The 53,313-nt window shown below is 41.8% G+C and overlaps 1 protein-coding gene across 3 annotated transcripts; it reads left to right on the top strand.

Moving 5' to 3' along the window:
* The first annotated feature begins 9,606 nt into the window (after positions 1-9,606).
* Positions 9,607-50,182, top strand: SLC37A1 (solute carrier family 37 member 1). Of its 3 annotated transcripts, none has more exons than XM_062000762.1 (21): positions 9,607-9,743; positions 13,690-13,967; positions 15,535-15,616; positions 16,409-16,535; positions 18,374-18,452; positions 19,270-19,405; positions 21,388-21,464; positions 22,705-22,871; positions 23,578-23,615; positions 26,649-26,687; positions 28,702-28,785; positions 32,969-33,100; positions 34,160-34,250; positions 37,219-37,281; positions 39,845-39,930; positions 40,571-40,619; positions 41,435-41,508; positions 42,999-43,077; positions 43,811-43,908; positions 46,751-46,803; positions 47,513-50,182. In XM_062000762.1, the coding sequence occupies exons 2-21, from the start codon at positions 13,912-13,914 to the stop codon at positions 47,526-47,528; spliced, it is 1,626 nt and encodes a 541-aa protein (XP_061856746.1). In that variant the 5' UTR covers positions 9,607-9,743; positions 13,690-13,911; the 3' UTR covers positions 47,529-50,182. The 3 variants fall into 3 exon arrangements, with proteins under 3 accessions (XP_061856746.1, XP_061856737.1, XP_061856756.1); XM_062000753.1 differs by having other exon boundaries at positions 13,685-13,967; XM_062000772.1 differs by lacking the exon at positions 26,649-26,687 and having other exon boundaries at positions 13,685-13,967.
* The last annotated feature ends 3,131 nt before the right edge of the window (positions 50,183-53,313 follow it).

Raw genomic sequence — 53,313 nt, 5'->3', positions numbered from 1 at the left:
AAGCTGCCTTAGGCCAGGGCACAGCCGTGATGCAGACAGGAAGTGGTGACAAGCCTTTGGAAACACTCACCCTAATGATCACTAACTGCTCTTTCTCTAAGTATTGCTTCAGAGTCCTGAAGGACAAAAGGATCTGAAGGAGAAACAATTCACTTTTCTCGGGAAACAGACAAAAACTATTTCTTTATACAATTTGCGCTGCTCTCAACCTAAAATTGGCAGATAGCACAATTGCCTGTAATTTGGAATGCCATAGTTTGACCTAAAAGAGGGAGTTTCTATACCTAGAAACTGTCTCGTGAGGACAACTACAGCTTATATGGATGTATACTATTAATGACAAGGAGGGTATATTTTGTAGTTTCTGGTCTTCCAGTTGCATCTGGATGTGTTTCAATGTGAGATTACACAAGTTACTATTATGTCATGGTTTGAGCCCAGCCAGCAACTAAGCATCATAGAGCCACTTGCTCACCTCCTCCCCTCCCTGTAGGATGGGCAGGAGAATCAGAAAAAAAACGTAAAAAATGTTGAGATAAGAACAGTTAATTAACTACAATGATTAAAAATGTAATTAAAACATAATAATATATATGATGCTCCATGGTATGGGATACTTTGTCTGATTCAGATCAGCTGTTCTGACCATACTCCCTCTTACCTTCCTGTGTCCCCCACCTCCCCCCAGCCCACTTGCTGGGGTGGCAGGGTGAGAGTCAGAAAAGGCCTTGACGCTGTGCAAGCATTGCCCAGCTATAACCGAAACACCCCTGAGTTATCAACACTGTTTTCACCACAAATACAAAACACAGCCCTCAGATACTGGGAAGAAAAGTAACTCTATCCCAGCTGAAACCAGGGCATATTGAAAGAAGAGCAGCTGTCATCCTTATTTTCCTGCTCTTTTTTCCTCTTCTGTTGAAGAACCAACACCACAAATATTCTTAGGGCTATGCCAATCTTGTGTATAAATTTCATTTGGCCAAAGGCCCAAGAAGGTTAATGTATGTGCTGATTGTCTTTTTTGCTCTTACTGCTGGCTCAGCTAGCAGCTGCCAGCAATGACTGCCAGTCACCCTGGCAGGAGACAGCAGCAGCTGCCATAGCTATGAGCTGTCCTGGAGAAGATTCTGATTTGCAGTTTGAGCAGAAGCTTCATAGGAAGGGAGCGCTCCAGAGAAACCTGAAAGCTGTTGCTGCCAGAGGTGCTTACAAACAGGGAAAGACTGACACAGCAAAGCAAAAGGTTGATCAGCACAGGACCCATAAAGTGCTTCCTGCATGAGAAAACAGACTTGGATGTCCTTTTATCCTGCTTTGCACATCCTCACTTTAAATTTAGCCAGAGAGCTCCCCAGGAGGGAGCAATGGCCAAACTACACTTTTAAAGCCTTTTACACTCCTGGCTGTCTTTGGACTTTACCCTGTGTTAGGAGCAGGGAGACTTTTAGCAGCACAGATGTTTTTCAGGGAGAATACTGCTGTGCCAAGCCTGGCTTCAGGGGCTCCTTCCAGCACTGCCTGAGCTTTGAAACACAGGTTGCACAATGAATATCAGAAAAGACAGACCTGTTTGTTTATCTCTACGTTGCAATCAGTGCCTTGCTTCAAAGGGATGATAAAAATATAGCAGGGTGCAGACATTTCCTCTGATGTGGTAAAGGTGGTGTGCTGCTTAATTCACACAAGGTGCACTTCAGCATTCCTGCCCTCTGGGAGCTCTCTGCTCTATGCCCCTGTTCTACCATTCATCCTTCTTCCAGGGGCAATGCCTCTGAGAATGAGTTTCTCTCTACCTGGCCAGCAATGCGGCTCTGAGGAGCTGCCTTTTCAAATTTGCCATCAAAATGAATAGGAAGAGCTGAGATCTTCTGTCTGATACACAGGTTGGTTTCCTTACTTCACATATTGTTCAATCATTACTGACAGAGATTATTATTTTGTGAGGGCCAGTCTTTGGGCACTCAAGTCACTAAGTTTGGGTCTGGGCTAAAATAGGGATGCAAATGACCATTTATTACTTTTGGTAGGGCAGACCAGGGCAAGACAGTCTTTTGACAGTGTTTCAAAGAACATAAATCTGTAGGGAAATATTTTGTTATCTCTTAGATGATAGTGATTTACATCTTTCTCCTTACAAAACCTAAAATCAGAGTCCAGTGTACTGCATGGTCTGTATTGGATACTAGCAGGAAAAACTTAATGAAATCAGCTGTCTTTCTCCTGAAACTTAAATATAGACCAGGTTGATTTCATCAGCCTTTTGGAGGAAAGGCCTTTTGGTGTTTTTATTATTCTTCAATATATACTACCAGAGATGCTTAAAGAATTCAAAATATTATGGGAGCAAACAGTGGACAATATGGAATTTACTGTTACTAAATCTCATATAGTGTGTTTTGGTGGTTTTTTTCTTCAGCTCAGAATGAAGCCAGATTCTGAAATGTTAAAACCCTTTGCAAAGTGGGAACCTCTCTCTGCACAGCTCTTTTCAAGCCCTTTGAAGGCAAAATGAAAGCTGCTTAGTATGTTTGTATGCCAGTAAAGACAGCCTCCTTTTGTTCTCATAACCAGAAAAACAAGTATATAATCTTTCTAGCCACTCCATTTCAGCTGTCTGCTGCAGGTACAATTAACATTGGGATATCCTGAAGGTGGGATGATTAGAAAAGTTTGTATGAAAGCTATTCTTGAAATATTGGTAATACTTTTTCACATCTTGGCTAAATATAACTTTTCTATTTCCTTCTGCAAAATATCCAAGGGAAAATGTTCTGCTGTGTTTATACACTGTCTCTCATTCCTCTGACCTAACTGCTCATCTTGAAGCAGAGTGCATTCCATTCCTCAGACATACAGGAAATTGGCAAGTTTTTCTTTTACCTAAGGTCTACCCCTTTCCACTAAAGTACATTAGGGACACATACAGGTGTGTCCCATTCTATTCCATTTAGGAAACTGTTGCTCATGTCTTTTCTCAAAACTTTACAACAGTCATCAGTATTACTGTTGCTATCAAGAAAGCAGCTGGCAGTCATGAAATTAAAAAAACTCATCGCCAGTAAAAGCATAAAGCAGTGTTAATATTACATTTTTCTCTACTTTTCTCTGGAAGTGGGTTGGTTTTTTTATCTAATGAAAGAAAAAAATTACCTTCTTTATTTAGGCATAGCTTATAATGATATAAAGCTAAAGCAACCCAATCCTTTTGTCCATGCCACCTGAAGTCCTAGCCTGGTAACTCAGACTGAATTCAACAGAGAAGAATGAAACAATCAAGGTAGATGGGACTAATTTGCTACCTCCTTATTCCTGTCATCTTGAATACCTTCATAATTCATCTTCTTACATATGACTTGCAAGGTAATTGCTTTAGTGGAAGCTCTCTGATCTCTTCTGCTGTTTGTTTTACCATAGTATTTGTAACTATTCTGATATTTGATTTCTATCAAAATAGGCTGCAGTCCTCCCTTGTCATCTACCTTCCAAAGAGGTAGACTAGAGGAGAGAAGACTGAAGGAGGATCTTATCAATGTTTATAAATACCTCAAGGGCCAGCATCAGGAGGATGGGGTGAGTTTTTTCTGTAGTGCCCAGTGACAGGACAACGGGTAATGGGCACAAGTTGTAACACAGGAAAGTTCCACTTGAACACGAGGAAAACCCTCTTTCCTATAAAGGTGAGGGATCACTGGCACAGGCTGCCCAGGGAGGGTGTGGAGTCTCCTTCTCTGGAGGTTTTCAGAACCTGCCTGGACGTGTTCCTGTGTGACCTGATGGAGGTGAACCTGCTTTAGCAGGGGGCTGGACTAAACGATCTCTAGAGGTCTCTTCCAACCCCTACCATTCTGTGATTCTGTTATTCTGTGATCAAGTCTGCAAGCACAGAGAAATGAAATCTATTTATTTCAATCTGTTTGTTCCTCATCAATTGTTTCCATAGCCTTTTCTTGCACTTCCACTCAGCTCTCCAGGAAATGTACAAAGAGTAGAAATAAGGGCAAAGTAACAAGAGAAACTCCATTTTCCTGCTGGGAACAGATTTAAATTCTTGAAGATAAGTTCCTCAAAATATATGTTCTTCTTTTGTAATGAAAAATTATCTATGTATTGTTTTACAGTTTCCATTTATAATAATACAGCTTGGTTGTGTGGTGGTTTGTTTTTTGGTTTTTTTAATTCTGCATTCTCAGTACACTCTTGTTCAATTTTCTGTGAGCAGGTGGCTGAAGGTATGAGAGCTGATTTGGGTCTCTAATCAGGGAACTTCCATCCTAGCTAAAGAGGCCACTGATCCCTGTAGCGACAGGTCACATACAGCAGCTCTGCCCAGGACTCCCTCTAGTAGATCCTACCCCAATAGACACCCCTGTTGCTATAACTGGTTTTAAACAGATGTTTTCTTTGACAGCACAAAGCGATTTAACAGTCCCACTCCCCACCCTTCTGGAAAGCCTTGGGGAGGGCCAGTGGGGCATATTGTCAGCAGCAGTTATCTCATTTTTCAGAACACAACCAGAGACAAGTAGGTAACTCCTAGGGTTCAAATAAACGCCATTATTTCTAAATGCTCTCCAGCAGTCATAACAATATTTGTATGTAGAAGGCCTGGAGGTAGTTTTACTGCCCCTCCCTATCCATGTTCCATGTGTGTCATGGTTTAATCTCAGCCAGCAATGAAGCCCCTCACAGCTACCTGTTCACTTCCCCCTGATGAGATGGAAGAGGAAATCAAAAGGGTAAAAGTGAGAAAGCTCATAGATTGAGAGAAAGACATTCTAATAGGTGAAGAAAAAGCCACACACCAGCAAAGCAAAACAAGGAATTTGTTCACTACCCCCCATCAGCAGGCAGGCATTCAGCTATCTTTAGTAAAGCAGAACTCCATCACATGTAGCAGTGCATTAGGGAGACAAACACCCCACCCTTCCTTCTTCTTCCCCCAGCTTTATATGCTGAGCATGACATCATATGGTGTGGAATATCCCTTTGGCCAGTCCGAGTCAGCTGTCCCAGCTGTATCCCCTCCTGAATTCTGGTACACTCCCAGCCTCCTCCCTGGCAGGACAGCATGAGAAGCTGAAGTTTTTGACTTGGTGCAAGTATTGCTGAGAAACAACTAAAACATTAGTGTGCTATCAACATTATTCTCATCCCAAATCTAAACTACAGTACTATACCAGCCACAAAGTTAACTCTACCCCAGCCAAAACCAGAAGAACATGCTACAGGTTTTGGGGTTTTTTTAATCACAAGTAGCTTTTAGAACTCTGATACCATCCTCCTCTGGCTGGCACAGTGGTCTAATCTTGTGGTCTTTTTTCCTAAAGCTACTGACTGGTCATCCTCACTAGCTTTCTGACAAAACAGATTTGATGAAACTACCAATCTGGAAACTATGTGGCTGTATCAGTATGGCACTCCAGCACTAGAATTTCTTATCAACAGTAGGACGTTCTGTGCTAACTCCACTAAATAGCTTGCAGAACACAGCTGGTTTACCTCCAGCCTTTCTGAATGTAGCTGCAGCAGGACTACACCTGTCTACTCCCAGGTATACAGGCATAGCCTTAGTAGACTCTTTTTGGCTCTTTTGGATTAATTTTTGGCCCTTTTGGATTAATTTTTGGCCACTAAGGCTGAATGGCAAGTTACATTTCTATTGCACACAGTATGTTGATGTGAATGGCTCATACAATATCGCAGCTGCTCAGTCGGGACAAGACAGGGTGGTCAGCCAGAGAGGTTTGGCCAGGGTGGCCGAGCAACAGCCCCAGGGATGCTCTCCATGTGTGGCTTGGTCCTAGTGGCCAAACTAATGTCCTAGGGTGATCAGAAGACCAAGTTTAACCTCACCAGCCAACCCACCCCACAGTGTTCAGCTGGGTATGTTAATCCCAGTCTTCTGACCACCCTGGAATGTTTTTTTGGCTACAGGACCAAGCCACACAGGGAGACCACTCCATGGTGGTCACTCAGCACCCCAGCTGAGACTCACTGGCTGGCCACCCTATCCTGGTTAGCCTGCAAGGTTAAGCAAGGTCTACTGAGTGATGTTGTGGTCTTCTGAACCTGTTCCAAGACTCAACGGATGAACACTCCACAAAGAACCACTCCAGAGTGGTCATCTGGTAAGGTTAATCCTGATCTTCTTACCACCCTGGGAAGTTCATTTGTTCACTAGGACCAAGGCACACATGGAGAGTATCTTGTGGTAGTCGATTGGCACTCCAGCCAAGTGGTGCCAACCAACCACCCCATATTGTTTGGCCTGCAAGGTTAAGCAGGGTTTCTGAGTGACACAGTGGTCTTCTTACCCTGTTCCAGGGTGGTGACAGCTATCTTGACCAACTCCTGCCAGATGACCACTCCAGGGTGGTTGCTCAGAACCCCAGTCAAGGCTCACCAGCTGACCACTTGATGTTTGTTGGCCTAGAAGGTTTATCAGGGTCTTCTGACCAACGTGATGGCCTTCTGACAGCTTTCTGAGCCTCGCTGGTGGAGCCACCCAGGAGTGTTGTTCTGAACACTCCAGAGGGGTCAGGTGGTGAGGCCAAGTCATGATGCCAAGCAACCAGCCCAGGGTGTTTGATTGGTGAGGTTCAGCTGGGGTGGCCAAGCAATCATCCCAGGTGATCTCCCTGCTAGCCTTGGCCTCAGTGGTTGAACAAATGTCTTGGGGTGGTCAGAAGACCAGGATTACCCTCACCAGCCTACCATCCCAGGGTGGCCGCTCAGCCACCCTGGAGTGGTCAGCCAGCAAGGCTCTGAAGGGGTGGTCTCCCTGTGAGGCTTGGCCTGACTAACCAAACCAACATCCCAGGGTAGTCAGAACCAGATTAACTTTGCTGGCTGACTACTCAGGCGTGGTCTTCTGAACACTCAAGGCAGGTGGTTTGGTGAGGCTTGGCCTGGGGTCAGAAGACCACCACATGGATCAGAAGACGCGATTTTAAGTCGGGGCTAACCACTCTGGGGACGTCAGCCAGCAAGACTTGGTCAAGGAGACCAAGCAAACATCATGGGGTGGTCAGAGGACCCACATTAACCTCACTGGCCGACCACCCTGAGCTACTGCCACACTTGCCACCCAATAGAACTGTTTCCTGGACCGTATCCTTTCTATTTTCTTCTAGACAGGCACTTGCAAAAAGTCCTTTCAATTTTTTTCTGTGAGGCTCTAGATTACACGTGTTATTTTTAAAAATGGTGGGGTTTGTGTGCTGTTTTTTAATCACTGACTCCTTTCAGTAGATCTCCTTTATCTCTAAGGGACCCCTGGCCCGCCTTTGATACTGTGCACCAGCAGACTGTTGAGCTACCAGCAGCACAGGCTCATGCTACTCCTTCTCTCTGCAATCTCACTAATATAATAGCTTCTGGCAACTGTAGCTGCTGGTGAACAGTTCTGGCATAGCAGATACAGCAGCTGTGCAAAGTGTGGCAGGCAGCAGGTTTCAGATATATTACAGGACTGGATTATGACAGACCTTTATTTTAATGGGAGATACAGCTTCTGCTTTAAGTAGGAAAAATATCATAGGATTTTGTGGCTGTTTGGCTCATGCTTTTTGCAAGTTGCTTGTAACTGAAGATACAAAGATACTCAAGCAAGGTTAAATCCTTTTGGGAACTTAAATAGCACCAAGCCAACATCCATTTAAAAAATATGAGGATCCCGCATTATGATGATAGCTGTTGTGATAATTTGGGAAGGCTAATCATTTATACAACTAAATTTGTTTTAATGGGCCTGACCTTTTCTGCTGTAAAGAGACAAGACTTCATTTTAGTGTGCATTATTTGCCAGTCAGAATAGATACTGCCTGAGTGCACAAAAGTGCAGCCATGTGATTCATGCAAATCATTGTTCCTGGAGGAGCATTCCTTGACTAGTTTTGTCTCTGCTAAATGTTTGTTGCAGCAGAAATGATAAACAACATATGTAGATGCTCTTCTCTGTCTGTAACCACCTCATCTATATCTGATGTTAGTGTGTGCTTTTCCACCCCAGAGAACAAACGCCCTCTCCCCATTTCTATGATAGTTCTCATCAGAAGAATGAAAAAGCTTGATGTATTTCCTTCTCCAGTTCAGGCCCTGTCATACAGGGGATAGTAAACGTGGAGAGCTAAAGCAGTTATAGGACATGCCTGTTTATGCTCCACCTCCAGTTGCTAAGAGCTTGCTAAACTTAGTCCTACTTCCCAGGTCATGAGACATGTCAGCTGAGCTGGTGAGGGTTTGAGACAGATGGTTTTTCTTTCAGATTCACAAGGGCCGTGAGACTGCATTGTCAAAAAGTAAATACACACTGTCCTCTCCCCGAGACACCTGGTTATATTGTGGTTTCTTTTGCACTGTGGAATGGTTCTGTAAAAGCTGTGCTAATTTGAGACTTTTTGCTGCTGAGTAGTGGCTTGTGCTTTTGTCTGTGAATGGAAATATTCTCCCAAGATTGATGATAATCAAAAGCAAAGCATTAGCTTTCCAGGTAGGAACTCTGTAGCATTTGGGGTGATGATGTGAAGACCTTTTTTTCTAACCTGTGATTCACTACTTACAAATCTAGAAGGATGTGAGACTGAGCAGGAATCAACATCTGTCACTGAGAAGCCTAAGAGCAACAGTTTGTGCAAAACTCACACGCATTTGCACTGGTCCAGGTGCAGCTCTGTGACTTGGGTTCTGCAAATGTTATTTAAGGGAGAAAGGCTTGCCTATTGACTGGGAGAAAGTTAAGGGAAGACACCACTGGGATCGTAGAACAGAGCTGAGCACGTGCCTAAGTGTTTGAAATGTGGGACCTAAGCAATCCCACACTTGGGAGTTTCTTTCATTTGTATGACCAGCACAGGCAGTGTAAGATGAGAGGGAAAAGACAAAACCAGAACATTTTAGCAAGCGCCTTAAGCAGGGTGATACTCTACACGGGACAAATGGTTTTACAGATAAATTAAAAACTGCACAAGGTAGCTGTTAGCAGTTATTTGGATATACTTGGATGAAGTACACTGAATAGGGTTATCTACACTAGTTTTTTTCTTGATGTTCACAGTTTGTCACCAGAAATATCTTCGCGTATTTCAGGTACGCAACCGAGAGTGATGCTGTCAGGCACTTATGTACACCCACCCGGGCCGGGGCCGGCAGCCTGCCCGGGCATGGCATCAGCGGTGCCGGGCGACGCAGAGGGCGTCGGGCCGCCTCCGGGCCACCACTTTGGCGCGCCTGGAGTGGGAGAAGCCGCGGGGGTGACAGGTGTGTCGGCCGGGACGACTGGCAGCACCAGCTCACGGAGCGAGCTGGGGCTAGGGCCCCGCCGAGGTGCGAGAGGCCAGAGGGGAGCAGAGGTTCACCTCGCTGACTCCGCCGACCGTGACAGAGACAGCCCAGAGCCTCCGCGGAGCGCGCTGCCGGCAGGGGCCATCCCACGGCGCGACTCCTATCAGCCGTCGCGGCTCCGTGCAGCCCAGCCCAGCCCAGCGGTGATGCCCAGCCGCCCGCCGAGCCGCACGGAGCCGCGCGGAGTCCAGCCGTGGCGCGGCCCGCCCCGCCACCGCGAGGCGCCCTTCGCCTCCACGGCGCGGCGGGGAGGGGCTCAGGCAGAGCGGTCCCGCCGCGCAGCTCCCGCGGCCGGGTGCCGATCCGCAGCCGCGCCCGGCCGCTCGGCTCGGCGCGGAGCAGGCCAGGCAGGAAGAAGGAAGCTACCGGCGGCGGGAGGACATGAGGAACAGCAGCGGGTAGGCTTCGCGGGTGGGGGGAAGCTGTGCACCTGCTGTGCCCGCGGTGGGGGCGGAGCGGGGGCGTCGCCGCCGCTTTCTACTTGTGCGGTGGCGGCCCCTTGCCCTGCAGGGTTGCTTGGAAGCGGTAGCTGTGGCCGGGCGGGAGGAGTGCCCCGGGTGTAGCGGCGCCGGCTCTCGTTGGGGAAGCTTCTGGGGCTCAGGCGTTCACCTTCCTGGCTACTACGGTCCCCGATTCTCTGTGGGGTTTTTTTTTTTTTTTTTGCTTTACCTTTTGTCTTGCTTTCCCCCTTTTATTTCCTCATAGACTTGGGTCGCTCAGACTCCCTTCCTCCGCCTCAGCCGGCGGGGCCAGGCCCCAAAGCCGGAGAGGATTTGTTTGGGGAGCCCCTAGTCTCCGTTGGTAGCGGCAGGAGTAGCCGCAGGCTTGTGCCCCTCAGGGTGCGCGGCTGTAGGCGGGAGCCTGCTGAGTAGTTGTAAGCCAGAGGCAAGAGCCCAGCCCAGGGCTGGCATTGAACCTGTCTGAAATCTCCCCGCGGGGAGTGAGCGGGGACTGCTGGAGGCCACAGCACCTCCTACCGCCGGGGAAGGGCCGCCGAGGGAGAGGCGTGTATGAGCCACCTTCTTCCCCCTCGGTCGGCTCGCGGCCTGGCCCCGGAGGTGAGGCTGTGCTGTCCTTAGCCGCGGCTCGGCATTGAGGGAAACTGGGTGGCTGCCACGGGGTCACTCCATTTGGCAGTAGTGCTCGGGGCGGTTGGCAGCTGAGGAGTCCCGAGATGCAGGCGTGGGTTCACTGGTTATTCACAAGGTCTTTACAGTGCTGTTGTTAATCTAAATGGGAAGAATATGGTCATTTATGGTCAGTTTATGGCTCAGGTGCAGAGCTGCTGGGTATTAAGCACAACATGCATGTTTCTGGAGGCCTTTTGAATCCTTAAGGACACCCATGACAAGGACTTGCATTAGCCACTGTCTCTGCATACACAGATTTAATGTCTGCCTTCCCTGAATTAATGTCTGCCCTCCGTGTTGTGCATAATGGGGCAAGGGCCAGACAGGAGCTTCACTCTGTCTCTCCAGCTCGCAACACAGCTGAGCCAAGGTTTGCAGTGGTAAAGGCCAGTCACAAAGGACTGTATTTTCCTGAAACAGGGAGGGAGCTGTATTTCAGCCAGTGCTGCAGGAAGCTTGAAGAAGTAATGCAAAGTTTGGAAGGAAAATATGGATTCAAAGTAAATATGAGACTGTTTCTTTATATGTTGCAGTATATCAGTTAGAAAGTGGAAGTCTTTGGTTTTGTTGTCAGATAAAATAGGTGCTAGAAATGAAAGAACATAAAAGTAGTTTGAATGAATTGGAGTTTTGTCTTTGGGCTTCATCAGTAAAACAAGTATAAAGGATGTATTGGTAAACTGGGAGTTAGGTGTTGTAGCGTGTTACATAGTTAATGTCATTTCTGAAGAGCAGCTTAGTTTTAAAATCTGGCTTAATCTACAGCAAAGTACATGAATATCAGAGGAACTTACAGATATAGGGAGAAAGAAATATTTTGTTGAGTAAATAAGAGCTCAGGTCTCTGCCTGCAGTAAAGAAATTGAAATCAGCCCCTGGTTGCAGTTCTCTAAACACTGCTGGTGGTCCACTTGTCTTTGCTAGGGCCTTATGGCTGGCAAGGATACACTGTTTGGTGTATCCTCTGTGCAGCAGGTGCACAGGTCGCCAGTCTTGTGTGACCACTTTGCATAGAAATGTTTTGTAAGATGTGTCAAGTATTTTTTTTTGTGTTTACACTAAAGCTGTTAAATATTAATCTTTGAAGTATTTTTCTGTGATAATTGTCTTATCCCATTATATTTTAAGGGAACTGTTTAAAGATGTTTATGAACTCAGATTTTTGTTCTTTGCTGGACTCTTACTTTTTTTCTCAGTAGGAATTTCTGTCACTTAGTGTGATATGTTAAATAATAGTTTTGGTGTTTGGGATAACTGTGAGAGAGGGGAAATAGGTTTTGGGATCACCCTGAAATAGTTACTGCAGGAGGAAAAATTCATTCTGACTCTGGAGTGCTTGTGCCTACCTCTTCTTACCTTTCATCTCCCGCTGCAGCTATTGACAGCTCATTTCAACCAAACATAAAATTACCAACACGCAGTTGTTGTTTTGAAATTAAGAGTTCAACTGACCTAACTAGCTAGCTGTGTCTGTAAGGGACAGTCCCACCTTTAGTCTCTACCGGATCAGCCGTTTTTTTAAGGTGGAGGTTTTCTAATGGATCAGCTACCTGAACCATCCCTGCATGACTACAGTTTGACAGAGAGAGGCAGGGACCTGCAGCTGAGGGTGGGAGAGGGGAGGAGGGTGTAGGGTTGCACTTTCCCTAACCCCTTGCAGCCTCAGAGGGAAGATAGGAAACTCTTGTTGCCTGGGAAAGATTATGGGGTTTGCTGATAAATTGCACAACAAGTTGCCTGATTGGGGTGGGGGAGAAGGTGGAACGTGCTGAACAAGATTAGCAAGTCAATTCACTTTTAGGAGAGGGAGGTGTCAAGCTGAACCTGGTTCAGGACACTGCGGGGAAGGAGGGGGGAGGGGCAGGGGGAAAGAAGAGTATGACAAAAATGTATTAGCATAAGGGAGGATGCCCTTCATCTTTTCGTGTGGTACTCTGTTGTGTGAAGAGATGGTAGTTTTCCTCCATTCTTGTGGAAAAAGCCTATAGGGATAGTTAAGCTTTCAAGTTGCCAGCTTTGACACAACAGGTACTGCTTGGTGAAGTCATTCAGCTGCCTGAGGAGGAGAAGTTGTGATTTTTTTTTTTTTTTTTTTTAGTAAGCACAACATGCCCAGGTTCAGACAAACCCTTGGTCTTGGCAGGTGTGTATTCTTAAAAGGATGTTTTGCATTAGCTCATTTCCCATTGTTTACCAGGAGAGCTAGTCCTCTATGCTACTAGCTTCTCATCGGGAGCATGGCACTGGCTGGTGTTAAGTACTATAGACCCTGGTGTGTTATTTGACATCCTGCTGGGGTGACTCTACTGTTAGCACACAGAGAGGAACAAGTTGCAGTCACACCTTTTACCTACAATACCTTTTGTCCTCTTACTCAACAGCTGGCTCAGACTTGCTGTGAAATAACAGTGCAGCTAGTTCCTGTCGCATTACCTGTAATAAAGGGTACTGTGCAGCTTTTTCTGTTGAGGGGCTTTTGCCCGAATTTGAATAAACAGGAGGAACTCTACAAGATTTTAATTAAAACAAACGGGATTGATGCTGTCACAGTCTTGCTCTTCTATGCGTGTCACGTTCACAGGTGAGCCTGCCTTCTCCCTTGTGCTGGATGAGCTGGTGAAAAAACTGCATTCGAAGTGTGGGTTGTTTGTTTTGGATTTTTTTTTTCCCAAGTTCCCTGATGATGTAGTGCTTTGTGCAGTACTGATATTGAGAGAGGGAGAGAGGGAGTGCTGGTCAAGTCTTCCTGGCAGCATTGTTGAGGAGCACCCACTCAAACTGGAGGAGTCTTTATTCAGAGCTGAAAACAGTACAGTTGTTTCAGACAAATTTCAACTTCATGACTGGTTGTGATGTGTTAAAATAGATCTTTATAAGGTGAGGAGTTGGCCGTTTGTAGTCTTCTGGGACAAAAGCAGAGCATTTTAATGTTAGCTTGCTTTTGATGATGTTCTAAGTGCATCTTTCCCTTTTGTCCCTGTTGCTTTATACTATGCTGACTTCCCAAAATAGATTATATGTGATAAAGCTCAGAAAAGGCTGTAATTTATATTGGCTTAAAATTCCCTGTTACATTTTTGACATCTAGAGGGTTAGTTACGGTAATTACTTGTCTCTGGAATAGATAATTGCTTATTCAAATGTCACAATTAGAAAGTACTACAATACCTCGATAAGAATATTTACTAAGCCACTTCTCTTATTTGAAGATCAGCAATTAACAAAGGCAGAGTGAAGAATTTAGCCACGCCGTGACTAAAGGTATAAGAAGAAACCTTCCAGGGATATCAACTCAGCAGCCTATCTTCCACGTTTGCTAGCAGCTTTGCCATCCCAGGGCTTCGGGAGGAGCTTTGTTGCGTGTTTTGAGGAACAGAGAACGTTTTTGCAAGGACGTAACCGTGTTGCCTAAAATTCGGTACGAGCTGGAGAGTAGATGGCTCAGCTTCCTCCTGGGATTCGCTTCATCACCTCATTTTCAAGAGATCAGTGGTAAGTCTTGAAGTACATTGGTGATCTTTATTTTGGACAATGCGAGTTTGTGTCTGGGGAAGATGATCCCTTTCCCTTGCTCTGGTTTTGTTTTCTCATCGTTTAATATAGACAACATGAAAACCTAGTCAATTGGTTAATAAATAAATATTGCTGACATTTAGAAAGTGAAGTAAATTGTTGGGGGAACCCAGACAGACCCTTCCTACTAGTCAAGTGTGCTAGAAAATAAAACCTTTTGTCCTTTTCTCTGCAAGGTATGTATTTGAAGGGATAAATTTAAGATATTAATTTTCAGAGTCTTAGGTGGAAGAGGTGCTCGAGGTCAGGTTTCATTCCTTAATCAGAAGTGTATTTTCTCCTCAATAATTTGTAGTGTAATATAGACTTGTAGAATTACAGTTGTAGTTCTTGCTACTGTAATATTAAAAAAAAAATAAAAGGAAGGAAAAACCAAAGCAAAACAAAAGCCAAAACATTCTGCTGTAGCAAAACTAATCCTGGAAGTTGGATGGCATCTTCTTGTGCTCTTGGAGGTAGAATAATGAGTCAATTATGTGTGAATAACAGAAAAACAATCAATGAAAGACCAAACATATCTCATTTGAGCAATTTTGTCACATGCTTTCTCTAGAAGCGAGGACAAAGTCATTTCAGTTTATCACCTGTGAGGATATTTTCAGTTGTGTGGGTGAATTACTCAACTTGCTGGATAACTCTTTGTTTTTAATGTCTCTGTGAATATGCCAGAACTATAAAACAAGGCTCTTGTAACATAAAAGTTTATAAGGCAGAAAACGATTGGAACAGGTTAATTAAAAATTAGGGACTGTAGTAGGCTGTGTGATACACATATATATGTAGTTCTGTTGGTGTTAATTTTAAGACAAAGGCTAGAAGAAGCCAGTAGATACAATCTGTGTATTGTTAAAAGCACACCTTCACAGAATGCTCTTAAACAATTGAAATGTGCTACTGGGAGAGAATAGAATAGATTAGATTGTTGTTGTTGTTGCTTAATGCTTGCAGTGACAGGGAGTTTGTGATGTCCTTTTAATTAAGAAGAACTGCAGAGAAAGACTGAAGGATGCCAGTGAGGTATGAGAGGCAATTCCCTCCCAATCCCAAAGCTGGTTAATTATGCCCGTGTGCTCCAGCTGACAGTACACAGAGGCAATGTCAGTCCCTCATCCTTCTCTAGAAATGGCTGATTTCTGTTGTTACAGAGGAAGGTAAAAGCAAAATCCTAAAAGCAATAAGGAAAGAAAGAATTAGTAAACCACAGTAGCCAAACTGACAATTCACAGAGCCATCAGTTATATTTTCATCATACCAGAGAACTGGATGAGGCAGTGAAATGGGAAAATCTGATTATCAGTATGTTAGCAGATGATATATAAGCAACTTAAACTGCTAGGGTGGTTCTTTCGGCTGTTGGAGAACACGAAAAAAAGTTCTCTTTCTCTGTTCCAAGATTACCAATGACTTGTGCTACGTTGTTATGTAATTTGGTGCTAAAAGTAAGTCTGAATAGAATAGTTTTAAGTGCTTTCTCTTTATGTTTTAGGTATAGAGCCTTCATTTTCTCTCTCACTTTCTTGTTGTATGCCAGCTTCCACTTATCAAGGAAACCTATCAGTATAGTTAAGGTAAGCAAGGCTGTATCCTTGTTTAAACATCCTTCTACTTCTGTCAAACACAGAAGTAGTTGTCTCTTTCAATATCTACTTTTGTGAAAGGCAATGTTTAACTTGGGATGGTTTAAAACTTGGAGCACCAATAGAGCTGTGTGCAGTGACATTTATTTGATAAACTTTAGTGAGACCACACCTAGAATATTGGGTATGTGTCTAATCTTTGGGCTTCAAACTTGAAACGGCTTTGCTTACACTTAATTCATGTGAATTCATCTAATTATAGGTATTTAAGAGTTTACAGATTTATATTAACATGTCTGGGAAAAGTTGTTTATAACTGAGGAGTCAAACATGATCAAATTCTATTGACATTCACAAGACTGTTCCAAAGACTGTTGAGCATCATTAGTCATAGTTGTCTATACACTTGGGACTGTCCCCAGTGAAGCTGGTGGCAATGTATTCTCTAATTCTATGTTTATTAGTTTATTCGGCCTGTATAACTTGCCCCCTGAGCTGTATTATATGTAACTGATGAGTAACAATGGGCAAGTAGCTTGGTATTAGTGAAGAATTTTTAAATTCTGCAGTATCAGATCACTGTAGCATGTTGTTTCTAACCCCATCATTATTTGTGTTATGGTGGCTCCACCCAGAAAAATACCAAGCCATTTGTAATGGCTACAATTTTACTGATTTCAGTGGGTTTGTCACAAGTTCATATAGAGCTGGAACTGTGAAATTTGTTGCTTTGTGGGGATTAACAGTCACAAGGGAATTTTCACATTTCCTTTCCTGAATCAGGGAGAGCTGCACAAGCAGTGCTCCGCTTCACGTGAAGTTGAATTTAACTCCTACAAAGTATATGCTGCCCAGATTCAACCTGTCAAAAAGCCGTCTAATGTATCTCAGTGTGGCTGGGAGCCATTTGGTAAGGCTTGGTTTTTTGTTTTTGTTTCTTTTCATTCCTAATAAACATCTGATATTTATAGATAGATTCTTGCCTCTCGCTGTTTCTTTTTCACCTGTGGAGGGATTCAGGAGATGTGTATGGGAGGGGTGTTTTTATTTTCTGTGTTTTCCCTGTTTTTTTTCCAAAGAAAGTTAAGTTGTGACTTGTGATGTCTTTCCTACTTAAAGTCACTTAAACAACTGATGTTAATTTATCTGTTATAGCTACAAGGTGGTTTCATTAGATCAGTTTTCAGTCAGAAAATGAGATTTGACTTTAGAATGCCTATTAAAGGAAAAAAGTGAAGAATAAAATAAATCATGATAGCTTTCTGTTGCTTTAATTCAAGGTCCAGCAATCATTTAAATGAAATTGCTTGGTATTTATCTAAACAGGAACTTTTCAGAGTCCTTATCTGCCAAGAAATAAGATTTTTCTCCTCCTTTTAATAGAGAAAAACATGGAGACTTTACTGCAAAGTAGAATTGACAGCTTACTCTGAATAGTTTATGGACCTGGCCTTTCACTTAATTAGAAAAAATATTTGCCTACTTACCATTAAATTTGAATTTAACTGCATTTGAATTTAATAGAGCTTTTGAATCATTCCTTGGCACCTTGAAACATCAGTGAAATGGAACAGTCCATTCTGTCAATGTGCCAGTCCACTCCAGTCTATCTAGCCATTCATTCTAATTATTCTTTAATTGGCAATTAAAAAAAAAAGTCCTACTCCTTCCAAAGATAATTAAAGATCTCTGGACAAAATTCTGTATACTAACTGCCTGCTGCAGAGTAACCAGTCTACTGAAATTATTTAGTCCCACAGGTTTCCAAACGTATTGGGATGCAGTTAAACTTGGTTGTTGTCCCTGGACCAAGAGGAGACAGAGTTTGCTTTTCTAAAACACTAGTTAAGTTTCTTAATGGAGACTTTGGTGCTCCCAGTGTCTTCCTTTCTTCTATGAAGACATAATTTATTGCAAAGCTGCCCCTTTGGGATGGCACTGAAGACTTGTTCTTTCAGCTCAGTTTTTCAGGCAGCATAGCTGGCAAGCTGGGAGTGACACTGAGAGAAGGAACACTTTAATAACTCTGACTTTATTCTCAAAGCCGTAGATTGTCACAAACTGTTTTTCATGGTATGAGCTCCAGTCTCTTGAGACTAGACTTGGTGTTTCTACCTGGGTGGAGTCCCTCCTGCTCTGTCCATCCTGCCTGCAAGTCTCATTTAGCTGTGATTATGGTCATTTGCTGTACAGAGCAGATTCCTGATTTTGTTGTGTTGTTTTTTTTTAATCAAAACTCTATCTCTGTGACTTATGAGTAATTGGAAAATGAAATGCAAAAGGCTTTAACCATTAAAAAAATATATTAAGCCAATACCTTAAAAGCCTGTGTGATGATAGATTATTTTTCTAGCCATGTTGGGTGTTAGGACATCACACATTTACAACACATCTTTTCACTTAAATAAAAGTCCATTAAAGTTTATCTTTTGTTTTGGCTATGGACCTGTAAAAAAAAGGACATCTTGTTAGTAACCATTTCTTCTCTTCCTGAATGCTGTCTTGAGTAGCATAGAATTAAAAATGAGCCTACTGACATGTTACCGGCAAAAGGGGCAGTTATAGAGATTTGGGGGTTTTTTTGTTAATTTTTTTTTGTTGTTAAATAAAATGTTTTGGAAAATGCATGTACATATTGAAAATTAAATGTCAGTGCATATTCACTGTCATTTTTTTGTAATATGTGAAAATGGTCGGGAAGTTATTGATACACTTAAACTGATACTTGGTTTTGAAAATTTTCCTTAGACAAGAGCAACTACCAACAGTTACTGGGAGCACTGGATTACTCATTTCTGTGTGCATATGCAGTTGGAATGTATTTAAGGTAAACCTTGCCCTCTAGGAAGCCTGCTTTATTATTTACTGTTAATTTATGAGACTGTACATCTTCTGAGATACTGTCCTTTCCTACAGTAAACATTCTGGTGAAGAATATGAACCAACATATGAACCCGAGTCTCCAGTGGTATTATACCTGTTAGTATGCAGAAAGCTTCTTACCTGCGCTCACCTTACCTGCCTTGTGCGGGAATGCTTTCCAACTTGCAATTCAGCCTCTCTCTCCTTCATATGCAATATGAAATATATGTCCTCTAACTGTATCAATCTCCAACTTCCACATGTATACTAAACTGATTGGCCTGGATTTCTCTGTAGTTGAAGGAGAGAAGCAGGCACCTCCTAAAAAATAATACCAAACCCATCCTAAAATGAGCAATATTAGCTGCTTTTTGGAGATGCTGCTTTTTATTGATTAAAATCAGAACCGCCATAACTAGAATCATTAGCAAGGGAGATGAGTCTCACTTTCAGTGGCTGGAGACATGCCCACCTTACTGGTCATTTGGAAAATGACTTTGTAAGTAAATGACTTCCAATGTGCTCCAGATGAGTAGCTCCCTAAAAGATGGTTGTGCCAGATGTCAACACTTGGCAATTAGTGAACATGAAGTGTTTGTTGTTTCTTCCTGTCAAGTTCTGCAAATTGCTCCTTTGCTGCCATGAAGGAAAACAGCAGTTACCAGTAAAGTTTCTTCTGAACCAGAATTAAACACCACAAAATATTCTTTATTTGTGAATGCTTGGGGTGTGATCTCATTTTTATTTAATGCCTTTCTTTTTATTTCCTTTCACATTTCAAGTGGAATAATAGGAGAACGGCTGCCTATCCGGTACTATCTGACAGTTGGGATGCTTGCCAGCGGACTCTTCACGGCAATGTTTGGATTGGGTTATTTCTATAACATACACAATCTGTGGTTTTACATAATGGCCCAGGTAGGCACAGTGTTATTTAGATACTGTTGAGTTTCCATGGTGCTTTTTAATGTTATATTGGGGTTTTTTTTCAGTTGCAAACACTGATTAGTGGTTGGGCGGGAGGATGTAAATGCTAGTGTGTGTTGTTGATACTGACAGATTGAAATGGTAGATTGGATAGTCTCAGGGCTTATTTTTTAAAAAGTTTTTTTTTTTAGTGGAAGAAGTCTTGTAAACAAAGTGTTTCAGTCTGTGTCAAATCAGTGATCAAATCTTTGCAAGCTTAAACGTGGGCAAGTTTTAAAACAAATGCATTTACTTTTTGTCAGTCTGCCACAATCTGAGTGAAGCATCCTAGCTTTTTCTGCAGGAAAACTATATTTCTACTGCTAATGATGAACAGTCTCCTATATTGATGTGTCTGAGAACAGGCAGCTTTTGTAAGGAGATTCATGGCGGTTTACAAAGCACATGTAGATCTAATCAGGTGTCAAAAGGATATTTACCATTGGCTTAAAATGGAATTTAGGTTAGTATCAGAATATGATTAGCACTTCTGAGTCATTTTGGACAGGTCTATATCCTGCACTGCTGCTTTCTTTGTGTTACTGCAGCAGCAATTTCCACTGGCATGTTTGCACGGCATTATCCAACACAGTATGCAGTGATAGTAACTTGAGTACTGCAAGCTATTTTTACTATTTCCCCAAGTCATCCATTTAACCATGTGACTGCTGCAGCAGTCTTGGTTTCTGTGATTTCCAAGACAGGAGCTGGCTCCTTTAGGGTTGAGCTATCTGTCTCTGACGGTGCTATGCCGTGTGATGTGGTCAGTGAATCCTGTAATGCCAGGAGTGGTCTCGCACCATCAGCCTAATTGACTTTTGTTGGACAGAATGAAGTTGTTTTGTGGCAGGTTCAGATGCTCCTTGAACATGTTAATTACTGTATTGTGATCATTGTGTTAATATGTAGTTTTAGGGAGGTTTTTAAGAGTGAAGGCGAGTTAGGATTTGTGCAGTGTAGAGGCTGACATAGGTCTTACTTCAGCCTGAATATAGTAAGTTCATAGAATCATAGAATAGCAGGGATTGGAAGGGACCTTTAGAGATCATCTGGTCCAACCCCCCTGCAGAAGCAAGTCCGCCTAGATCAGGTCACACAGGAACATGTCCAGACAGGTCTTGAAGATCTCCAAGGAGGGAGACTCCACAACCCCTCTGGGCAGCCTGTGCCAGGACTCCCCCATTTTCACAGTGAAATATTTTTTTCTTATGTTTAAATGGAACTTTTTGTGTTCCAGCTTCATCCCATTACCCCTTGTCCTGTTGCTAGATACCATAGAAAACAGGGATGCCCCAACCTCCTGACACCCACCCTTTAGATATTTGTAAATATTAATGAGATTCCCCCCTCAGTCTCCTCTTCTCTAGACTAAACAGCCCCAGTTCCAACAGCCCTTCCTCATAAGGAAGATGCTCCAGTCCCCTGATCATCTTGGTGGTCCTGCACTGGACTCTCTCCAGAAGTTCTCTGTCCTTCCTCCTTTCAGTTTCTTTACAGGTGTCTGCTACGCTTTTTAAAGTAAATGTCCAAAGTTACCCACTTTCTCCTAAAATTTTCTTTTCCTCCACTTTGATTGTGAACATGCTTTGCTGTGTGTTCAAGTTGAGATAAATGTTATGTTACTGTATGAATGTGAGAAATTCATTTCCCCATTCAGTTGGGTGCACTTTGATTTTTGGTGAACGTTTGATTGAATTACAAGCTTTAGAGTTTTAAATCATGAAATAAACGAGAGATGTAGGTAGGGGGAAGAATCTCCACAAAACATTGTAACTTGTTTGTTCTCGGAAAGGAATGCTTTCAAAACCCATCACTAAATTTCTGAATTCAAAGCATTTGTGTAGGCTTCCTTTTCCCAATGCAGCCCTCAGCAGGAATTGTGTAGGAACACGACTAATAAATAGTGCTTATTTATTGTTTTTCTGTACTTTCAGATAGCCAATGGGTTGGTGCAAACTACTGGCTGGCCGAGTGTCGTTACATGTATTGGCAACTGGTTTGGAAAAGGAAGGTAAATAATACATAATCCAAAGTACAAATCAATGCATTGTAGGCTGTAATATTAAATTTAAATATAATTTTTTTTCCTTCAGTATATTTTTTAGGGTGAAACAAGCAGTTAAGTAGATCTTTGAGGGGAGTTTCGTTTGTTATGCCAATAAGATGATCTATTGCTTTGAAGCGTTCTTCCTAATCTCAAAACAGGGTGCTATAGTAGCTTTTGTGATCTGATGTTTAATCTTTCAGATGAAATATTCAGAATTGAAATAAGAATAATTCTTGCAAATGTTAACAGTCTAAACCCACTTTCAATAAAGGCTGCTACTATGCCATTTTAATGTGGAATTTCCCATGTTTTCATTTGTGTTTCAAAGCAGTTGTTATGGTGTAACTCAAAAAATAGCTTTTGATCTGATATATTTTTTTTCTAACACACTTAAAGAAACTTGAAAATTTCATTTAAAAAAGAAAGTACATATGGGAACTGATTTTACCTTTCTTTTTGTCACTTTCTGTAAATCATCTTTTTTATTCCTCCCTTTATCCTGCATAATGATCACTCATAATTGGGCTGTTGCAGGTAAACTCCAGCTGAGGGCAAGGCAGTTTTCCCAGGACATACAAGGATAAAATCCAAAACTGCTAACTGTGACTTAAGTAGGTTTTTTGTGGTTTACGTTACTTCAGCTGGAGCTATTCTACAGCAGATCTCATCTGGGATTTCCGAGCAGACAGTAGTTTTATATGCCTGTTAGCCAAGCTTACTCACATGTTACCTCCTACTAGTGCCTAGCAAGTCCAGAGTATGGTCAGAAAATAGTGCATTCATCGGCCGTGTCCTCTACAGATTTTCTTGTGCATGATGAGTCTAACATATCCTGAAAGCGTCAGATTATTAGTGTTTGCAGAGGATTTTGGTTCCCAAAAGCATCAGATTTAGCATGCACACACTATGCAACGTCTACTTCCTTGTTTTTATCAAAGAAACTCTGCCAGAAATATGCAAGGCCTAGTGGTGCTATTAAATGCAGGATGATGCAGAGGTGAGTATTTAGAACACTCCTATATATGCCTTGAAATCGCCAGGTGAAAGACTATAACACAAAGCAGTCAGTTAAAAAGCAAGGTTGCAAATATTTCACTAACACCACAGATAAAGAGTCATTTTTGGGTACACTTTTCTCAAGACAGGAATGCTGTTGTTGGAATAACTTAGAAATGTTTGTGATTTTTATTTTTTTTAAATGCAGGAGAGGTTTGATCATGGGAATCTGGAATTCACACACTTCAGTAGGAAATATCTTGGGATCCTTAATTGCTGCTTATTGGGTGTCTACATGCTGGGGTCTCTCCTTTGTGATGCCTGGTGTTACCATTGCTGTAATGGGGATTGTTTGTTTCCTCTTTCTGATCGAACGTAAGTGCTTTGATGGGTTAGAACTGTGGGGGGCTCTGTTTTAAGCTAAATGACACAGTGCAAAGTGTATTTCTCAAGCTATGTCAATAGTTAAGGAACTTCTTCCTAGAATACTAAATGAAGAAGAACCTGACTACATATAAAGAGTTTATATGCTTAGATTCTGGCATACCTGAGAGAGTAATACCTCAAAATTTAGTCCACTGCCATGTCATTAGTTCTTTGTCTTCATAAATTGCTCAAGTCTATCTTAGAAGAATGTCCCACGTGGCTGCAATATATGTTCTGGGCTACCATTCAACCCATGCTCTCTGTAATCTGTACTATGGAATCTAAGAGTCATAGAGCAAGCTTTTGTCACTAGAAATTGAAAAGAAATCTCCTGTCTTTTCCCTATGTGGACTCAGAGGTATTAGAGTGAATTCTTATTTCACTCTGACTGTAGTGTCTCAGGAAGAAAAACGTTCTGTAGATATAACTAAAATACTGTCGTGAGCTGGACTGCACTTAATGTGGTCATAGGATGGGAAAGGTACTGTGGAGCACCCTTCTCTTTTTCTCTAAAGCTATGGTTACACATTTCTGCCAGGACTACTGTTGTGTTATCTGTACTGTTGACTTACTGTTGGTAAATTAGAATACTGAGAAGTGTTTAACAGATCTTCATTGTGCTTGTTTACTAACTGTGCATGGTTTTGTATTTCAGATCCTAAAGATGTGAGTTGCTCCTGCACACCATCTAGTGTAAGTGAATGCTTTTTCTGTTTGGATTTTTCCCTCCTCATACATGTGTTTATAGTGATGGTTCTGGAAATCAGACAATCTGCGTGGCCCTTCTGTGCAAGACTGTTACAGCTGACCCTATATTTGAGGGAATTATTGGTCTTTTGTGCTTCACTGGTTAACCAGTAACTTACTTTTTATCAAAGCAATGAGAGTCAAGAGGCGAATAAGTTTGTTTTAACTCAAGTTTTGGAATAGATGATTTTACTACAGTAAATCAAGTAAAAATTCTTTTTTTTTTTTTTTTTTTTGGTAATTCTCTGCTTTCCTCTGGTCTTCCTGGGCATCCTTAGAGCATTTTGAACCATTTCCTCCTGTTGCTTAGGGATGACATAATGAGGTAGCTGCAAACAATGTCCTGTGAAGGGTCTCAGTGTTTGAGAACCCTGAATTAAGCTTTGCAGAAAGAGCAAACAGCCCTTTTGCTGACATAGCACTAGTGAACCATGCATCCGTGGGCTTGGGAATGGAAAGTGGGATGTTCCCTTGCATAGAAGGAAGGACAGTAGGAGCCCATGGCTAGGGACAAGAGGAAGCAGAGATAGGTATGAAGCTGAGGTGAAGATTGGAGAAAACAGTCCATCTGTGACAGTGAGGTTAGTCATGATATAACGTGGCCTTTATTTAACCAAATTTGACATTAAGGAAGAGCTGTGAAAGGGAGAAAAATAATCTGTGCTTAGTGTTCTGGGTCACACGCCAAGTCAGTGCTTTTGTGGCGTCACACGCCAAGTCAGTGCTTTTGTGGCATCACAGAACAATTTAGGTTGAATGGTACCTGTGGGCATTGTGTGTTCCTACCCTCTGCTCATAGTAGGCCTAAATTTGAAATAGGATCAAATTGCTTAGGGCTTGCCTTTCAAATTTTGAAATCCTCAAGGTTGGAGATGCTGTTTGTACATAGACTTTTTTGTGTGGTTTCTTTAATATACAGCGAGTTTATAGAATGCATCAACCATGTGTTTTACTGACATCAAGGTAGTAGATCTTATTTTGAATAAGAGCTCAAGTGATACTTACAAGGACTCAAATTCTGGCAAGATAGTGAACTTCATTAAGATATAAATAAACTGTCTCGCAGACAAATTATAAAACACACACTGCCTGGATCCCAAGGGAAAATGCAACACTCTTGACTCGAGTTTGTAAATCCAGCATCAGAGATTGATCGCTTAATGCATTACTGAAGCGGGATTGAAGCATGTGTGTGCAAATGCCTAAGCTTTCTTTGGCTTGCTGAACATTGCATGTATACTTCCTTGTGCCATTGTGGCAGCAAAACTGAAAACTTTTAAAATCTACTTCCAAAAGGAAAACTTTGAGTTTAAGTATTAGTATGAGGTTGTCTAAACAGTACTTTCAAATTAGATTGGAAGCGGTTAAGCTCTGGTACCAAGATATTTGCCCAATGCTTTTGAAAGAGAAGTTGATATTTTATGTGCTCAAAAATTAAGTAATGTAGAAATCCATGTCAATGCCACCCCACAATTTCAGGTAGATGGCTTCTTACATTTTAAATGTTCTCTTCTTCTTGAATAGTAATTGAAGGCAACTTCTCTATGTTATTGCCTCTTTACTCATGACAAAGCTTCTGAATACTTTTAATAGTTGTGGAATTCCAATTCTTAGTTTGTTACTGTGAGGTAACAAACAAATTGTTCTCACAATGCATTCTATATTTTTCATTTAATTCTCTTTAATTTCTTAGAGAGAACTTCTGTCAAGTGTGAGAATATTTTAAGTGACTCTTGGAAATACCTAATAGGAGGCATTTTTTTTCCATAGCTTTTATGTAGTTGAGAAATTCTCCCATGAATGCTTTAGCTGCTATTCTTAATACCTAGAGAATAATATTTACAGAATTTCTCCTTAAGCTTTATGGAAGTAGATGTTTGTTTCACATACACTTTTACTGAGAAGCAGATGTCTCAAGAAGCTCGTGTGGAAAAAAACCTGACATACAGTATCTACTTGCTGTGATACATTTAACAAAAATGTAGTGTTTTAGGAACTTTCTCGTCCAGTCCCAGAAAAGGACTAGCATTTGACATAATTTTCTCAAGGGCACCAGCAAGATCACTGCTCCAGGCAAAGCCCCATTGTGTGGGGATGCATTTGACCTTCTATTTCCCTGGAAACCTTGCTCTCCATAGGAAAAACCATTGCAGGAGGAAAAACTTCCTCCTTTCCTGGTCTGTATCTTCACATCTGCAAATCTTCTAGGAGGTTTATAAAACCACCTGTCTTAGACCCTTCTCAGATTAAGATTTTTCATTGTCTTCGGAGGCTGTGTGGTGTTTGAGTTGATCATTTATCTCTCTTCAGACCTGTGATGGTCTGCCAAGTACAACGGATTCTAAATCCTTAGTGAGTAGGGCTTACAGATTTGGTTGGCTATGGGGAGGGTGGTTTTATAAGCTGATGAAATTAATAAAGTAAGACTAGACATGCAAGAAGATTCACAAATGCAGATGTGGTAATGGCAATATCTGACTGTAAAAAAAAAACAAACAAACAAACCACACACCTGATTGCTTATTGGAGGAAGGTTCATTTAATTACTGGAAACAAAAGATTTCAGCTGTATTGTAGAATTTGCTGGCAGGCATAAAATGCTAGCTGTCATTTTTGTTTGTTGTGTAGTCATTTCAGTCACAACCTGAACAACTTGTGTGCTTTTGCAAATCGTTAGAAGTGATTTTTTTTTTTTTTTTCTAATACATTAAAAGAAACTTATACACTTGCTTTGCTCATAGGTTCTAGTAGGTCACTTTGGACAGATGTCTTGGTTAGGTGCAGGCAGCTCTGCTGTCTGCTGCCAAAAGCCAAACGTCATTGTGGAAGAATGAGGCCAGTTAAATTTAAGCACAGCTAAAATAAATGCTTAGCATGAGGGGAGGACTGAGGGTAGATTTATATTAAGATTTATAGATCAGATTCATCTCTATGTGATGTCATTGTCTTGGATGAATTTGGTCTACTGTTTATTTGCAGCATGATCGTGAGCCCAAAATTTCTACAGAGTTTGTAGTGGTGAGTAATCTGATTTCATTGAGCTGTCCAGAAGCACAGACAGAGAGGGAGGCACAGAGACTTGAATGTTCTGATTTTATTCTTTATTAATTGATTTCTTGGGCTGTGCCTAATTTGCTTGTATTCACCTTTGTTTCAATTTATGAATCTGAAATTTGTTTCAAAGCAAATATTTGAGTACAATAAAGTGTTTTCAAATGCTACCGTTGGAGGGTTAATCTTGACTTTCTAAAAGGCTATACCTATGACAAATGCAAGCAAGAAGTCTTGTTTTATTAAACATTGATGCACTTTCATAAGGAAAGTTAACAGAGCAGATTTAACAGCATTTGTGAAATGTGATGAGAAGCATTACAACCAGTTCTGTATCATCTGTTCTACCTGTACCTTTTTTTTCTTTTAAATAAGCAATGTTAATTGCAATATGTTCATACAAACCTGTCCTTAACTTCTGGGAACTTTTCTTTAACCTGACTTTGCATTTCCAGGAAACTTAGCTCTCTTAAAACCTTATGGCAAAGTACTTGTGCTTTGAAAAGGTATCAGGCTACAGTTTTTACCTTCTGAAAAGGAGAAAGAAGTCTAAGGGTTAAATCTGCAGCCTCTCAGTTTAGTCCTTTTCCCCAGACATTTCGTCCTTACCACAGTAAATCTTATTTTTGACAATCAAATGAAAAATCTTTCATTTTTAGCTCTGCTCAGCTGCTTAATAAAGATGTAGATGACCTGTCTCTATATAATGGATTTTCTTCCCTATGGATTATTGTAAATCACTATTTTTGACAAGAACCTAATTTTCTGTAAGATACAATTTAAAAATCTCTTTTATCAGACCCTGGGGGTTTGAGCGTTGTTTATTTTGGGAAGTGCATGCCTAAGGCTGCTTGTGCCTCAGCCTTCTTTTGAGCAGCAGAAACACTTCCGTTTATCCTCAGAAGTTTTCTGTCTTCTTAGAAGGATTTGGTTGATGAATGGCAGTTTGTCTAAAGAATACTGCAATACACATCACTGTGTTTTTGTTAGGGAAGAATTACCTAGAGATCATTTCTTTAAAAAAAATTGAATTAAGTGAAAATAGACTCTTTTTTTTTTTGTAGGGTTTTTTTTTAATTTTGATTGGTTGGGGTTTTTTTTTTTTTACTATGGCATCCAGAATGTGATTAGACACTTAAACATCTTATCCTTGAGGAATGCACAATGCCTTAACAATATGCATTTGTGGTCTTAGCAATAGGTTGCCTTTACCTGGCTGCAAACGTGCTTTGAAGATATATATTTATTTCAGACACAAACCTCCATGTCTCTGGCAAGTCTTTTTAGACCAAGGATCTCAGAATGATGCTTTCAAATTATTGCAATTTTGGTGTTAGTAAGTTAGTATAGAAAGCAAGTCAATCTGGGGCCTAAAATAGAGTTTGTTGGCTCAATTTCTATACTGAGCGTGCTGGAGATGCTCAGACTCTTCATTAACCCTCCTGCCTACAAGAGCTCAGTCCATTTGTGGGTTATAGAATAATATATATATATAGAGAGAGAATAATATACTGAGCATAAACTAAAGAGATAAACTTTTATCTTGAAGAGTTAGGAAATGAGGAATCCAGGTTTTCCTGAAACAAGTCAGCTTCTGTAGTTACTACTATGATCATCTACTTATGAGAAAAAAATAAGTTTTCAGTGTCAATTAAACTTCAGTGAGGAAAAAGCAGCTAAAGATGTTAAGACTGGCATGAATGTGCTCTGAATTTAGTATGCTGTTTGTGTATAACAACAGTGTGAAGTTAGCCTACAAATAATTATTTTTTATTGCTTTTTATGTACTTTGCCATAGATCCATGTAAGAACTTAAAAACCAAAAAATACACAATCGTTAAATTAAAGATGCTCCAGTTAGGATTATATTTATGTTAAAATGCACAGAGACTTTGTTGCAGGGAGATTGTAACAACACTAATGTAATCCTTTAAAAAATGAGCAACAAAAATATGGGGATTTTGTTGTTGTTTTTTTTCAGAGTTCTAAAACCTTCCTGAATGGTGCATCACGATTCAGAGTCCAGATGCCAACCTTAAATGCTAAGGAAACCAGCAAACCTCAGGTAAGATATTGCATACTGTTGTGAAATAGTACAGAAGACTTCCTAAAGCTCTCTATGGAGTATATTCAGTTGACTTATTATTGATAGTGATTGCTCTTCTTTTTATGATGCTCAAATCTACTTCCGTCTTCATACACAAATATAACTTCAGATGATGTATCATTATCTTACACACATACTGTAAACTGAGTTGAAGAAGTTAGCATGATTAGTTGGTCTTATCTCATAATCTTTATACTATTTGGCATCCTGGGATGCATCAAGAAGACTGTGGCCAGCAGGTCGAGGGAGGTTCTTCTCCCTCTTTACTCTGCCCTGGTGAGGCCTCATCTGGAGTTCTGTGTCCAGTTCTGGGCTCCTCAGCTCAAGAGGGACAGGGAAGTGCTGGAGAGAGTCCAGCGCAGGGCCACCAAGGTGATCAGGGGAACGGAACATCTTTCGTACGAGGAAAGGCTGCAGGAACTGGGGCTGTTTAGTCTGGAGAAGAGGAGATTGAGGGTGATCTTATAAACATTTATAAATATCTAAAGGGTGGGTGTCAGGAGGTTGGGACTTTCCATTTTTCTGTAGTAGATAGTAACACGACAAGGGGTGATGGGAGGAAGCTGGAACACAAAAAGTTCCACTTAAACATAAAAAAAAATATTTCACTGTGAGGGTGAGGGAGCCCTGGCACAGGCTGCCCAGAGGGGTTGTGGAGTCTCCTTCCTTGGAGGTCTTCAAGACCCACCTGGACATGTTCCTATGTGATCTGATCTAGGTGACCCTGCTTCTGCAGGGGAATTGGACTAGGTGATCTCTAAAGGTCCCTTCCAACCCCTACCATTCTATGATTCTCTGATTCCAGAAAAAGTAATGCACTGCAAAATATTTTGAAAATAGCCCATTGAAAGTGTTTAAACTACTTATATCTTGTGTGTCTCGTCCTTGCAGTCTTACTCCTCTCCCTTTTTCATGTAATAGGTGTATGTAGTGGCAAGATTATACATGGAGAGTTTTAAATATGAACAATTATTCACAGAAATCTTCCTTAAAACTTGTAACTGTAAGTGCTGGTCATTTTCACTAGAAGCTGAATTCTGGATTTGCCCATTTGTAAGTAAAAGACATTTTATCTTGTGGTGGACATTAACTGAAAATTTCTACTTGAAATTTTGTAATTGTATTCAATAGACTTGGCACATCATATCCCGAGAGGGATATTTTTTTCTTTAAACTTTTCAGACTTTTACAGGAAAGTAGAAACTTCCTGCTCTTTTCATTGTTTGCCTATAGAATAAAAAACATCATTCACAGAGTGTTAATAATCAGTGTTGATTAAAAAGTTTTGATTTTTTTTTTTGCTAAGGAAACACTCACTCTTTTGATGAGTCGAGTTTAATCCCTCTGTACTGAGTTTATTTGTGCTCATTTTCAGCTGTCCAAGCACAGTCTTCAGCCCAGAAACGATCTGGCAATATTATTTCACAACCAACTGTAAGATAAGGGGAGAAGGTGTAAGAAAGTCAGCAGATGTCATTAGACAAGTCACGAAGACAGCTAAAATATAGACAGCAAACTAGTAGACAAAGATGGTCTCCATAACTCTCTAGAACCTTTGCTGTCAGCCTGTGCAAAGATTCTGCACGGCAAGTGGTCAAGAAAGAGGTACTCCCTCTCACCCTGACTATCCCTTCTGAACAGGACAGAGGGACAATATGGACAGCAAAGCATGAGGGCCCTTGCTGGCAATCCTATCAGTATTCTCCCCTCCACCCTCCACTCTACCAGCTGGGTTATCTGTCTATAACGTGGAGTCCTTACAGTCTTTAAAAAAATTAATAAAAAATTTAAATCCTTGTTTGCCACTGTTTGGGACCCCCTAATTTTCTGCCACTGACAGAAGGTAAGTATTTTTCTTGTCAAAGTGTTGTTAAACACCTTTCCTTTTCACAGTGATTGTGTTAGGGTTATGCTGAGCTGATTACCGCAGTCAGCTTTTGTGCGTGTACAAACAACAGATGTTTTGCATTTATGAGCTGGTCTCATCCCAGCATGCTGGAATGGCAGCTTTTACTTTTTTTTTTCATTGACCTCTTCAATTACTGTAAAAAGAAATCACATATTCAGGATATGCAGTGCTTAAAAGCAGAATGCATTTTTGGCTGCGTGACCTGAATACCTTTGTGTAAGCAGTTCATTACTGCTTATGTCAGGTTGGCCTCTTTAAAATTACACAAAATTGAAGGATAATGAATCCTTCCCCAGAGATTAAGTGTGTGCCATATGCCTAATCACACTCAGTGACAAGCTGGCAAGGCTGAGCTATGTTATCTCCGCCAAGCACAAACTGCTGGTTTTGTTTGTCATTTAGCTATGTACAGCATAAAAATCCCATATTGTTGATAAAAGTTTCCAGTATAAGTTGCTGAAGTTATTTGGACTTTGGTCACTTCCACATCAGTATTTGACCCACTCCTTCTTAAACAGACTTAAAGCTACCCATCTGAGGAATGAGCAGCATTGCCTCAGACAATCCTGGCTAAGTTTACTGTGCAAATTATGCAAGAGATTACTTAATACACTATCTGGAAGAGTCTTCCACTGAATCCAGTGGGAAGCTTCATTGCTTCAAACAGTGTTTCCCTGCTCTTATCTCTCCCCTACTGATGGTTTGAATTGCTACTCTTAAAATAGTTCAAGTTTTGAAGTTGTTCTGGTAATTCAGAAAATAAATACTTGTGATGATGGAGTGACTCACATGCCATAATACAGGTTTACAGTGCTGTGTCAGAGGTCTTTGGGAGTTTTGCTTGTCTTCTAGTTAATGCTTCACCAGGGTACAGGATTTCTTGTAAATCCTGTATGTTATCTACCAGTACTGTACAAACATTTTGGATTCTACATGACAGCTTCTAAAATCATGCTTAATGTCTGGGCTCAGGTGTCTAGATGGTTCCCAGTGTCTGCTCCTAAATGAAGTTCATTAAAACCAGAATTTGTTTAGAATTACTGAGTGTAAAATAGCAGAACTGAATTTGTTCAGCACTTAAATGTTTGAGTTTTTCCTTTCTTCCTTCATCAGCTTACAACATATTCATGAGAAAGTTTTCATCTTTGTAAATACCTGCTGGAAGTGGAACAGCCTGCTGTTCTATCTTTACTAATCTACAGCCAAATATATATATGAGGCTTAATTCTTCACTAAGGCTTTATTCAAATGCACAAGCATTAGGAGAAAGAAGACCATATGTACAATACATCCATAGCTAGCAAAAACACACAGCTAGGTGAGGTGCTCAGTGAGCAGGTGAAAGGGAGGATAGCTGTATCCTCTCCTTTCTCTGGGTTGGAAAAGAAGTGCTGAGGACAATTTATACCTGAAATGTATTTCTTCTGTGAACAACTGTAAGATGTAAATTTCCAGTTTCATTCTGAGAGTTCACTTCAGAGTCGTGGATGGATAACAATAACAAGATATTCTTATGGCTAAAATGGGATGGCTTGTTTTTTGTTGAGTGATAACTTGCTCCACAGATATTCTTAGCAACCTGTATTCAAGTGCTAGAAAAAACCTCGAAATTTACAACTTGGGTGATATAGGTAAAGTCCAGACTCTTAAAACTTGGGGACTGCAATGCTCAAATGAAACAGATGTGAAAAAATAAATGTCTGCTTAACATAAAGCACTCAATATCCATAATTCTGTTGGGAAGATGGCCTGTACTTAGTGAGTAAAATGATGTTACAAAGTCTGAAAAATAGACTTAATGTTTGTACAGAAGGAAGATGCTTTTATACAGAAATGTGTTGTAGTAAACAGTAGATTGTCAGTTTAATTACACATTTATGTAGTAGGCTAAGGGAAGACTGGAAATTGTTTTATTCCATTAAACTGTGCTCGAAAATCTGTTTTTGCAACTTGCAATTGTGCCACAATCAAATGTAGATTTCATTCTATAATGGAGTGTACACTCTCAGATGTAAACAACGAGACTCTTTCACCTGATACCCTGTGTATACTCCATACGTTCTATATGTACTCTGTATGTCCAAATCAAGAGATTTTTAAAAGCTGTAACATTCTGTGGTAAAAGAGATTAACTTTTTAAAAAAATATTTTGGATTCATTTGGTCCCTTGCTGTGTGTTTTGATGCACTGTTCCTTTGGTTTTCATGTGGTGTTGCTGGGGGAAAATTGCAGGATCCAGAGATTCAACACTTGCTTATTGACAGTGAAAATTGCAGTGTATCGTTGAATTCCAGCACTGTGGTCCCTGGGGAAGGTAGACATGGGACGTCAGCCATCAGCTTCCTTGGGGCCTTGCGCATACCTGTGAGTACATGTGCTATTCTTGCCTGTTCCTCTAAGAATTAAGCTTTGCCTCAGAATTCATATTTCTGTGAAGAACTTCTAGACGGAGTGGTAGATGGGATTAACTCTGCATCACAGGCTTGGATTGGCAACTCTGTATAAGCTAAAGCAGATTCTGGTACACAAGATGAAGTATACCCCTTTTGGAGGAGTGAAAATTGATCCAAGAGTACTCTTTTCCCCACTAAGCAGATGGCATAAGCTGATTGGTTGCACCTTGGAAACAACAAGCATCTAGACTCCAGTACCCATATAAACTGTTTGGGTCTGTTTTCCACCTCATTATAACTGATACCAGAGCAGCCTGTAGTGTAAAAGTTTAGTGACTTTGGTTAATAACATGCAGGTATTAGGAATGGAATAGCTGGCTGAGTCTGTAACCACTTCTCTGTATCAGAACTTCCTTCCATGGTTCCCCTTTTTACACTCCTCAACACTGTTCTTAAAAGCTTTAATTTTAAAATCTCTTGTGTGGTTTATATTGAGAGGTGTCAGATAGTCCAGATGTTTGGATTGCTGCTGAAAGGAAAAGAAGTTTCCTTTAGGTCAAAGACTATAATCCTTGAATTGGACTGTAGTACTGCTTTACTGGCTCTTTGTAAAGAGTTAAATAAGAAGTTAGAAATCTTAAAACCATCTGAAGGATCTAAAGAACACAAAAATATGCCAATTTCTCTGGAATGAACTCCAAACCTACTATTATGCTATATGAAAACTCTCTACATGATGCAAGTAAGTGATTCAGGGGTCTCAAACAGTATCAAGCCCTTTCTGTTCATTTTAGTGTTCTCTCTTCAGTCAATTCAGTACCATTAAGAGAAGAGAAAACATGTAAGTAAAATACTACAGTCTCCTCTAATTGTAAGCTTTGTGTTCTCAGGGGAAGCATGCTTCTTAGAAATTCTTAAGAGAAGAAGAAAAGCCTGAAATGTTTCTTAGATACCATTTTTATAACGGTCTTTGAAAGCAAAGAGCATCCTCTGTTGAGATATTATCTTTCAATTTTCTTTTTTCTTTCAGGGAGTCATAGAGTTCTCCCTTTGTCTTCTGTTTGCAAAGCTGGTGAGCTATACTTTCCTCTTCTGGCTTCCCCTCTACATCACAAATGTAGGTAAGTGCTACAGTAAAGGTATACAGAATTATGACTATAAAGTGTCTGGAAATAGGAGTTTGAAATAAATAAGAAAATAAACATTACTGCTTCTAAAATAGACTGTCTTTGCTATAGTAGCAGGAGAGTTGTAACTAACATATTTCTCAGTTTTATGAGCTCAGTTGTTGAGAGGACACTTTCTAAACAAACAAAACAAAAAAACTGCCTTACCTTCAACAGTTCCAAGCGTAAATGCTGCATCTTTGGCTCTTGCAAACCAATGGAAAATATTTACTTTTCAATCATGTTTTTACATGATTTTACACGATAAAGAAGTTAATTTAGATTTTTTTGGTAAGCATTCTAAGAAGGTACTTCAATCATGTTTTTACATGATTGAAGTACCTTCTTAGAATGCTTACCAAAAAAATCTAAATTAACTTCTTTATCGTTCAGTACTGCTGTTTTGTGTTGTTGAGTGCAGAAAATGGAGTTTTCCCTAGCCAGAGAAATTCCTGTTTTCATGAGTCTTGATGTGACCTTTAAACCCCCAGCTACGAAAAAAGCTATGCTGGACAAGTATGGCAATAATAACCAGTAGAGAGACAGGTTGAACACCCATGAAAACACATAGAGCTGCAAGTCTTATAGCTGAAGGCTATTGTACGTGGACTCCAAATAACCAGGGCTCCTGAAGGACTGAGTACCTTGAAAGCAGCAGGCTTTTGTGATATTTACTACAGTTCTACCATCTGTGCCATGGCAGATAATGGCAAGGTTATAGTAGTGCCACTGACACCACTGTTTAAGCACATACTGCTCTTTCAAATGTATTTCAGAGACTTTTTAAAAAAATACCAAAGGGATTTAGAAATTCTTTTGACCCTTCACACTTAACACAGTAGGACTGGGTTGCACAACTTCCTGATGTACTTTTGAAAATCTGACCCTGTAGTGTATCAGTAGCTACAGCAGAATAAATGAAGGTGTGTGCAAACAGAGGTCTTCACTGCTCATGGCAAACTGGAGTTGAGGAGATCACTGTCTCCTTGTAGTCTCGGTGCATGTGTCAAGCAGGATGGCCAGATGCAATTTAACAATGAGCATTACTGGTCATGGGTTGGAGACCTCCAGGATGAGGATCTGTATAGTGATACAAATATACCCCAATCATGCTTTTAGAGCAAAGAGCCTCACTTAGAAGCATGTGTTAATTATTTATCAATCTGTGGCTATTCACAAACAGGAATATAGTTAGGCCAAACTTTGACATTGGTACAGTCCAAGCAGTAGAGCTGTTGATGGTCGCTGAAGCAAGTGAGGCAATCGGTGATGTTGAGAGTGGAAGTAGCGTGGGCTGCAATGGTCATGCACTGATGGAAGTTGCGGTCCTGAGGGATATGGATCAGATAGACAGTAAAGTCAGGATGCTGAATTTTAGGAAAGCAAAATTCCAGTTGTTCAAGAACTTAATCAGTAGGACCCCACTGGGAAACTGCCCTCATGGACAAGGGAGCAGAACAGAGCCAGCAGATGTTTAAGGACACTTTCCGTAGAGCACAACAGCTCTTGATCCCAGGTTTAAGAAATAGTGAAAGGAAGGCAAGAGACTGATGTGGATGGTTCGAGACTTGCTGGTCTCGAGTGAGAAGGAAATGCAAAGGCAATGGAAACAGGGACATATCCTGGGAAGAGTATAGGGATGCTGCTTGACTGTGTAAAAAGGGGTTCGAAAAGACCAAGGTGCTGCTGGTGATGAACTTGGCAAAGGACACAAAGAAGAGTAAGAAGGGCTTCTATGGGTATGTCAGCTAGAAAAGGAAGGTCAAAGAAAGTGAACATGACTGGCAAGCTAGTAAGAATGGATTAGGAGCAGGCTGAGGTACTCAGCAACTTTTTTTGTCTCAGTCTTCACTGGCAAGCTCTCTTCCCATACCTCTCGAGTGGATGTACTGCAAGACAGGGAATAGGAGAGCAAAGTCCCTCCCCACTGTAGGAGAAGATCAGGTTCATGACCACCTGAAGAATCTGAACATATGTAAGTTTATGGGACCTGAGGAGGTGCATCCCAGAGTCCTGAGGGAACCGATTGATGTAATTGTCAAGTTGCTATGATATTTGAAATGTCATAGCAGCCAGGTGAAGCCCCCGGTGACTGGAAAGATGGGAAACATTGCACCCCTTTTTAATAGGGTAGAAAGGAGGACTCTGGGAATTACCAACCTGTCAGCCTCAGCTCCATGCCTGGCAGAATTGTGGGACAGATCCTTCTAAAAGCTGTGCTAAGGTACGTGGAAGACAGGGAGGTGACAGATGTCAGCAACGGAAGAGCTATGAATGTCAACTATCTGGACATCTGTAAGGCCTTTGATGTGATTAACCCACTCCTCTCTAAATTGGAGAGAGATGGGTTTGATGGATGGACTGTTTGGTAGATGAGGAATTGGTTGAACAGTTTCATCCAGAGCATAGCGGTCAATGGCTCAATGTCCAGATGAAGAACATTGAGGTGTCCCTCAAGGGTCCATACTGGGACCAGTACTGTTGGTATCTTCATCAATGACATAGTGAGATCAAGTGCACCCTCAGCAAGTTTGCAGATGACACCAAGCTGAGTGATTTAGTTGACTCACCTGAAGGACATGATGCTATCCAGTGGAACCTGGACAAGCTTGAGACGTGGACCCATGTGAACCTCATGAGATTCAGCAAGGCCAAGATCTTGCACATGGGCTGGTGCAGTCCCTAGTATCAGTACAGGATGAAGGGACTGTGAGTCCTGTGGAGGACTTGGAGACTGTATCTCAGAGTACCCAGTTACAATATTTTCTCATTTGTCTTACCCAGTGACAGCTTGTGGTAGCTTATTCCTGTGGATGAACAATCCTGCTGTAAGGTGTCTTTTTACCCTACCACAAGACTGTGGTGAGATTTCTATGTTTTATAGTCTGAGAATGAGCCATGCTTTCCTTCTCTCTCTCCCTAGAGCATCTTGATGCCAAAAGAGCTGGGGACCTTTCTACACTATTTGATGTGGGTGGAATCTTTGGTAAGTTTTAATGTGAGTATTTCCTTAATCACACCAGTTTAGGAAAAGCTGTGGCACACACAGCTTACATATATTATCAGTCCTTTTGTCCACCAAAGAAGAGTAGCAGGGTATTAAGCTGAGAACTGGGTTTGATGTTGGAAACCTAGCAAAATGTCTTCACATGGAACAAATCACAGAGCCAATTATACAGGCCAATACAGACTGTAAACAGAGCCAAATATTGTGGATTTTTTTTAGCTTCATCAACTCTGGACCATGAGTTTTGGTAACTCCAAAAGTGAGTTTTGTGTCACTCTAACATAAGAGAACTATCTCAGCTTGCACAGTTATGTGTTTTTTGTAGGCTTAGGTGAATGTCCACAGGTGTCTGAGTTGTGACTTTTTTCTTGGTACCTCTTATAACTATATGTGATAAAATTGGGAGATTGTAATTAGAATAAAGATGAGACTATTCCTTTGTGATTTGTGAGGTGAGCACTAAATAATTATGTTTTTTATGCCAGTGCAGATAGTATAGCTTACAATAAAACAAGCATCATGTTGAATGCCCAGCTGATTTATGACACATCCCCACACCCATCCCCTCTCCACCTCTCATGATTCCTTTATGGAAAGCCCTGTATCAGTCCAATGGAAAATGATGCTCAGGATGGAGAAATTTCACCAAATCAAGAGCTATGTAGATCCCAGTAGTTCAAGATACATGTGTAAAGTGTGTTGCAGTTAACGTTCTTAGTCTTGTACTGGATATGACTTCTGTCATTTTTCAGTACTTATTTCATCACAGATAGCTAGAATCCAGAGCCAGTAGTACCTTAGAGATGTGAATCTTATTCCACTGTGAACACAAGCTTAACTATGTGCCAGTGCTGCTCGGACCTTTGTCACTTACCTTTAAATTCAAGCAAGATGTGAGCATTTCAGAGACTGGCAGCTGGGGAGAGAGAGGCAGGCCCAGAAACATTTATTTCTCTAGATTCTCCAAATTACTTCCTTTTCTTCTCCCTGTACCAAATTCCGAACAGCTCCTTCCCTCAGGCCTTTCAGCCCCCTCCTACCATGTGCTCTGATTATTACTTCTGTGTGTTGTCACTGACAAGAAGTAGGGAAAATTGAAGAACCTGGAGTGACTGCCTGGAGAAAAAAAACAAATGCTTCATTTGCCCCAAGATCTAGAATAGCTCATTTTCCCTGGTTGCAGTGTGACATGGACAGAGCACTCGGGAGCCAAGTTTACTGTTGCGTGTGAGGAGGGACCAGTGAATAGCTGGGCATAACTGCATTCCAGAACACCAGCAGTGAGGCTGGGTGGCACCTGTCAAAAAGACTTTTTGCATTCCAAAGCAGTACTTCAATGATTTCTAAATATTTCTTTTATCTCTGTTCTGTTCCTACCCCTGTCATCTTGGATATTTAGCTGGAATAAATAATGAGGAATAACCACTGTCTGCTGCTGTTGTCTTCCAAGTCAAAGAATCTTAAGGGTTGGAAGGGATCTCGAAAGATCATCTAGTCTAACCCCCCTGCCAGAGCAGGACCACCTAGAGTAGGTAACACAGGAACTTGTCCAGCTGGGTTTGGAATGTCCTCAGAGAAGGAGACTCAACAACCCATCTGGGCAGCCTGTGCCAGTGCTCCCTCACCCTCACAGTGAAGAAGTTTTTCTTTGTATTTCTTTGGAACCTCTTATGTTCCAGCTTGTACCCATTGCCCCTTGTCCCATCATTGGACATCATTGAGAAGAGCCTGGCTCCATCCTCCTGACACCCACCTTTTATGTATTTGTAAACATTAATGAGGTCACCCCTCAGTCTTCTCCAAGGTGAAGAGCCCCAGCTCACTCAGTCTTTCGTCACAAGGGAGATGCTCCACTCCCTTCATCATCTTGGTGGCCCTGTGTTGAACTCTCTCCAGCAGCTCCCTGTTCTTCTTGAACTGAGAGGCCCAGAACTGGACACAATATTCCAGATGTGGTCTCACGAGAGCAGAGGGGGAGGAGAATCTCTTTCGACCTACTAAGCACAGCCTTTCTAACACACCTCAGGATGCCATTGGCCTTCTTGGCCATGAGGGCACGTTGCTGGCTTATGCTCATCCTCCTGTCCAACAGGACCCCCAGATCCCTTTGCCCTACACTACTCTCTGAGAGTTCATTCCCCAACCTGTACTGGTACATGGGGTTCTTCTTTCCCAGATGCAAGACTCTACACTTGCCCTTGTTGAACTCCATTAGATTTCTCCCTGCCCAACCCTTCAGCCTGTCCAGGTCTCGTTGAATGGCAGCACAGCTTTCTGATGTCAGCCACTCCCCCCAGTTTAGTATCATCAGCAAACTGACAGTGCCCTCTGCTCCCTCATCAAGGTCATTAATGAAAATTGGTTGGTTAATGAGGATATTGCTCAGTGTGAATCATGTTGTCAGTCTCATGCCCTGTGCTGCTGTGTGTAACTGTGCATTGAAAGTCATATTGAATCTGTTTTAAATCCTTATGGGTAACTGTTGCCTTTGATATAAAACATGCACAGAATGTTTTCCTCCCACACCTATGTCTTCTTTCAGGTGGAATTTTGGCAGGCCTGGTTTCAGACAGGCTGGAGAAGAGAGCATCAACCTGCGGAATGATGTTATTGCTTGCAGCACCCACAGTAAGAGTCTGCCCCTCTCTTACAGCTGTGGCTGACAGCATTCCTTGGGAAGTTCTGCAAACAACATCTTCTAACACTGATGTAAAGAGTGTTCAGGCCAGGTTAAAAGCTGGCATGAAAGGTTGAGCATGTGAGCAAGTACAGACATCAGGGCTGCCTTCACTAAACAAGCACACAAATGTAATGTATTGCTTAGTATAGTGTTGTATGGGAAGTTTCACTCCTGTAAAATTTGGTATTGAATTCTTAGAACTTTAGCTGCTCCAAGGCTAAAATTTCTGCACTATAACTATTGGAAAACTGGCAGTTGAACATGAGATGCATTTTTCTCTTATGGGCTTTTTTGTGAACAGTATTCTGTGCTGTGTTGAGGCTGCCAATTCGAGAGTTTAAAATTGTATTGTCTCTTAACACAGCCCTTTCTTCTGAAAGAATGTACTGGGGAATAGGAGCATACCCTCTATCTTTCTCCTGTGTCAAATCAGTCATTCTGCTGTGGTCTGAAAGGGTTTGGTAAAACCTAGAACTAGCTTTCACGTAACACCAGCTAAGATATTTTGTAGTTAACATTGGGAAAAGGGGGAAGCTAGGATCAGTCTGTACATCGGAATTCAATGTTTGGGGTGTTTTGTCTTTACAGTTGTACATGTTCTCTGCAATCAGTAAAATGGGTCTCGAGGCTACTGTAGGTGAGTATTTTTTAAATTATTTTCTGCCTGGCTTTCTATGAACTTTTCATTTGTGATCCTTTGGTGCTACTTCCTTCTTTTTATGTTTTTATTTTATATTTTTCCTGAAAGAAGGAAATCTGGCCTAGACTTTGTCTTGCAGGCTTTTTACAGGGTAAGGAAAGAGAGTCTAGGAAGTGAGTACAGGGTGATATGGGAACAATGATTTAGTTAAGATCATTACTTGTCTTTCTGGAGGTTATTGTGTCAGCACAGGCTTTATGATATTCCCTCTGCCAAACGTCACATGTTTAAAGACTACTTCTACTTTTGACAGTAGCGTTGGCTTTGCTTGTATAGGCTGTTTTCACTTGTGGCTTTCTATATGTTACTTTGAAACAGAAGTTGAAACACAAGTTCTGACAGCAGTGTCTCACCTAGCTCAATGCATTTTTAAGTTTTAGGGCCCTCTGATGCTTGGTGCTGCACAGAGAAGAGGCTCATGGGTGAATCCTGTGAGCATCCCCTGCTCTTAGGGTCACTTAGGTCAGACTTCCTCCTTTCTCTGACCCACCAGGATCAAGAAGAGCCCTGAAAAGTGCCTTTTTACTCGGCCCCCATCACCTCTTACTCTTGATTATTCATGTCCTGGAGTAAACATTGAAGTGAGATAGGAATGTATGTTGCTTCTCCTTCTTTCCTAATTCTGTAATGGGTTCAGGGGAGGCATGGAAGGATTAAATCATTTGAGACCATAGGCTGTGATGTCTCCTATTGTTATGATTAACAGTCTTTCAGGCAATTCACATTTTCCATTTTTTGTCAACTTGCAACAGTGATGCTGCTTATCAGTGGTGCCCTGGTGAACGGCCCTTATGCTCTGATCACCACTGCTGTATCTGCTGACTTGGTGAGTTTGGCCTCCTCTCTGTTTCCAGGGCAGTGGCTTTGGCCTCCAGAGAGAGCTCTTTGACTTCTGCAGAGTTGTCAGCGAGGGGGCTGCATTGTCCCAAAGCCAAGGGATGAGAAGCTGCAGAGGCAGTGCTGAGCTCAGGCACTGAGTTTATTTTAGAGTTGCTGTGTTAGTATGAATGACATGCTTGTGTTAGGCTTCTAAATTTTTCTTGCCTACTAACAAGACAGACCAAGTCTGGTAGGTGGCAGCCCAAAATTAACTGAAAGGTTACATGCAAAGTTAGGTCTCTATGCCTTCTGCTTTTTTATACTTTGCATCTTTAAATGAGGGGAAGAGCTCTATCTGTGCGAGATGAGCTTGAGACTTAATTCCCATTGGTTTGGAAAGCTATACCTGGTACATACCTTCATTTTTGTCCATGCTAACCTCTGCTTTCTCTGGTACACTTACTCTGGTTGCCAGCACTTCCAGATGGATCAGATCAACCAAATCGCAAATGCCCCTTGAAAACATTGACCCTGTTACCTCTCATTAGGTAGGCTTTGGAAGGTTGCTGTCAAAGGTCTTCATTCCTTGAGGCAGCAAGCAAAAGAGAAAAGTCCTATAATACCAAATGCTGTAAGTACAGGAAAAGGAACAGGGCAAAAATCTCCAGACATCCTCTGTAGCCCTATTCTTGGCCTGTAAGTCTTGGGAAGACAAAGGTGGGCACCATGCATCACTTGTTTTATCTGGAGCCTTCCTGAAGGGTTGCTAGCTAGAAAGTGGGGCCTGACATCCCAAGATCTCCTACTCTGCCTTTGGGAAGAGGGTTGAAGCTGCTAGCCAGTTCCTCAGATGTCAACAATCTAATGTCTGACAGGAGCAAATGTTAACTGCTGATTACCCGACTGGATTCTCCTCGGTGTACTGAAGATAAAGGACTGTCTCTTATTAGCAGTTCTCTGAACTGTTCAGTTTCTCTCTCTTTCTACTAAGTCATTCCCTAGATGGGTTGTTTTGTTCTGAAGTCTTGACTTCTAAAATTGGGACTGAATAGCTTCTTTTGTCTTGAGAATTCTCTGAATTAGCCTTTGGGTATGTATCAATAATTCTCATACTCTAGTATTTCTGTCACAGCAATGATCTTTTTGGTTGGTTGGTTTGGTTTGTTGTGCAGAGCTTTGCTGTAGTAACAGGGGAAAAGATGACCAAGGAAACAGCCTTGCAGCATAATGCAAAGCTGAAGTGCTGTCCTTGTGCAGAACAGAAAGCTTCTTTGTTCCTGTGGTTTAAATAACACGATTTAATAAAAGAGAGCGCTGTAGGAAACAGGTTGATGGGCTAGAAGGCTTCTTTAAGTAGCGATAAAAGGATCTGAGGTGCAATATTTAAGGCATCTTCACAACATACATGTAGTGTGGAGGGATGTGAGCTAGGTGGTGTTGTAAGGACTTTCTTGGAGTTCAACTCAGGATAAGTCTAAGCAGTCTTTTTTGCTTTAGGGCACCCATAAAAGCCTGAAAGGGAATGCAAGAGCCTTATCTACAGTGACCGCAATCATCGATGGAACAGGATCTGTAGGTAAGCCAGAGCTGTAAGGTAGCCTGCCTTAGCTGTGGTAGGTTGAGACAAAGGATATTTGAGAAACTAGACTCTCTCCAGTTCACATTTTTGCCAGGGCTCAGTATAGCTTTGGAAGTGGGGAGCAAAACAAACTTTGCCTTAAACCTCTCTTGTGGTCCCAGGCGGGAGAGAGGGGGTGGTAGTAGACTGCTACTGGGCATAGAGAGCAAAAACAGATGCCATTGGGCTGTTTTTGAGACAGTGAGTACTTTTTTCATGCCCTCTGCACCGGTATGTGGAAGGGGAAGTTGAGTAGGATTCAGCTTAGAATCACAGAGTCATTTTGGCTGGAAAGAACCTTTAAGATGATCAAGTCCAACCACTAATTTAACACTGATGAGCCCATCACTAAACCATGTCCCTCAGCACCTCATCTATTTGTCTTTTAAGTATCTCCAGGGATGGGGACTCCACCAGCTCCAGATGGCTTAATAGTGACTGGACATTTTGTGGAGCCAAAGGCAGGCCTTGCAGGCATTTCTCAAACTTCTAGTCTCCCAGCTTCTCCTCTGTTAGGTTTCCCATTGGCTCGCAGCCATCTCAGTAACATTTTGCACTTTCTGGGACCTTTTAATACGTAAGGTATTACTGAGTTAGCTAAGTGAAGAAATTGATATTCTAATTCAGAGTAACTATCAGCACAGTAAATGTCACATTGCATCATTCTGACAATATCAATGTTATGTTTTAGGTGCAGCTTTGGGACCTCTCTTAGCTGGTCTTATTTCTCCATCTGGTTGGAACAATGTGTTTTACATGCTCATGGTGTCAGATGCATGTGCCTTGCTAGTAAGTCTAAAATCACCATTTGCAATATATTTCATTTGTGCTCAACTGTCTTAAAATGCAAATTTTCCTTTTGCAATTTTAATGCTCCATTTTTACGAGAAACCTTCCAGTTGTGTGAGAAACTTTAAGAGTAAATTTGCTCGTTTTGATATTCTCATCTAATTTTAATCGAATGTGCAGATTAGTTCTGATGTACCTCAGTTCCTGAGCAAATACTTGTCTGTTAATTGCTTGCTGAGCAGATTACAGCAGGCAGAATTTGAGTGAACCTTCGTATATAGATAGACCTAGAGGATGCCTCAGATTCCACTCAGGGAATAATTACTTCTCTTTTCTTTAAAGCTGGTTTAGTGAAGCGATACCACATGTTTTGCCGTATTGCTCTATCGCCAAAATCACTGCAATAATGAAGCTGTTGAAAGTTAATACATCACATTCCCCAGATGGACCCTAAAACTGCTGTGCTAGGTTAGATGAAAAACTGGCATCCCAACTTACGGCAGTAACCAGGAGCAGATGTTTAGGGAAAAGGAGCGCAACACGCCCGCGGTGGCTTGGTACAAAGCACATCCATTTTCTATTTCCTTCTCCTCTCTGAGGCCCTGTGTGATTGACAGGAAGATCTGAAAAGAGGTGGGGTTTTTTTATTTGACTTCTGACTTGCTCTGCTTTGCTTTTGAAGACCAAAGAAGATGACACGAGATGAGGCAAGGCAAGTCTTGCTGTACTTTTGAAGTCAGTCCTGGGCCCACCCGTGGATTAGCCTATAGGTTACATTTTTGCATTTGCCACAGATTTCCCTGGCAGGTGTCTGTACCAGCTTTGCTCTCCTGCAGAGCAGAATGCTGCTATGACTACCTCAGAGATGTTCTGAAGTGTCACCTGCTTGTCCTCTCCTTTTGAAGTTGTGGGTGGAAGTGCTCACAAAAGGGCGAAGTGACTGTCAAACACTTCAGAAATACTCCTTCCTCAAGACTGTCTGTGCCCAGACAAAGCCCTGTGCCTACATGGTATTGCACTGAGCAGAGGAGCTAATGCTGAATGTGTCAGACCACTTGTCTCTGATAGAAGAACAACAGAATGTCTTGCTTTGAGTTACAATTCAGGCTTTTTTTCCTAAATTCAAGTTAATCCCAAGAGTTTCAAGTACATTTTTTTCCACATTTAAGATGTGAAATCTCTGGAAATTAAGTAAATAAATTAGGTAAATTAATAATTGAAGTATGTTGTCATTGGTAGTCACCAGCTCTACAAATCCTGATCTGTGCTGTTCTCACTCTTAGATATTGCATGCTTCAGGGCAAGGTTTGGGAGATTGTCATCATTTTCCTGAGTAGAGTTAAAGCTCTATTTTTTTTTCTTTCACAGTTAATTATGAAAAAGTCCCACATTTCTTTGCAGCATCAGTTAAAAAGCCCTTGTAAAGCAGTGTTTTTGAGAGAATCATAGTCATTTATGTTGGAAAAGGCCTTTAAGATTGAGTCTAGCTGCTAACCCAGCAGTGCCATGTCCAACACTAAACTATATCCGTAAGCACCACATCTACACGGCTGTTAAATACTTCCAGGGATGGTGACTCAGCCACTTCCCTCGGCAGCCTGTGGCAGTGCTTGACAACCCTCTTGGTGAAGAAATTTTTCCAAATATCCCAAAACACCAGTTACAAAAAAATCCATGGGACAGAGTTAACCCTCTTGGTTTGCGGAAGAGTGGCTGGAAAGCTGTCCAGCAGAAAGGGACCTGGGGGAGTTGGTCAACAGCTACCTGAACATGAGCCAGCAGTGTGCCCAGCTGGCCAAGAAAGCCAATGGCATCCTGGCTTGTATCAGAAATAGTGTGGCCAGCAGGACCAGGACAGTGATTGTCCCCCTGTACTTGGCGCCGGTGAGGCCGCCCCTCAAGTGCTGTGTTCAGTTTTGGGCCCCTCACTACAAGAAAGGCATTGAGGTGCCCAAGAGAGGATCCAGAGATGGGCAATGAAGCTGGTGAAGGGTCTGGAGAACAGGTCTTAGGAGGATCGACTGAGGGAGCTGGGGCTACTCAGCCTGGAGAAGAGGAGGCTGAGGGGAGACATGATTGCTCTCTGCAGCTACCTGAAGGGGAGTTGTAGTGAGGTAGAGGTCAGTCTCTTCAGTAATGAATGATAGGACACGAGGAAATGGGCTCAAGTTGCACCAGGGGAGGTTTAGATCAGACATTAGGAAGAACTTTTTTACTGAGAGGGCTATTGAGCATTGAAACGGGCTGCTCAGGGAGGTGGTGGAGTCACCATCCCTGGAGATATTGAAAAGAGTCATAGATGAGTTGCTGAGGGATATGGTTTAGTTTAGTGACAGGCTTGGCAGTGTGAAGTTAGTGATTGGACTTGATGGTCTTTTCCAACCGTAACGGTTCTGTGACTTTACTCATCTTGACTGTGTGATTAAAATTTTTTACCCTCACAGTTATTTTTCCAAAATAGCAGCTAAAATATTTCCATGCTCCAAAATTTCTTTTTGCAATGATTTCTTGAAGTCTTGGTTCCCTCTGCTGGTTAATTTACACATCTGCTGTTGAGTAACTGGAAATCCATTCTGGCTTTTATGAAGAAATTGATCTCTCAGTTGCAAAAAAAGACATCCTTTTCCTCTGAGCTTTCCAAACAAATAGGCACCTTCCAAACATTGACCAAGCAGACACAAACCTTGTACCTTTTTTTTTTTTTTCAAGATGAGTTTAGCATTACAAGGTAGTGTTTCAAATGAGGAGCTCTTCAAATAACAGTGAACATCTTATCGTGGAACTTAGCTGATTTGTGTATCTGTACAGATATTAACATAGATGCTGTGACTGGTTTTTACAGTTCTTACTCCGTCTTATTCAGAAGGAGCTTCGGTGTAACGCAGACCATACCCTGTAAGTGTTGCTGTTTCCTTAATAACAGTTTAAAAGCACGTTAATGTGCCTTTGCCTAGTAATACCTAGATGTAGACTAAACATGTGAAGGTTTCTGTACCTCTGTTTCTCTCTGTTCTAATTTTGCTTCTGTGCCTTTGCCCCGTAATACCTAGATGCCGATTAAACGTGTTAAGGTTTCTGTACATCTATTTCCGTCTGTTCCAATTTTGCTTCAAAAGAATAATCTCAGTTTGATGTTCTCAGATCATGAACACTTTTCTATAGAACGTGTTATTTTGAAAAGTACCTGAAAATACACAGATCTGTCATAGTCTCTTGTTTGTGTGGGGTTGTTTTTTCCCACAAATACACAGTCTTCCTGGGTTTTGTTGTTGAGCACGAAGGTGGGGAAAAGTAAGCTACTTGGTTGCTAGGTCTCTGTTTATGAATAGTTTCAAATTGTTTATTTTTCCAAAAAGTCTCCTTAAAGGATGACTGAATTTACAAAGTTTTGAGTTGAGGACAAAAAAACTCCATTCAGTTGTATCAATGAGATTACACTTGATATGCAAAAGATCTAAATTGGCCCCTTTGGTTGTAGTTTTGTAGAAATAAGATGGACAGAGAATAGAAAAATACATGGCAAGGGATGGATCCTGTATTTTGAAGTTAGTGACTGTGGTGCCTGACACCTCAGCTTTTCCTGTCTGGTTGCTGTTCTTCCCAGGTTTAAAGAACACTGAGCTGCGAGACCAGCCTCGGGATGAGGATGGCGTAAATAGTCTGAGCTCCTCCCTGAGAAATCAACTTCATGGAATGCGTTATTCTATATTTAAGCGATTCTGTTTGGTGAAGAACTTAGCACGTTTACTGGAAGCAATGTGAGAAATGCAGCTGGTAAATCCCTGAAGCTCTTATTTTTGCACATGAATAAGTACCTCAGGATGGCAGCTATTCACCAGATGAAGAGAACTGTGGGAAGATGTTAGCAGCGCACCTCAGCTGAGCCAAAGAGAAATACCAAGTGCCTTTTTAGTTTCTTTTGATAGGATGTTTTTCTTTAAAATGCTGAACTCTGTGTTTTCCAAAAAAACCAAGTCAAAACTAGAGCAGAAGGAAGTCGAAATCCTACAACAGTCTAGCGGTGAAACATCCCAGTGTCTGTGAGCAAAGTTTGTATCCCTCATACCGTCTTGCGCACGTTGAGGGCATCTCTTTGCAGGGGACAGCACCAGCTGGTTATTAAGGTGCACTGCTATTAGTATTTTGAAGCTGCTCAGACACTAATAACCTCACTGTATTATTAGTTTTTAACTGCAGTACTCCTCCTAATCCCAAAGACAACATCCAGCTTTTGGGTAGGGAATGAAATGGAATTTACTGTTGCGGTGCACTGCGGGTTAGCAGTTCTCACAGACTCTCTGGATGGATTTGAGTCCTCCCTCAGTTAGGGATTGTGCAAAAAAGAGTCCTAAGCAACAAACAGATTGTGAGTCAGAATTCCCAGTGTGGAGGCTCTAATAATTCTGAGGGCATTGTAAACTGGTTGTGCAAACGTCATTGCTGCTGTAGTTGTTGTGCTGCTCCAGCGGGCTGGGTTGAAATGAGAGAACGTTCCTCAGAGGTGGCAGAGAACTGTGGCACTACAGGATTGAAGAGACGAGCTGCTTTAGTGTTTGCTGCCACGGTGATCTCTGCTGGGTACTCCCCAGTTTCAGCACTGGCACGTGCACGTGCAAGTCATCGTCAGATCACGGCCTTAATAACCAGAAATCTCCTTTAAGTGGCTAATTTCAAGTGGCTCTGAATTTCAGATGTAGAGCCAAAGTATCGAAAAGGAAAAACAACTGAGGTGGTAGGTTGTAGGAGAACATTTCAGTAACTGGTGTTGCCCAAGAACAGATGAATGGTTTAATGTCTTCAAAACATATCATTTTGGTTTTGTACAGCTGTCTCCTCTGCAAAACAGATGTTTCTGTGGGTTTTTTTTAAAAGAAGTACAAAGTAAAAAGGAAATTTTTTTGTATGAGGTGTTTATACTTGGACTACAAAGGCTAGGTAATTTGAACTGTGTATCGTTCTTAACTGTATTTATTAAAGGTCTAGGCATCTGTCTTGTTCTGAACTATGGTCAAAGTTTTGTGAAACAATGCAGTAGCCTTTACACTTGATTAACAAACCAGAACTCTCTAAACTAGCCCAGCAAAACGTGGAGAAATGTCTCATGAGCTGCTGGCGGTGTGTTCCATGTGCTGGCACAACACTTAATTTCCAGGGCTGTTTTGTAATTGTTCAGTCTTCGGTGAGTTATTTCACCGGTTTGATTCAGCACATGCTTTATGCTTGACCTGAACATTATAAGAATGTGTTCATTTTTAACTGTTTTGTTGAACAGAGTTAACAGGGAAGACCTCAGTCCCACAAAGACTTAAGGGAAGGTACCAAAGTCCTTGCAAGTGAATGCTCGAGGTAGGCCCCAGCCCTGCAGTTACCTTCACGTAATCTGAGCAGACATGATGAAACCAGTGAGGATACTCAACATGTAAATTCATCAATCTGTGCTGTGTTTGGGCTTTAGGCTGTAGTTAAATGTGAAGGGATCCTGTAGCACACAGCACACTGCCCCTCGCTCGCCCAGGCTGGCCCTGGGGCACTGCTAGCCAGACCAAAGGACTGGTTGAGCCTCTGGTAGGGGGGGAAAAATAACATTGCAGCCCCAGAGCAGCTGTACTGGCACAGCTTCAGTAGCTGTTTGAGGAGGGAGGGGTTGAGGACTCCTTCAGCTGAAGATGCCAGTCCCTCTCCCCAAAAAATGGTATGTGCAGCGGTATACAATTTAAACTCTGGTGCACTCAAGATTTTGAGAGGCAGTTCCCTGTGGGCTGAAGTCTTTGGTTATAAAATGCTTTACAGATTATATTTAACTGTGTTTTGGATTTTACATATGTCACTTGTTGGGGCTGCTGCTGCTGTTAGTTTATTTATTTATTTATTTGAAGAGCTTTTGCACTGCAGGGGCTCAGGAATGGGGTGGTAACAATGCTGGAGATGCTGGACTGAGTCCTTTGCATCAATCATAAGCAGGACTTGTGCCAATATCTCCCTCCTTGCTAATACTCAGCATTTCAGTTCCTCCCAGCTCAAATTTGTTGGACAAAAAGATAAAGATTTGCTTTTTCTTCCATAACAACCTAAAGGCCCCCCCAAGTTGTGAATAAACTGTGTGTTTTGTTAGTATGGGATGTCCATATCCGTTAATCTGGAAATGAGCAAGACTGGGGAAATTGTGTGTGTAGAAATGTGAGTGACCAGTAGGTAGAGCCAAATTGAAACATGTCTTGAAGGATTTGTTGGGTTTTTTAAATGCTGATTATTGTGAATTTTGTCTATTTACCGTCCTGCGTTGAATAAAAATAGATTCTGCTTTAAAATGAGACATGTTGATACTACTTCTTTTTTCCATCTCCATGGAGAAATGCTCCATAGATTGGTTGGAAGGATAACATCCCCACTGGGACAGTGCTCCTCTGCCTTTTGAGGGTAATGAAAATGGTTCGTTAGGAGAACAAATTGGAACCTTTCTTTGGAAAACAGTGCCCTTCTAGACTTAAACGTGCAAATTGTTTTCATTTTGTGCAGTTGTGGGTTGTACAACATCAGTATTTTCAATGAGCAGCATCAGGTGGGTACATTTTGCCTCCTCATTTAAAGTCTAGTAGGAAAGGTGGACACTTACCTGAGTGAAGGCCCAAGACCAGCATAGTTTTAAGGTGACTTTTTGTTGTCTACTTTGTTTGCCCTTCAGTTTATATGGAATCAAAATGGTTCATCTTTAATCATCTTGAACATTTATTGTCTTGATTCTGTTGTGGTATTTTATGGGATTTTTGTGCCTCTACCAGAGATGCAATGTCCAAAATGACAGATGCACTGGGGAAAAACTGCTCGGAAAGGAAACCAAATTTCTGGCTAGAAAAAGGTGTTTGAGGGTCGTAGATGGAATTTCTCATCAAAATGGCCCCAAGTACCTCCCAGGAATAGGCAAATAATATCTGGAGCATCTGATAAAAGAAGAGAGAATCAAATCCAAGTTTCTGTTCTGCCTGTTTTGGAACAGGAGCCTCCAGCTGAGTACTTAAAACCTCATTGAATACCCTGGCTACTGCTGGACACACTGCAGTGGGGTTTTATAGGGTACAAACAAAATGAGTAGATAGCGGTGGCGGGGTGGTAGTGCTGTATTCACAGAACACTTTGATGCGTCTTTTGCCTCTTGAGTTCAACTGCTAACCCGCTCCATGCCCTGATACACCTCCTGCTGTCTGTTTTTGCCACTGAGGAAATTCCAGAAGGGATTCAGCCATCTGCTTCAGGAGACTGTTTGAAGTGTTTCTGGCATGATACCCTTAGAGTAGTGATGGCAATCCTCCGTGCGTGTTTGTGCCAACGCCACACTGCCTCAGGCTTTGGCTGACCCCGTCATGTTTACACTTGGGAATCTGGTTTTTCGTTGCTGTTGGTAGGTTTCTCCAGTGACTGATGTGTAGGGTTGTTTATATGAGGAAGTGCTGCTCAAAATTAGGTAGACGTAAGGCGATATAAATGAAATCAGAGCATGTTTAGAGCTGTTGGAGGCGACTGTTCTTCATATGGAATTAATTTGGGGAAGACTGTTTATAATGTCATCAAAGGCTGAGGCCCAGAATAGGTAATGGTGGGGTTCTGTGGTCTGGGTGAAGATTTATGGCCTGCATATTAGGTGGGAGGTTAGACAAGATTATTTCATGATTTGTCCCAGCCTCAGAGTTTGTCTGATACAATGTTCCCATTGCTGAACTACCTCAGTTTCACCTTCCAACAAATGTGGTTTGATTTTGTTTTCCTCTCTGCTGAGCTAACCACATGATGTTGAGGCCTCTTTCTCCCTGCCTCCCACCGCTCCCTTAGCAGCCTGTCACGGCCCCATGGAGGGGCTACAGACGCTTCTCTGGGAGGTTGGCATCTGCACGCTCTGGGACTTTGGTAACCTTGAACTACATTTTCTGCCACGCTGCGTTAACAATCTCACTGTCATCCTTAAAGCTGGGAGGGATGGAGTGGATTTAACTGCTGGTGTGCTTTCAGCCTCAGGTCCGGTGACCTTCATGTGTCACACTGCCTCAGAGTTTATTAAACTCCGATGATTTAAGATTATGGATATTTCCCTTTTTTTATTTCCCTTCTTTTTGTTAGTTTCCAGGGTGGAAGAAGGAGAGAATTAGTTAACACCACCAGCTGATGCTTGGGATTTATTTTTACCTTTTCCCCTGTATTTCTCTCTTGTTGTAGTATACCAGTTACCCTTCTGATGCAGGGGAATTTTTACAGCTCTGAGAATTGTGACTACAAGAGCCAGACTTTCTCTAGGCATATTTTGGGGAACCTACATCAGGAGATTAGCTGTCAGAAAAGTGTTGAAAGTCTCTTTTGATGCTGTACTTACCTAGAGGATTCTAAGGATGTTTTCATCACCTCATGATGATGCTGAGGGTAGGGTCTCTCTCCCTTGTTCTCCTACAAAAACAACTAACAAATACTTATCAACAATGGTCCCTTTGGTCCAGTTGTTTATTCCAGGCAGAGGAGGACTTCACAGTGTCCTGCCACGTAAGTAGAAACACTGAAACACTGTTAAAAGGCTGATGCACCAGGTAAGGTGTCTCACTTGAGGTGGAACTACAAAAACGTTTGCTTCCTGATGGTGGATGACAGTCTTCATGCCAAACTTTTCCAGCCTTTCAGAAATGGACGACATTGAATGATTTACGTTGTGACTTCACGTGTAAGGGGCCGACTTTCAGCCTGAGAGTTAATATGTGTGTTCCATGCAGTACAGTGAAGATACATATGCACACATCCACGGAATAGCTTTGCTCGTGGCTGTTAAATAACTGTGCAGATGAAAAGAAATATAAGTGAGTCTGCCTTTTTGCTTGTTTTCTTCCTCCCTCTTCTCCCTGAGAAGTTATATCTGCATGTCAGTGAGGTTTTTAAAACAAGAAAACAAAGGCGAAAGGAAGGAAAGTACCCATTAGCAGTGAGTCAGCAGAAGGCTGCAGCCAAGAGCTTGAACAAATCTCATCTGAAAAAGAGCAAGGGTCTTTTTGTACAAAAAATCAGCTACAGGTAAAGGAAGGAAGTGCAAAGACAGGAAGGTGGTTCAGTTCTGGGAGTGAACAGAAAGAGAACGACATCCAAATGATTACGCATAATTAAACTGCAGGAACATGAATGTGGGACAGGGTAATGGTAAAAATGCAAAATACCAAGTCGACTGGGACACTGCAAAGGGAGGTGAACAATCTGGTGTTGGGATTCATAAAGGGGGAGGGGAAGAAGCCACCTCAGCCCAAAGGTGCTGCATGCTGAGCAGCGTTTGCAGGCTGGAGGAGCCAGCGGGAAGCTGCTCTGTCTGTCTTGGGCTGCCTCGGGAGAAGCTGGGAGCCTCGAGGGATATCTAGCTGGATGTGGAGCTGGTCAGCTGCTGGA

This window comes from Colius striatus, chromosome 1 (genome assembly GCF_028858725.1).
Source record: "Colius striatus isolate bColStr4 chromosome 1, bColStr4.1.hap1, whole genome shotgun sequence".
NCBI lineage: Eukaryota > Metazoa > Chordata > Aves > Coliiformes > Coliidae > Colius > Colius striatus.
Note: the sequence above shows the minus strand (reverse complement) of the source record. Positions and strands in the feature narration are given on the sequence as shown.

Excerpts from the sequence above, each read along its gene's own strand:
- SLC37A1 (XM_062000762.1), top strand. The coding sequence starts at position 13,912 with ATGGCTCAGCTTCCTCCTGGGATTCGCTTCATCACCTCATTTTCAAGA. Across the intron at positions 21,465-22,704 it reads AACTGGTTTGGAAAAGGAAG|GAGAGGTTTGATCATGGGAA; the intron begins GTAAATAATACA and ends TTTTAAATGCAG. Across the intron at positions 22,872-23,577 it reads TTTCCTCTTTCTGATCGAAC|ATCCTAAAGATGTGAGTTGC; the intron begins GTAAGTGCTTTG and ends TTTGTATTTCAG.